The sequence below is a fragment of the Choloepus didactylus genome, chromosome 2 (genome assembly GCF_015220235.1).
Source record: "Choloepus didactylus isolate mChoDid1 chromosome 2, mChoDid1.pri, whole genome shotgun sequence".
Taxonomy (NCBI): Eukaryota; Metazoa; Chordata; class Mammalia; order Pilosa; family Megalonychidae; genus Choloepus; species Choloepus didactylus.
Window position 1 is genome coordinate 219,111,759 of NC_051308.1, and position 70,524 is coordinate 219,182,282.

At 50.9% G+C, this 70,524-nt stretch overlaps 1 protein-coding gene across 1 annotated transcript; it reads left to right on the forward strand.

The window, feature by feature from the left end:
- The first annotated feature begins 867 nt into the window (after nucleotides 1–867).
- On the forward strand, nucleotides 868–10,263 carry MATN1 (matrilin 1). The gene is made up of 8 exons (XM_037817900.1): nucleotides 868–961; nucleotides 2,676–3,022; nucleotides 5,918–6,140; nucleotides 7,174–7,299; nucleotides 7,733–8,149; nucleotides 8,749–8,901; nucleotides 9,510–9,590; nucleotides 10,214–10,263. The coding sequence occupies exons 1-8, from the start codon at nucleotides 868–870 to the stop codon at nucleotides 10,261–10,263; spliced, it is 1,491 nt and encodes a 496-aa protein (XP_037673828.1).
- Nucleotides 10,264–70,524: the final 60,261 nt, after the last annotated feature.

A 70,524-nucleotide genomic window follows, 5' to 3' on the forward strand; every position in this document is an offset into this window, starting at 1 on the left:
GACAGCTCATGTATTCATTGGCTCCTCACATCAACCCTATGAGGTTGGCACTGTTGTCATGCCAAATTTCCAGATGAGAAATCTGGGGCACAGAGAGGTGAAACAACTTGCCCACGGCCACCCAGCTAGTAATTAGCAGAGCCCAAGTCTGTGCTCATAACCACCTTCTCTTCTGCCTTGCACATACTAAGAGCTAATATTTGGGTTAGCTCCAATTACTATCTTGAAGCATTCTGCCAGGGAGGGAGTTAGCAGGAGAAAAGGGCATTCTGGGAAGATGGCCCTGCAAGTGCAAAGAGTCAGAGATCCCTTGAAGAGAACCACAAGAATCTGGGTGCAGCTGGAGAGCAGGGTGTATGTGGAGAGCAGGGTACACTGAGGCTGCAGAAGGGAAAGTGTGTTTAATGAGGAATTTGGGGTTGGAATTACAGGTGGGGGAAGGATTTTGGTGTGGAATGTGGGCAGTGCAGAGTTTGGCCTGAGCCCTTTGGACCTAGGTATCGCTGGGCTTGGGATGTCAGCTCTGGCCTGGCAATGGCTCCAGGCTCTGGAGGTGCCCCCACCCCTCACCAATATTTCCCGAATTCCAACTGCAGCTCGGATTGCTCCTGCAGGCAAAGGAGCCCTTGTGGTTGGAGGGGCCTCTTGAGCCCAGGCCAGGCGGCTCCCTCCGTCTCCTGGCACACACACCTTCATTCAGCGTGAGCTCCACCCCTTGGGGGGGCGGGGGCTGGGGGCCAGGGATGGGCTGCCCCCACATCAGTGGGGGGCCGCCTGGCCTGGAGGCTGGGCGGGCAGTGAAGTTGATAAGACCAGGACCCCACTGGCCCCCACCACTGTGTCTGCTGCTGCCCACGCTGCCAGACCATGAGGGTCCTCGCCAGTGCCGGCCTTGTGCTCTGCGGCCTGCTGCTGCTCCTCCAGGCCCCCGCCACCCTGGGCCTGGCCCCCCAGTCCAGAGGTGAGGGGGCCTGCATGAGATGGGGGACCCTGTGCGAGCGGTCCCCGATCCATAGCCTGGGAGACTGGGCACCCAGATGGCAGAGACTAAATGGGATCCAGGATGGGGAGAGGGGCAGGGAGGCAGGGCTGACCAGCAGACTGACATAGGGCAGACAGAGCTGGTGACATTGATAAGGGCCAGGGGACATGAGTGGGACTCTCTGGAGCCCCCAGAGCTCTCCCCGGGGCTTCTCAGCTCCCCAGGCTGCCCTCAGGGGCCATGCATGCTCCAGGGACCCTGTTCCCCTAGGGTCACCAGAGGTGGAAGCTACCCAGAGTGGGCTGGTGCCGGGAGCTGCACAGTAAGTCCAGATGTGGGGGCTGAGACCCAACCGCCCCCTCCTCCTTCACCAGCAAATCCTGGATTGGGCGCCTTAGCTCACCCCCAGAGTTTCAGCCTTGGGCACTGATTCTGAGAGTGCCTGATGCTGCCTGTACGGATGGGAAAACTGTGGCTGGAGAAGGAAGACCCTGTCTAAGATCATGGAGTGAGACAGCCCCAGAGCCTCTTGGCCAATCCCCTCCCCCTCTCTGGGCTCTAGTTTAGGCCTCATTTGTGGGCTCTGCGAGTGGGCACCAGGGAGCTGGCTGTGCGGTGATTTCTAAGCTTCCTCAAGAAACTCAGACGCCTGTGGTCCCATCCTAGGGCCCCCGTGGCTTGGGGGTTTGGGACAACCAAGTGCACCACCCCTTTCCTGATTCTCCCTGCACCCTCAGCTGGAAACAGCTCTCAGTGGCCTGTTTCAGACTCAGTGTGGGCCTGGAAGGGAAGGGCCTTTCTAGGAGCCCTGCCCGGTCTCAGGCCCAGCCAGGGTCAGCACCAGGCAGGAAGCATCACTCTTCTCACTGTGCAGATGAGAAACTGAGGCTGTCCAAGGCCACAGAGGGACTGAGGCCGGATTTGAACCCAGGCCCACCTTGCCCCAACTCTGTGCACTTCCCAGCATGGGTGCCACATCCAGGGATGTCAGGAGAGATACCGCCTCTCTGGGTAGGTCTGGGGGCTGCCGATGAGGCTGCCAAGGTGGCCGTCAGGAACGCCTGCTCCTTTCCCCTGCCCTCAGAAACCAGCCAGTGGGCTTGACTGGTCTGAGGAAAACTGGTTCCACACTGGGTAGCTTTGATGCTCAGATAGAGGCCATTTGGCGGGTGCTGCTCTGCCCCTGAGGCTGGGCCCACCCCTGGAAGGCCCACCCTCATGGCCGTCCTGCTCAGTTAGGAGAAATTAGGAAAGAGCTATCCATGGCAACAGCCAGCAAGCCTGGGCTGAAACCTGAAAAGGGTGCTTCCGAGACCTTCCTCTCCTTCCCTGCCCTCCTGCCACCCCCAGCGCACCAGGCCCCCTGCCGGCACTCCACGTGCATTTTTGTCTGTCACAGGGAACATGAAGGAAGAGGTTGTCCACCTCATTGTACAGGTGAGGAACCCAAGACAGCTCAAGAGACTTGCCCAAAGCCAGGGTTTGAGCCCCTGACTCTCCCACCAGGCTGAGCTGTGAGCCCTCAGAAAATTGCTTGCCTAAGTGTTCACAGCCGAGAAGGGGACCCTGTGGGCCTGCCTGAAGTCCGCGCTGCACTGCCTGAGGCCTGAGTCCAGCTCCCTCGCCTCCGAGTGTCTTCAGGCCCAGCCAAATGACCTTTGCTCTCTGCCTTCTCCCTCCCACCCCTGTCCAGGGACCCTCTGCCGGACGCGGCCCTCGGACGTGGTGTTTGTGGTGGACAGCTCGCGCAGCGTGCGGCCCGTGGAGTTTGAGAAGGTGAAGGTGTTCCTGTCCCAGGTCATCGAGTCGCTGGACGTAGGGCCCAATGCCACCCGGGTGGGCGTGGTCAACTACGCCAGCGCCGTGAAGCAGGAGTTTCCGCTGCGGGCCCACAGCTCCAAGGCTGCGCTGCTGCAGGCCGTGCGCCGCATCCAGCCCCTCGCCACGGGCACCATGACCGGCCTGGCCATCCAGTTTGCCATCACCAAGGCCTTCAGCGACGCCGAGGGTGGCCGTGCCAGGTCCCCCCACATCAGCAAGGTAGACACCCCATCCTGGGGGTTCCTGCTATTTGGGGGGGGTTCTGCTGGGTGCAGGCGCCCACTGTGTGCAAAGAGCTGTGCCTGAGGATGCTAATTTAATTCTCACGACACCTGCCTGAGGTGTCTGTTTCAGAGTCAGGGAAACTGAGGGTCAAAGAGGGGGAGGTCATTTGGCAGAGGGCACCAGCCATAAGTGGTAGAGCTGGGATTCAAACCCCTGTTTACCCGCCCTCCCCAGGCCCTGGAAGCTCACAGTCAGGCCGGAACTCGATTATTTCAGCTTAGTCAGCCTGGGCTTCCCAGCCAGTCTGAGCTCTTTGAAAGCAGAGCAAGATGGCCAAATCTTCAGGGGATGGTGAAGGGCATGGACACTGCACCAGACAGTCTGGGTTCAAACCCTCGCTCCTCCAGTACTAGCTGTGCCACCCCAGGAAGTTATTTCACCTCACCGTGCCTCAGTTTCCTCATCAGCAAAATGGGAGTAATAATAACACTTTCTCAAGGGGCTGTTATTAGCATGAAATGAGTTAATGCACACAGAGTGCTCAGAACAGTGCCTGGCACCTCATAAGCCTCATGCAAGCCTTGGCTAATCTTTTATTTAAAAATCTTACGAGAATAGGGGCTTGGAAAAGTGAAGCCATGTTCCCCAAGCTGCACAGAGCAAGTGCTCCAGGTCGCGTCCGAGCATTTTGCAGACCTTGTGCACACACTGCTCTTTTTCATGACTCAGCCCAGGACCTGCAAGGCCAGGCCAGATGCCCCCTTCCCTGGGGGGAGCCCCGTGGGCCCCTGTACTTTCCACCCCAGTTCCTGCTGGCTCTCGGAATTGCCATGTGCAGGCACAGGGTCCCAGACCAGGGGAGCTATTCTTTTTTACTCCCCTCTGAACCCCCACTGTCTAGCCCAGTACTTGGTGCATGTGAATGAATACAGTCCTGCTCGGAGATGGTGTTGCCATTTTACAGATGAGGAAACTGAGGCAGGGAGAGTTTAAGCAACTTGCCCATCTGATAACACACAGATATATAATCTCAGCTATGACCACCCCTCATAGAAATGACCTCTCAGGCAGCCTACTGGTGTTATTTTAATAGATGAGGATGATGGTCCAGGTGGCTGGCAGCATGTGGTGGCCCCAGGGCGATCCTAATGGAGAGACACTTGTAGCTGTCACATCTCCAGTGTTAGGTGGGTCACCCCAGATCAGACCACTGCCCTGGGGTGGGCACATGGGGAGAGAGGGCTCTTCCGGCAGGGTCTGGGGGCACCTGGCATCAGCCATCATGGGTTCAGCCTGGAATTCACCTATGGGAGGATTGAGCAAGACGGACTGAAAGTCTCAAAGCCAGGTAGGAGGAGGAGGGGGACACAGCTTCAGGGGAACACAGCAGCATGTGGCAGAGGAGAGTCACAGCTAGGTTTCCAGTCAGGAGCCCAGGCCTCTGGAGGGGAGGAGGTTTTGCAGGATCCTCTCCCGGGTCCAGAGTTTGGGGACTAATGGTAGTGGCTGCCCCGTCCTGGCCCCTTGCTGTGAATCCTCCCACTCGGCCCTTACCGCCACCCCTTTGACAGATGAGGAAACTGAGGCTCAGGAAGGTGGTGGGGAGCTCATGGGGCTGTGCTGCTAATCCCAGTCTGTCCTACCACTGTACCCCAAGATGAGGGTCAGGCACCTGGGCCAGGGTGGGGACCCAGGAGTCAGAAGCAGATCCAGGTCAGAATAAAGACGTGCGAGAGTGGGCTCAAAGCCGAGTCCCAGAAAGGGTGAGAGCTGTGAGGGCGCCAGCTTCAGAGCCGGCCCAGGCAGGGGCTGGTGAGGGCGAGGCTTGGGGCCCAGGGCCCAGGGTCCCTTCTCTCTCCCTCTCCCTGGAGAAAGGAGTAGAGGAGACTGGTGGGATGGGGGCAGACAGACTCTTTTCCTTTATGGAAGGAGCATGTATTGCCATGGGGAGTGGAGCGAGAAGAGGGCAATGGCTTCCTTCCACTCTTTGAGCATCTGTGTGGGGGCGATGCTGTGCCACACACTCTACACCCGGACTGAGTCTTACCAGGGCACGGAGACAGTGGGATGGCCTGACTGGAGGCTGCAGCCAACATTCGTTAGCCTCGGCTGCCCTCCTGTGGCCAAAAGTCAGAACTGCATGGTGCTGGGCACCTATGTTTAGCCCAAATAGGGAGCAAACCAGCCTTGAAGCCAGAGAAATTCTCTACCCACCAGGGAGCCACCTTGCTGCACCGCAGCAGGGAGTGAACTGCCCCGCTCAGGGCTGGGAGCCACGAGCTGCTGGAGGCAGCACGTCTGGGCTGCTTTCACCTGGACACATGGCCCAGCAGCCCTGGATCCTCAGCAGCCCGGGGTCCTCAGCAATCACCGGTTTGATGGTGGAGACACTCCTGCCTTCAGGAGACCCCAGTCTGAGGGAGACATGGTCCTGCCCTCAGGGGCCACTCCAGTGTGAGAGTGGAAACACAGATCTGCCCTCAGAGGACCCCATTCTGTGTGGCTGACATGTCCCTCCCCTTAGGCTATCACAGCTCTGCTCCAGGCAGCTGCCTGCCTGAGGGAGGAGACATTCCTATTCCCAGAGGCCCCAGTCAGATGGAGGAACACCTCAGACTTGTCTCCTTTAGTGAGTGGAAAGGTAACTCTCCTCTTTGGCTAGCCAGGTTCTCTTCCCTGGAGCAAAATCCTGGTGAGGAAATCAGATCCTCTTGCAACCAACTAGCTGTGTGACCCTGGGCAAGTCACTCTGCCTCTCTGGGCCTCGGTTTCCTCTTCTGCTAACAGTCCGGCAGGGCTTACTGGAGGGCCAAGGGGCCGGGCCAAGGGGCCTGGCCCAGGGCGGGGAGGGAGGGCCTGGTCCTCACACGCGTCCACCCCGGGCCGCAGGTGGCCATCGTGGTGACGGACGGGAGGCCGCAGGACAGCGTGCGGGACGTGTCTGCGCGGGCCCGGGCCAGCGGCGTCGAGCTGTTTGCCATCGGCGTGGGCCGCGTGGACAAAGCCACGCTGAGGCAGATCGCCAGCGAGCCGCAAGAGGAGCACGTCGACTACGTGGAGAGCTACAGCGTCATCCAGAAGCTGTCCAAGAAGTTCCAGGAGGCCTTCTGCGGTGCGCGGGGAAGCGGGCGCGGCGGGTCCGGGACAGGGCCGGGGCCCAGATAGTCAGCGTCGGGGGCGGAGCCAGGACGGGGCGGGGGGAGTGGGCGGGGCCAAGGCTGGGCGGGGGGAGTGGGCGGGGCCGGGACCAAGTTGTGGCCTGTACTGGGCGGGGACTGAAATAGAGCCAGCATCAGGGGCGGGGCCAAGGCCCGAGAGGGTTGGGGGCAAGGCTGGGGGTGGAGCCTGGCTCAGACTGCGGTGGAGCCCGCGCTAGAGCTGGTCCTGAGACACGGGTTATGGGAGCTGGGAAGAGGCGCTGCCAGGAGGTCTTTCACGTGGCAGGGATCACGGAGGGGCGGGAACTCAGCAACGGGAGCGCCTGGAAAACCTGTATGTGTTTATATGGGGGGTGTGGGGGGTGTGGGATTTTGGGTGCCAAAGTCTTCTGTGGTGCAGGAGGGTCTGGCCGGCCTGGGCAATGGGCTGGGGAAGGGTCAGCGTCCTTCACAGGTGGGAGGTGGGCCTGGAGGCAGTCTTTAGGATGTGACTAGTCAGTAGGGGCCGGACCAGGGCAAGGACTTTCCCCCATATGTGTAACGGTGTAAGAAGGGTGTGCACCTTATTGTGAGACTGCAGTGAGACAATGCATGGTGTAACACTGGATCCATAGTATTTCGCAAATATTTATTGAGCATCTGCTAGGTGCTGGGTTCGTGGCTGCATGCACACTGTTCTAGACACTTGGGATTCAAGAGTGAACAAAAACTGATAGAAAGTGCTGTCCTTGTGGCCTTTATCTTTTGAGAGGGAAGTTTTATTTTTATCTTCAGCGTTATCATTCTCTGTTCTTAGTGTGTTCGGACCCTGGGGCAGTGATTCTGGCCCTGAGCTGGGAGACTGGGGCCTGGGCCCCACCCAGTTGAGAGCCTCAGTTTCCCTGAATGTGCAGGGGGGCCTGGTCTCCATGGTCAGTGAGGGGTGTACTGGCTGGGACGTCCAATGTCCTGTGACTCTGAGATTCTGAGTCTCCCTGTCCTCCACAGTGGTATCAGATCTGTGTGCCACAGGGGACCATGACTGTGAGCAGGTGTGCATCAGCTCCCCCGGCTCCTACACCTGTGCCTGCCGCGAGGGCTTTACCCTGAACAGTGATGGCAAGACCTGCAATGGTCAGTGGGCTGGATACAGGCAAGCCCCGGGGAGGGGGGCTTGGGGTTGGGGCCCACCTTAGCCTCCCTGCCCTTTGCCTCTGGATCAATCTTCAAGGTGATAGGTGCCTTCTGGAGTTGGGTGTCTGTAGAAAGTTTTTCTCTCCTGACTTCTATCTTTTTGTCACAGTGGGTGGTGGGTGGAGGATGGTGGAAGGAGTCACATAGTCTTGAATTCAAATCTTGACTCCACCAATTCTGAGCTGTGGAAGAAAAAGCTTTTGGAGCTTCAGTTTCCCACATTGTAAAATGGGGCCAATAACCTTGGCTTTGCAGAGGGAGTTTTGAGGACAAAATGGGGCGATCCCTGTAAATTGCCCAGCCAAGGGCCTGCTGGGGGGTGGGTGCCCAGTGAGTGGTCAGCGTCATCCCCCCGCCTTCCTGCTCTCCCCAGTCTGCAGCAGTGGTGGTGGCAGCTTGGCCACTGACCTTGTCTTCCTCATCGATGGGTCCAAGAGCGTGCGGCCGGAGAACTTTGAGCTGGTAAAGAAGTTCATCAACCAGATCGTGGACACACTGGACGTGTCGGACAAGCTGGCCCAGGTGGGGCTGGTGCAGTACTCGAGCTCTGTGCGCCAGGAGTTCCCTCTGGGCCGCTTCCACACCAAGAAGGACATCAAAGCGGCGGTGCAGGACATGTCCTACATGGAGAAGGGCACCATGACCGGGGCTGCCCTCAAGTACCTCATCGACAACTCCTTCACCGTATCCAGCGGGGCCAGGCCTGGCGCCCAGAAGGTGGGCATTGTCTTCACGGATGGCCGGAGCCAGGACTACATTAATGACGCGGCCAAGAAGGCCAAGGACCTGGGTAGGTGCTGCCAGCTGGCCCCACGCACCTCTGATGGCCAGTGGTGTACACTGTGCAGCCATACCTGCGTCCATCTTGGTGTCTGTTTTGATTCATGCCCTAAACCCAGGTGAATTTGAACAGGGAGGTGTTGGCTAGTCCAACTCTCTTCTCTATGGATGGCAAAAGTGAGGACCCCCCAGAAGTAAGAGATTTGATTAGATGATCCTTTTGTGGGTGAGGCTTGGAACTATTCAGGTTGAAGGTTTATTCCCAAGTACACACAGACCACTGGAAGGCAATCCTGCTTTGAGACAAGTCTGAGCCTCAGTTTTATCCCCTAATAAATAAGGATAGTAATAACCACCAGATGGATGGTTGCGAGGGTTAGAGGACATTGCACAGCTTCCAGGACAGTGTCTGACATGTGGTAGAACCTCCATAAACCTTGATTTACTTGGTGTCCGTGTCCCAGGCATGGTGCTTGCAATTCCAGCATCTGCCACGAGGAGGTGTGTGTGGCGTTGGCTGCCTGGGCAGACAGGAGGTAGTCCCCAGGGGCTGTCCCCCAGGCTGCCTGCGCCCATGGCCAGCCTGGCTCGTCTTGTCCCTCCTGGCAGGCTTTAAGATGTTTGCCGTGGGTGTGGGCAACGCTGTGGAGGACGAGCTGAGGGAAATTGCCTCGGAGCCTGTGGCAGAGCACTACTTCTACTCGGCCGACTTCAAGACCATCAATCAGATCGGCAAGATATTGCAGAAGAAGATCTGCGTGGGTGAGTGTGGCCAGGTCCGGCTTGGAGGGAGGGGTGGGGGCATCCTGGGACTGGGTACGGGCTGGAAAGCGCAGGGGTAGGATGGCGCCGAGGGTTGGCGGGACCAGGAGGGGGCCTGACCAGTACGGCTGATACTCCCGGCAAACTTATATTGAGTCCTTGCTTGGTGGTTGGCACTGGTCCCAGTACTCTCCAAATAGGAAATTGTTCAATCCTATTCGGTAGGGCCATTATTAGCCCCTTTTGACAAACTGGAAAGCCAAGGCCAGAGGGGTGGGGCACTGGTTAATAACTAAGGGAGCCGGGATTCGAATCCTGCTGGAACCCCAGCTCTTTCCTGGTGACCTGCTAGCTGGTTCCCAGTGGTAAAGAGCAAGGACTCCAGAGCTAGGCATGCTGGGCTTTGCATCTTTGCTCTGACACTATTTCACTAATTGGTTTCTGCATCTGTAAAAGGGCTCTGTCTCAAGAATGCTCTATGGCTCTCTGCTTCCTCAGCTCTCCCAGTGTCTGCCCCAGGGCTCTGGGCATTCCCTGTCGTTCCCTCCGCCTCCCAGGTAAATACTCACCATCTCCTTTCTCTTTCCTCCCTTCTCATCCTGCCCTAGAGGAAGACCCGTGTGCCTGCGAGTCCATTGTGAAATTCCAGACGGAAGTGGAGGGGCTGCTGCAGGCTCTGACCAGGAAGCATATCCTTGCCCAGAGCTGCTGGGGGGGAGGGGGCTGGGTAGGAGGGCAGGGCACTGCGGGACCCTCTCGCATGCTGGGGTGGGCTGGGCTCCTCCTGGCCTGCCTGCCGCTGAAGAAGGGCTGGGGTCTGGCTGGGCAGGCTGATATGAGCTTTGGTACTGACCCTGTCAAAAGCAGAGGCTCCTGCAGGGTTAAAAAAAAGAAACAGAGGCAGAAGCCAGGATCTAGGGACTGGACACTCACAGAGAGTCCTGGGCACGATCAGGAAAACACGGTGTCCTGTGGACTCTGCATTTCTCAGGCTCACGGTGACATGACTAGCACCAGCCCCCACTCCAAGGTCGGGCTGTAGAACAGCTCCCCCGGCTCTGAAAGACTAGGTGGGCGCCCAGCAGGGCTAAACCTGCAACCAAGCACGGCTGGGCACTCAGGGCTCACGGGGACTGGCTGTTCCTTTGGAAAGCACCATTCTGTGGACAGCGGATGGGTGGGTGGGGTGAGAGAAAGCTCTAGAAAAGGGGCAGCATGGAAGATCCGGGAAGTGGGGCTCCTGGGTGCAGGTACCGCCTCCATCCTTGCCCTGCTCTGGCTGATCCACACCTCTTCTTAACTCCGAGTCCACTGGAAGCTGTGAGCAAGCGGCTGGCGGTGCTGGAGAACAGAATCGTCTAAAGCCGCCTGCCAGCTGCGTCGGCCTCTCCACCCTCTGGCCCTGGTGTGGCTTAGAGAGTCCTGCAGTGTCCCCACAGCCCCGAGTGTAGCCTAGCTTTGCTGTTTTAGTGAGGGGTGTAGGGAGGGGCAGGGTCCTCCGCCATCCGGGGAGGGGAAGGGGTGAGTGAGCGTGTGTGTTGGGAATGTGTGATGGCCTTTGGGAGCACATGAGTGTGTGCCCGAGGGCAGGTGTGTGTCTGGGAGTGGAACACGTGTGTGCCATTGAGAATGCGGGGGTGAGTGTGAGAGGGACTGTGTTTGCATTTTTTTTTAATCAGAAGCTTAATATATTCCTATTTTTTTTTTAGTTAATCCTTTCTTGACTCAGTGCTGTGAGTCTCTTTTCTGATTTCTCTATTTCATTTTGAAAAACCATTAAATGTAACTTAACTTAGGCACTGAATGAGGTAGAGGCAGCGTGGTTATTTGGGGGATCGGGAAAGATGGCTGAGGATGGTGGTGGGTGATGGGATGTTGGTGAAAGAGGTGGTAACGTGGTGACAGCAGCTGTACCCAAAACTGAACTGCTTGTTCAGTTACGGATTCATTTACGTGATCTCATTTCAACCCCCCAGTAACCCTTTGCAGAACCCCCATTTCACAGAGAGGAAAGCTGAACACCTGACACTTGTGGGTCAGTTGAAGGCACAGGACTTGAACCCAGCGCTGCAGGACCTTAAAGCTAAAAAGGCTTCTGAGAAGGAGGGAAATGGCACCAGATAGGACCTTAATATTCCCTTCCAGGCAGTGGGGAGACAGTGGCATATGAGACAAATGATCCCAGTGCCTGGTCACCCTCACCCCAACTGGAGAAGAAAGAGCTGGCTCAGATTGTACCTGGGGTTTGCGCCTCCTCTTGGCAATAGGGGGACTGTGGGGTGGGGGAGTGTGGCTGAGTGTGCATGAGAGAATGACGGGGAGAGTCCCAGCCGTGGACTGCTGCCCCAGGCGCCCCTCCCCACGCCCCTGATCCCTTATGCATCAGCAGTTTCGCCCTCTCCTGATACACAGCTACAGCCCCCACATCACAGGCTGCACCGGGGACCTCAGCCCATGCTCCCCTCCCCCTGCCTGCCTCTCCCAGCTGCCCCCGGGAGGTGGGCCCCTCTGGAAACTCCATCCTTCACCTCTCAGATTGGGCGCTTTGGTGATTTTTTTAACCCATTCTTGTTTAATGGAGCTTTTTTAGTGTTACTACTAGATTTATACTTGAGAGCACGTAAATGATTTTTTTTTTTTACAAGAAGCTCACATCATTCTGAAAAATCTTCCTTAGAAGTGGTTTAAGGAGGCAGACTAGCATCACCAACAATAACCCAAGAGCCACAATAATACAACAGCACAACTACACATGAGCAGCGTAACAACTACACAACTCTCTGACCCCATGACCCAATCACCATCCTGTACACCTTTCGCTGGGCCCTTTCCCTATGCCAGGCCTGGGGGAGGGGCGGCTCCTGTCCTGGGGGCTCCTTGCCACAGCCGCCTTGTGGTTGACTGCTCAGCCAAGCTGCCCTCTGCTATTGTCCTCACTCCCCTCCTAGGAAAGGCGGATCTAAGCAAGGATCTGAAGGCCGCTCAGGGGCCAGGGGAAGAGCATGCCTGGGAGGGGAACAGCATGTGCGAGGGCTTGTGGGCCTGGCCCTGGCCCCAGGTGGCTGGAGAGCAGTGAGGGAGCAGGGAGGAGGCCTGTCTGACTTTCTGGGGACTGTCATAACAAAGTCCCACAAACTGGAGGGCTCAAAACAATACAAATTTACTGTCTCACAGTTTTGGAGGCTAGACGTCCAAAATCAAGGTGTCCACAGGGCCGTGCTCCTTCTCAAGCCTGTGGTGTTCAGCAGGGGCTGGCTGGCAACCGTGGCATAACCTGGTCTCTGCCCCATCCAGGGCTGTCTTCTCTCTGTCTCCCACTGACTGTGTCCAAATTTCTTCCCTTAGAGGGACACCATTTATATTGGCTTAGTCTCGCCCTAATCCAATTTGATTTCGCCTTACTAATAACATCTTCAAAGATCTGTTTCCAAATAGGACCTCATTCACAGGCCCAGGGGTTAGGATTTGAATGTGACTCCTTGGAGGACACAATTAGATCCATGAACAGTTCCAAATTGGGCAGGGATGCCCTGTTGGTCATTGAAGGAGTTGGGTTTGCCCCAGAAGATGGCGTGAAGCCACTTGGAGGGTTTTGAGCAAGCAGGTGCATGACCAGATTCTCCTCTTACCAAGAGGACACACTGCTGTTCCCTCAGGCACTCCGGGGGGTGAGGCTGGCTGGGGGAGGCTGTGGCTGGGATGGACAGGTACCAAGCGTCCAGCTTACACATGCAGGGAGGTGCGTGTCCCTGAGGCTGGCCCAGCTGGTCACATGTGGCGTAGGCCTGAGATCCTCCTGGCTGGTTTTAATCCTTGCTTGCAAGGATAGTTGAAGAACTGCTCCCAGTGGTGGCCCTGAGAGCCCCGATTGACCCTTCCGGTGACCCTAAGAGGGAGCGTACACACTACCCATGTTACAGGCGAGTTTGCCAAACGTCCCGGCCTGTTATCAACAGTAACAAGCACTTGGCTTTGCTGCCTGTGATAAGGAAGGTCAAGCCCTGCACACACAGTAGGTGCTCAGCACATCCCGGGGTCTCTTGCAGGTAGTCTGGATGTTCAGAGATCAGCTGAGGGGCCCAGGCCAGCACCTGTGGGCAGAGGGGGCAGAGTTGGAGCCTCAGGAAAGGAGCTTGTGGGGTCCAGGGAGGGACTGAGGGCCCCCAAAGCAATCTGGGGGTTGGAGAAGGTGCCAGGCAGGGGAAATGATCAGAGCCCAGTGCCAGGGTGGGACCCACGGAGAGAAGGGTGGGGGAGGCCGCAGCTCAGAGGCTGAGAGCTGGTGGGCCCGGGGCTGCGGTCGTGTCCCCTGCTGGGTCTGGCCTGGCTGAGGCCCCAGTCTGGGTTGGCTGGGGGGCTGGGGATCTGGGGCCTCTGGGACTGAGCCTCAGGATTTTCCACTAAAGTAACAAATGGAGGGAGGGCTTCCTGTTTCCAGGCTCTTGGCTGCAAGTGGCAGGCACTCTGCACCCACCAGCCTAAGCACAGGATGGGAGTTGACAGTGTCACGTGATGGAAAGTCCTGGGCTTGGTGACATCATCAGGTCTCGGTCTCTTTTGTTCTTGACTTCGTTCTTGGCTGCAACGGCCTCCTGTCCGGCAGGCCCTCCTCATGGGATGGCCCCACAGCTGCACACCCACATCCTTCCAGCTCCAAGTCCCCAGACTTCAGCCTCGTTGGCTCTGACTGGTTCTTGCATCGCTGAACCAACCACAGTGGCCCGGGGGATGCCAGGCTCTGACTTGCCAGGCCGGGGGCTCTGCCTGTCACCGGGGCCAGGGATGGAATCCGCTCCACAAGACGGCCCAGGACTGAGAGGGCTGGTGACCCCTCGAGGAGAAGGAGGGGCTCTGACCAGGTGCCCAGGGCCGGGACGCTGGATGGGCAGAAGCCACAGAGGCCCCGGAGGGCGGGGTCAGAGATGGGGGTGGAAGCCCTTTCCGGGAATATTCCCTGCCTCGGGAGACATCCTGTGGATCGCATTCATCCTTGCATGGAGGAAAGGGACTAGTTCTTCAAGGACCTTGTCACCAGGATCTGAGGAAAGCCCGAGCTGGCATTGGCATCTTGGGGTCTTTCAAACCCAAACCCCTGTTGTTAACACATCCCTATTCTTCCCACGTCTGCTCCAGGGCCTCACGAAATCCATCCTCTCCGAGTAATTTCCACGTCTCTCTCTGCTCGAGGTTTGATTAACAGAAGGTTATAAACAAGTCCCAGAAAGAAGGAAAAGCAGCGTCTCCCCAGGGCAACCACAGTGTATTGGCAGACGGCAAGTTACTTTGTAATGGATATTTTTGTTTTTTGGGTTTTTGCATAGATAAACAAGACTAAACTAATTAGGATTTTTTTTTTCCTTTTCTTCCTCGGGTCTTGGACTACAATGGGAGCCTCTTGGCTCCACCGTGAATTGGTTACCAGGTTTCAATGAGGGGTTTGGGATTTACAGGGGAGGGATATTGGTGCAGTCTGCTAAGGGGGGATTGTTTTACAATTTTCCTCTTTTAATTACATGGTGTTTTCCTGGATCAGTGCTCTGTGAAAAATGAGGAGGGGTGAGTCCCAACACCCCATCTGTTCCAGAAGCGAATGCAATTGATATGGGAGAACACAAGAGCTGCTTGGAGACCTCCATGCCCAGGGAGGTAGCAGTGAGTTTTGGGGAGAGTTGGTGTGGGAGGAGCCTACTCTGCTTATGGGGGAATGGGGACAAGGCAGCCTTTGGGGATTTGGAGTCAGAATCGCATTTAGGTCACCTGTTGAGTTACTGTTGTTTTTTTTTTTTTTAGTCACCCATTATCTTCCAGGTGATGTACACACATTTCCCAATTTAAACTTCACATTGATCCTTTCAATGGACTTGTTTCATAGACAGGGAAACCAAGGTTACCAGATGTGAAGAATCACACAGTTAGTGACAGGGAATCTCTGGCTCCAAAGTCAGGGCTCTTCCAAGAACACTGCTTCCCTGAGGCTCAGACTCACTATGGTGAAAGGGGGTTCTATTCCTTTCTGCACTATTGCGACCATAGTGGTCCTCTGTTAAGTGGCCCCCCTCTCGTCAAGCTCTGTTCTTTAGTTGAAAGTGATTGTCCTACAGTGCACATCTGATTGGGTCATGCTCCTGCTCAAGAACCTCCTCTGGCTCCCTATTGTCTCCTGGATAAAATTCAAACTTAGTCTGACACCCTAGGGGCTGCATCCTCTTGCTCTTGCCCAGCTGTCTGCCTTATTCACATCACTCCTCAGTCTTGCAGAGACTGGTTCTGATGCAGAGCTTTATGAGGAGGGCCCCCATTGTAGGGATGGGGAGACTGAGGCACAGATTGCTGCAGTCACGTGTGCAAGCTCGCACTTGCAGGGAGAGGGGAGGTCCTGAAAGGCTGATTCTTACCAGGCTGAGACAGGTTAAGGACCTCTTTGCTTGGGTCTTGCTCATTCCACGGAGCTCCAAGAGTCCTAGACATTATTATGGGCCTCAGGTTGTTCATTCACTCTCCAAGCACCTCCTGAGAACCTACTGTGTGCAGGTCATGAACCAGGTGCTGAGGAGGATAAAGGGATGAGCTAGACACTGCCCCTGGTCTCAAGAAGCTTCTAATCTACATAATATGACAGATGGAACAGAAACACACAGAGCAATTATAGTAATAAAAACAACAGCCACCATTTACTGGTGGCCTGCAATGTGCTGGGGGCCTTACGTGCATTGGCTCATTCAGACCTTTCAAAGGGGCTTTGCTGTTTTTGTTCTCTGAGGGGAACTGAGACCCAGAGAGGTTGGGTACAGGTAACCTGCCTAAAGCTGCAAAGCAAGGAGCTGCTCAAATAGGATTTGCACCAAGGTCTGCTGGGCTTTAGAGCCTGAGCTCTGTTCTCTCCAGCAGGCTCCTCCTGTCCTATGATTATAGCAGAGGATGGGCTGCAGGGCAGGGACACAAGTGGCGGAAAATGCTAGAAAGAGATGGCAAATGTTGATGCCAAATGCAGCCACAACGGCCAGCACTTATTGGACGTGCCAGGCACTGTTCTGGGCTCCTTCCACGGAAGAGGCCATTTGATTTACTTCTTGCAACCATTCTACGAGGCGCTTAACTCTTTATCATTCCATTTTACAGATAAGCAAACCGAGGCACATAGAGTTGCAGTTACATGTGGAGTGTTCCACAGCCAGTGGGCAAAGTTACCTTCTGGCCTCCTGAATCAGTGCTCTCGCCGAGGGCTAATTGAACAGACATAATGCAGCCGTGTGGTGATGCAGTGCAGCGGGGAGAGATGCAAGGTTAAAAAGGATGATGTGATGATGACAGTGCCCTGATCTGTTGTGGGACTTTGAATAGGTGCTTGTGTTCATTCATTCGTTCATTCATTCATCCAATAGCAATTTTTCGAGCACCCGGGGACACGGTGATAAGGAAGCTGTCGGGGTCCCTGCCCTCACAGCCTCACCTCATCAGGAGCCCAGCAAAGGAGGGATCAAATGAAGCAGGGGGCTGTTCTGAGTAGAGAAGTGTTCTGCAGCACTGGCTTTGCCTGCAGAGAGCCCCACGTGAACGTGGACCTCTGCCATCTCAGACTGGGTTCTCAGCTTATGTGCCATGGGGTTGGGGCTGGAGTCAGGACTTTCCAACATAATAACCATCACTAAAGTGTGCATGTTACTTAAGTTTACCAGTATCCGAGGAGGCCGGCACAGTTGTCATCCCCGTTTTATAGGCACATGGAGGGACTCACCTGAGTTATGCACAGTGGAGCTGGGATTTGATGCCAGGCCTGTTGGACTCCAAGGTTCCTGCTATCCCCACTCTCACTTTACCTGAGAGGGCTTTCCTGTGCCTCGGTTTCCCCACCTGTGAAATGGACCCTTGACACTGAACAAAATGATCTTGAGGGCTGCCTTGAACCTTGGGATTGGGTGGTCTTGGGGAAGGGGGAAGACTGCAGAATTGCAGGCCTGGGGCTGCTATGGAGGAGTCTGGCCACACGATGGCGCCATCGGCCTAGGAATGGGGTGGCTGGGCCCATCTGGCGGGTGGGGCTCAGTGGTGGTCACTGTGAGCTGGGTTAGTTCCTGTTACTTGGGGTGCCTCCATAGCTATAATCCCTTTAAACCCTCCCCCTCTACACACAAAAGTCCTGAGGGGGAGCAGCGACCCAGCTCATGGGGGCAGACCAGGACCTGTGGGCTTCTCAGAGAAGACTGTACCTCCACTGCACCTGGGCCCCTCTGTCCTATCCATGCTCTAAGATGCCCCTGTTGGGGGCCTGGGGTGGACGCATCTCTGGTCTCCCGGGGCCCATCCAGAGGCTTTGCTGGACCAGGTGGTGGCAGCTCGGACATTACTGTGGAGGGCGGAGTGGTAGGAGAAAGCTCACTGTCCCCTGTCATCTCTTGTTCCTGTGGTCAAGTGGCAGAGAACAGCATCCCCAAATCAGGACTTAAGTGTCTCCAAGCCCAAAATAGCTGCAGCCTGGTGGGGAGAAGGAGATATTAGAAACATGAGTAGAGGTGCCCAGGGGACTCCAATAGGCACCATGGAAAGAACATAGGCTCTGAGGGATGGACACTTGTGTTTGTGTCCTGCTGGGTGACCTCAAGCACATGCCTACACCTCCCGGGTCTCAGTTTGCTCCCCTGGGAAATGGGAGAATAATTCCTTCTTCAGTGGAGGTTGAGACTCTGAAATGAGATCCCCATTTTAAAGGTGAGGGAAAGCAAGTCTTGGAGGGCAGAAGGGACTTGCAGTGGCAAGTGGAGGAGCTAGGACTCGAACCCAGGCCTGTCTGTCCCATGTGGCCCCTAGGTCTTCCTTCCTCCAGGGGAAACCCCTTTGTTGCCGGATGCTCTCTGGGGTCCACAGGTTGGGGTCTGCCCATGCTGGCCCCACCTCTGGACCTCTCCAGCTTGATCTTACCCCCTCTGCAGTGTGGGCTGCAACAGACCCCTGCAGCCTCCACTCCTGCCTGGAGGCTTCTCTGCCTGCTGCCTCCCTCCCCCGTGGTTAAGGGGGGCTGCTTGGCCATGTGGCCCCAATTTGAGAAGGATTTTTCCCTCTTCTTGGTATCAGATTTTCCCCTGCTGTTTTCTGCCTTCATTCCTGGCAGAAGTCCTTGGCCTGTGGACAGAGCCGGGGAATTCTGCCCGCCCCCCCCCCACCCCCACCTTGGGCCTCCTCCAGGAGCCAAGACTGTTGGGGCGTGCACGAGCTGTGCACCCCAGTGTGCGCCCTGTGGGCTGGGGCCAGTGGGGCCACGAGGGTCTTTTGAGCCCATCCCCATGGGCCTCCCTCAGGGCCTGTGGCCATCTGGGCTCCTCCAGCTGCCATGGCGTTTCCTACGCCAGGCCCCCTGGGGGCTGCAAGTGGGGCGGGGCCTCCCCAGGCCACACCCACCCACCCAGCTGCCTCCCCCTGCCACCTCCTCTGGGCCTCTCAGACTGCAGGCCCTGAGCTTCTCGGGAGGGGGCCGTGCTCACTGAGGGGTACAGGTGGTGCACGGACAAACGCTTTATATTTTATCAGTTGTGTGTTTATTTTAATAGGTGCCAGAAAAAAAAACTCACAAGCAATTAGCACAATGAACCCTTGATTTCATGGATGTTATTGCTTAGAGTGAAGTGTATTGAAAAAAAGGGAGCCCATTTCAAGTTAATTTAAAGAGAGCGGTTGAGTCAATATTGGGAGGTGGAGGGTGGAGGTGGCAGGAAGCGTGAGAGGGCCAGAGAGCTGGGCAGAGCGGGGGAGGCCCTGAAGGGGCCAGGTGCCCCCGCGTCCAGCCGGCTCTGCCTGAGGCTGAGGGACCCTGGGCTGTTCCTTTCATGTCCGGGAGCTTCAGTTTCTTCCTCTGGGGTGGTGGGGGGTGAGTAGTAGCAGCTCACAGGGTTGTGGTGGGGGTGAAAGGAGATGAAGAGCATGAGGAGCATGGAGGGCTGGCAGGAGCTTGGGGCAGGGCCCGGCCCACGGAGGCGGAGGGGCTTGGCGAGGTCATCGGCGTCCGGGAACCTCCTTCTGCATGAGGTGACTGAGGGTTTCCGCAGGAGGGAGGTCCTGGGCCACAGGTGGAGGTGTGGGGTCATCAGCAAATATGCAGGTGATGAAGCCCCAGAGGGTGACGGGTCCTCAGGGGGAAGAGCAGGGAGGGGGGGCCAGGACAGAGCCCCAGGACCCCCATACTTCACCAGGAAGGGAGGCCAGAGAGTGGCTGGAGGTCAGAGGAGAGAGTGGGTTGAGAAGGAGGGAGGGGCCAGGCTAGGAATTGCGATGGGCAGGGGAGTGGGGAGGGGTCAGGCCTGGCCCTGTCCCCTTCAGGGCGTGTCCTCTCCCTGTCCCCCTCTCCCCCTCCCAGCCACACCTGCCGCGTGCTGCACCTGGGCTCCGGACTTGAGGGACCACCTGTGTTCCTCAGATAAGCCAGGCTCCTCTGTGCCTCCTTCTGTTGCAGGTACTGAGACTCCTGCTGGGAGGTCCACCCCTCTGCTGAGGCTGGTGGTCAACTTAGCCACTTCCTCCCGGGAGGTCTCCCAGAGTCCCCAGGGAGAATTGGCTCCCTCCCAGCACTCCTACAGGACGGTCCCCCAGATGTCTGTCCTGTCCCTGGCCACCTGAGGCTGCTCCCACTGTCTGGAAGAGATTTAGACAGCAGGGACAGGGTCTGGTTCCTCATGGAGTCCCGTCCAGCGCCTGGCACAGACCAGCTCTAGGTTCATGCTGAATAAGTCAGCAAGTAATGACTGAATGAATGGATGGATGGGTGGCTGACTGCACAAAGTGGCTGGGGGTCAGGGATCATGGGTTCCCCAGGAAAGGAAGGAGCTGAAACTGAGTGCTTGCTCTTCCGCACAGTCTCAGAGCCTGCCTCAGCTCACACCTGCGGACAGCCTGCTGCGGGCCAGCACACAGGGCTCATTCTAACTGTCCTGCCATCCCCACAAGGTGGGGTTGTCACCCCCATTGTATAGATGAGGAAACAAAGGCTCGAAGAGATGAGGCAAGGCCCTGGGCCAAGCATCTGTGAAGTGATGGTGCCTGGGTTTGGGCCTCAGTCTCCCCACTCTCAGTCCAAGGCCCTTTCCTGACCTTCACCCTCCAGCCCTGAACCTCATGCTCTGTGCCTAATGCAATCCTTGTAACTATCAGTGGTTTCTTGCTTGTGTTGATTTAGGCATGAGAAAAATTGTGTGCTTTGGAGCTGGAGAGGCCTGGGCAGGGATCCTGGTTCTGCCCTTGATCAGCTGGTGGCTTGGGCACTCACTCTTGGACCCTCAGTTTTCTCATCTGAAAAATGGGACATTAGCAGAGCTTCCCGGGGCTGCTATGAGGATTACATAAAACAGAGGTGTGAAGGGCCTGGCACAGAGCCTCGCCCAGCAGGGGCCCACACTCTCCCCCTTGCTTTCTCCCTCCTTCCGTCCCTTCCCTCCCAGGCTCTGTGGCCCGAGTTCCCCCTGCCAGCCCTTTCCTGGGAGCTGCTTCTGTAACCTGTGGCTGGCCAGATCCGAAGGAGGCTGCAGTTTTCGCCTGTCCCCTGATGGCTCAGGCTTCAAAAGGCGTCTCCCCACATTGGAGGCTGCCAGCTGCTGTCTAGACCCTTGAGTCAAAGACCTGCCCCAACCTTGCCTGCGGTGGGCGAGGGACGCGCATCTGTCCAAGGCCGGCCAGAGGAGGCCCCGGGCAGCAGCTGCTAGGGCCACGGGGAGCAGACTGGTGGGGCCCTCGGCCGGGCTGTCCCTGCACCTTGCGCCTCTCACCACACGTCCAGGCCTCTGCTCCACCAGCCGTGGAGGACAGAAGCTGCCAGTCACCCCCCGTCTCCCTCCTTCACACTGGAGGTCCCAGTCCCGGACTTGTGTGTGGCTGGGTGTGTGAGCGGATGGGGGGTGCACCGATGGGGCTGCTAGGATGGTGGATGAGGGTGTGTCTGTACCTGGGCTGGGGGTGGGGGGCATCCAGACCCCCTGGCTGCTTCTCCCCTGCCTGGCCCGGTGGGCCCCTAGGGGCCATGAACCGGACAGATCAGAATGTCCGTCTCAGGCCTCAGAAGGTCCCTCCCTTTATCCTCCCGCAGTGAGTCATGCTGTCATCAGCACTGGCTCCTGCCTGGTTCCCTGAGTGTGTCACTGGATGCTCGTATCCAGCAGTGAGCAGAGGAGCTGAGAAGGACCCTGCCCCAAACATCTCCCATCAGGATGCCTGAGACCTTACTTAGCACTGGGGCCAATTGTGGCTTCCTTTTAGGAGCACCATGTTGGAGGGCAGAGGCCCTGGGCTAGCCCCTGGTGATTCAGTCTCGAGCACAGCAGGAGGTCCCTGTCCTGAAAGAGCTCCGACCCGGCCGATGAGACGGACATTAAAGAGGTGGGTCCAGGAGTCCAGGAGGTCGAGCCAGGGCACAGGGCCCTCAGGACTCTGAGCCGCAGACTGGACAAGGCTGGAAACACCAGAGCAAAGAGCCTGGGTCCCACAGAGAGCCTGTGAAACCTCTGCAAAGCCCACCTTAACCCCCACCCCACCCCTGCCCCTGCCCTGGGAGCCCCCCTGCCAGCTCACTGGCTCTGGCCAACGGGGGCGGGGGGGGAGATACATCAGAGGAGGCTCCTGGGGCAGAGAGGGGACTGGCTCATCCCAGCCCCGACGGCCGAGCCTGCTGCCTCTGGGTTACCTGCTCCCCTCACTGAGGCCGCTCCTGGTCCCCAACCTTCCTGCTGCGGAGCCGCTGAGGCTGGTGGGTGGAGGGGGCCGCACTGTGCATATCCTGGGCACTGACTGTGCGTCCAGCCTCCCCCCGAATTCCAGCCCCTCCCGGCCTCTTCTCACATTTCTCGCCTGCTCAGGAATCAAATTCCTCACAGAGAAACCAGAACGGAGCCATCAGGAGAGCCACTCCCAGAGCCCACGGCGAGTGCAACAGATTAAACAATGAAATATAGCAAAAGGCCTCCACGGCAGAACAGGTCAAGTGAAATGTGAAAAATAAATAGAACTGAAGTGAAAGTGGGGCGCCTGTCTTCCTGCTCCCTCAGCTGTTTATTCGGAGCGTGACAAACCAGAAAAATTCCTCTTGGCCTCCTAAGGCTGTGTCCCCACCATCCTCATAATCAGTACTACAGGAAAAATCCCTGGAGTGTTTGGCTGGGGCCACATCTGCCCAGAGTTTTTCTAGTAAGTTTTGTCACTGGGGGCGTCAAGGACCATTTAACCCGTTCAGCATTAGGTGTGGGGCCAGCGTTCCCCAAGATGCCTTTACTTTGGTTCCAACAACAGACAACTCAGGGGAGCCCCCAACAGCCACAGGATGGGGCCCTCACTTGCTGCCCTGGGTCTGGGGGTGGAGAGGTGTCAGGAGGAGAGGAGCGGGAGGTGTCCCAGCCCTGTTTCTCCAGGCTGGGGTGGGGAGTCCCCAGGGTGTGTGTGTGTGTGTATCCAAGAGACAGTTTGTAAATTGGCATCAAGAACCAAGGCCTTTGTCTCTGCTCAAGAGCCAGCCTTTGGGGGCAGTAGTGGGAGTGGGGTGTGGGTGGGGGCTTCTGGAATGTTTTGTTCAATTCCGAGGGCCCCGGGTGCTTGGAGGGAGAGGCCGGGGTGAGCCCGGTGAGGATGGGGAGAGGGGGAAAATAGGATTGGGAACTTAAAGGGATTCCACTTGTTAATGCTAAGAGGTCCCTGGAGAGCAACAGCTGACTAATCTCTTTCTAAAGATACTGAAATGCAAGACCTCCAGCGTCTTCGAACCTTCCCTTCCCTCATATAGGAGGAGCAGTTTCAAGTCTTTCATTCCCATTCACAGCATCTGAGGGGTGCAGAAGCCTGGAATTAGAGTGCCTTTCAGAGACTCAAAGGCACCTTCACAGAATCTTTGATTCACAGGATCTGAGCATCTTGTATTTTCACAGAATCCTGGAATTACAGGATCACAGATGCATTCATGGACTCATAGGTGTAAAGAATCTCAATATTCAGGAATTTCTACAAGACTTGGAACAATATAGAATCATTCAGAGAAAAATAGAGGGGAAATGGAAATCTCAGAACCAGGAAATTAGCATAGGAAATGACCTTAGTCCTGCTGTCTCCTGTAAGGCACGAAATCCTCCCTTCACTGTCCTGTAAAAACTTGAAGTCTTCTAGGGATGGGGAGGTCACTACCTGACAGGGCAACTCATCCCATGGCAGGGCAGATTTGGCTGCTGATGCCGAGCCCAATCTGTCCTCAATCACTCATCCACTCCTCTCCTCTCTCTGTAGCCCCGCTCCCTGCCTTCCTCCCACCATCTTGAACAGCTGAATGTGTAAAACAAGTGAAACTGACACCAAGAGAGAGACTTTTGAGGGGCACGGGGGCGATGGAAAATGTAGGCGATGATACCCCCCTGGCAACGACACCCCTTCCCCTTCTTTGCTGCCCTGCCTCCATCTGCAGCCTGCCCAGCTTCCCTGCCACCCTCGCAGGCCTGCAGAGGCAGAACGTTGGGTAAGCTAAAACTGCTGGAAACACTGGAAAAGGAGAGATCTGCTCCCAGTCAAATTCCAGCCAACAACAAGATGCTGTGATCTGATGGTGAAACCTAGCAGCATTCTGACTGGAGGAGCTGGATTTTATTAGGTTTGTTTTGAGTGCTCACTGGGGCTGGGGTGGGAGCCCCGAGGGAAGGCCAGGTCTTCTGATGAGCCTCAGCCATGGCCCCAGTCCAAGGCAGAGGTGGACGTGGAGGGGTGTGGGGCCAGTGAGGGTGGGGCCTGAGGTCAGCGCCTAGCTGCAGTCCCAGGTCTGCCTCACGCCAGCTGTGAGACCTTGGGGAAGTTCCTAACCTCTCTGTGCCTCTGCTTCCTCTCCTAAGAGGTAAGGATAATGGTGATACATCAGGTGTGCTCTCTAGCTTCGTTCACCCAGGCACCCTGCTGCCTTCCACCTAATAATTCACACTGTCACTTGTTCAGTGCATTCATTCACTCTTGCTCTCCCTCTTTCTCTCCATTCAGTCACTCGGGCATCAGTTCACTTGTTCGTCCAATTTATTCGTGCATTCAGCTACTCTCTGGCTTTTGAGCTGACAGTCCTGGACCCAAGTGTGACTCTGGCCTTGGCTTTGAAAGCACATCACTCCCATGTCACTTAAAGATGCTGAGAATTATAAGGATCTACGGTGTGATTTCATTCGGGTCTCTAATGACCCCAGGAGCTCCAGATACACACCTCTTCTGCCCCGTTGCTCAGGGCCCATTGATGGGTATGGGTGGACCCCGGGGGTGGCTTGGAGCAGCCCATCTGGAGGGGAGCCCGTGGTCTCCCGGTGGCATCTCTGTGTGCTGGGCCAGACCACCTGTCCTCACTTGGTTGGGGCAGCCCTTTTACCTCTGGGGAGGGTTGTCCGGGCATCTCTGAGCCCCAGACTGAGAGAAGGTTCTGTCTCTGATGCATTTGCAGAGAATACCCTGGTTTTATTGAGATGTACTACGTGTAAGAACACATAATAGCTAAGACTCTTCATTCCGGAAAATTAAGGAGTCCTTTTTCCTTGAGCATCTAACTTCTGACCAGGAGGAGCTAGTAGTGGGGCTGTCCCTCCCCTCTGCAGGGTTGGCTCTGCTGATTGGAGAGGAGCTGAGTTAGGTGATGTCCAAAATCCACCCTGTGTGGTGCAGTGGTCCAAGGTCCCACGGGGTGGGGTGCACTAATTAATGATTTTATTGCTTATGCTTGAGGCCTCTGAGTCATGGCATGCAAATGTATGCAAATGACAGCCCCAGAAGCGTGGGTTAAGCCTAAAGCCTTGCTCCTGTCAACCTGGGTTAGGCTGATTTCTCTACTCTTCTTTCCATTTGTCACCTCCCACCATCCCAGGGAGCAGGAATGGGAGGAAATGAGCACGGGCCTCAGAGCCAGCCAGACCTGGGTTCAAATTATGGCCCCCAGCTCTTACCAGTTCCTTCATTTTGCAGTACCTGCATGTCCCCACCTGTGCAGCAGGGATGATAACACTCTCCACTGCTCAGGGCTTGGATGGGCCCAAGAAAGCAGATGCTTGATAAACATAACTCATGTTATTCTGCTGTAAGAAGTGGGTCCCATTCGGAGCTCCTGAATTACCCACTCTGAGGCAGTGGGGAGAAAAGTGCTGTTACTCCAGGCTTTGCAGCCCTGGAGGAGCATGCACTTGTTCATAAAACTATAATTCCACTAAATTAATGGTTACTGATTATTAGCTAAGCTCTCTCCTTTTCTGGTCTTATGTGGGGTGCTTTTTGGGCAAACTTTGCTGAAATGCAATCATTTATCTTTAGGTGGGGAAGGAAGATTAAAAATAAGGTTGGAATTTAAAAATCCTGAAAGATTTATTCCATGTAATGGATGCAAAGATCCACCAAAAATCTGTCAAATTATATTAGGGGAAGTAGGACTGAGGTGGACCCCAGCTGGGCTGGGCCATGGTGGGAAGGGTGGAGTAGGAGGGAAGATGGGCAGGGGGGAGTCGGTGGCTGCTGAGATAAATGGCTTTTTCCCAAGCTTCTTAAAACCCTTAGATCTGGACTGGATGCACTTCACAGAGTCTGTCCACCCTTTGGGGTGGAGTGGGTGTGGATGCTTATTGAGCACTTACTGTATGCACTTCACCTCATCAATCTTCACACCACCGCTCAGGTGGGTGCTGCTGCTTCCACTTTTCTGGGGGGAGTCTGAGCCTCTGAGAGATGAACTGGCTTGTCCCAGGTCATTCAACTTAAGTGGCAGGAAGGGGATTTGAACCCAGGTCTGGCTGACCCAGAGTCTCTGCACTTTCCCTGGTCTGTGGAGGAGGAACATGGGATTTTATATGATTGGGGCGGCTGGGATTACAGACATCAGTGGCAGGATTTGTCACTGACCTAAACTGGGGCCAAGTCCACATTCAACTTGGCTGAGCATTGAGCATCTTCTTGTGAAGCACAGGGCCAGGCTCTTTGGGGACAAGCAGAGTCAGGCAGCTCCTGGTTCCTTGAGAATGTGCATCTCATTGGGGGCCAAATCCAAACAGGCAGGTGGGCATAGAGGCTCAGAGCTTGTGCTTGGAAAGCCCAAGACTTCCTTGAAGAGTCTGGCTGTGGAGGAGACAAGGGTTTGGACTCAGCAGAAAGGACTGGGAAGGGCAGGGGTACCGGTAGGAGGAAAGGCAAGTTGGGGGGACTTGGTTGACAGAGGCGGGGATTTGGCAAACCTTCATTGTCACTGCCAGACACTCTTAGGTACTGGGGAGGCAGAGAGGACTCAGGAGTGATTCCTGCTCGAATTGCTCACAATATAGGTGGGAGAACAACCTAGGAAATGGATGATCATAAGAAGTGGAAAGGTCGGTGCCCCACTACTTCTTGACTCTGTGGCCTCAGTTTCCCCATCTGTACAATAGACAAGTTAATGATTTCTATCTCACCAGGTGGTTGTGAGGATCAGGTGAGAGAACGGGCTGAGGACAGAGCGTGGCTCATGCTACCTGCTCCGGATTGTTCTCTACCAGCCACTCTGGAAGCAGTGTTGAGGGAGAGATTAGTTCTGCCTGGGAAAAGCTTTAGCAAAAAGATGAAATATGGGCTTTGAAGGATGCATAGGAGTTTGTCAGAAGGAGGTGAAAGAGAGAAGGTGGAGGTATGGAAGGAGCAAAGCCCTGGCAAGATAAGGGTTAGGGTGTTGGGAGCATGTCTTTGTGTGGAGTCTCCCACATGGGAGGGAAGAAGTGGCAGATGGGAAAGCTTGTGTGCATGGAGGCGTGAGGTTTTGAGGCAGCAGGTCCTTGAGTGGTGAGGCATGTGGTGGAAGTTTGGCTGTTCTGCCTGGCGACTGCTGACATCACACAAGGGGAGGAGCAGGAGGAGGAGTCTGTGGTGATGCATGAAAGAGCACCCGCAATCCCATCCCACAGGGCTCTGGGAAGGTTTGGCATGTGAGTACCCAGCGCACAGTAGGGCTCATGGAATATAGGTGAGCTCTCTTCCCTTGTCCAAGACCCTCATTTCCCAGATGGGGAAACCAAGTCTCAGAGAGGGCAAGTGACTTCCTCAGGGACACGCAGCAGGCCTTGCTCTGGGACCTCTGCCTTGAGGAGGGGGCAGGGTGGGAGCAGGGAGAAAGCATTTGGGAGCGAGGGGTGGTGGATGGATCTGGGGCCTTTGGGCACCTGTGCCAAGGTGATACATGAGTTTGAGGAGCTTCCTTTCCATGGAGGAAGATGAAAGCAGTTGAGTGGGGAAGCTCAAGGAGAGGGCGAGAAGAGGGTGGGGAGGAAGCCAAATCTTCTTCTGCAAGGCCAGGCCAATGTCTCCAGAAGAGATGGTGGGGAAGATGTTGGGACCTGCTAGGTGAGTCCAGCACTGGCCAGTGCCCCCAGAGTGAGGGACCAGGCGGGTGACAAAGGCTCCCCTTCATCCTGTGCTCCTGGCACTGTCCTCCGACCTACAGATATTCACTCCTTTAATCCTCAAAACCGCCCTAGGAGGGAGGTGTATTATTATCAACATTCCCATTTAATGATGGGGAAACTGAGTCCAGAGAGGATCAGGGACTTGCCCAGCGTCTCCCAGTGGGTGAGCGCCGGAGCTGGGGTTTGACTCCACATTCCCTGCTCTTAACCTCTAGCTCTGCTCTGCTCCCTGAGGGGCCACAGCCTCCTTGCCAGTCCTCCAGATGGAGCGACCCGGGCTGCAGTTTCCTGAACAAGCCCTACTTCTCTTGTCCCCGGGCCCTTGAATGGACTGTTCCCTTCACTGCATACTGTTCCTCTTCCTCTGGGCAGGATTGACCCCTGCTCACCCTAGGGCCCAGTGCAGTCTCCTCAGGGAGCTCCCCGATACCCCAGGCTGGGTAAGGGCCCCCCTTTGGCTCCTCCAGCCACCTGTGCTCCCCCCACCAGATCTCAGGGTAATGCCATTGCCTGCCCCCCACCCCGGCCTGGGTCCCTGGAGGGCCCTGACCCCCTGGTTGGCACTGGGTCTGGCACAGGGCGAGCTTGCATCAGGGCTCATGCAGGGACTGGCTCAGTGGCCAGCTCAGCCCCCTCACTAGCTGTGGGATGTTGGACAAGTCTCCTCCCTGTTCTGAGCCTCAGTTTCCACACCTGCAGAGGGGAGTGAAAATCCACATCTCCCAGGATTACTGTGGGTGGGGAATAAAGGGTGTGTGGAAAACTCTGGGCACAGCGAGGGCCCAGAAAAGTGTGTGCTCCTTGGACCCCAGCCCTGCCCTCCTTCCCCACTTCACTTCTCTCCCATCTCACCTCCACCTCCGAAGGGGCCAGGGCCTCCTGGGTGGGCTGCCCACCCACTCTCCTGCAGGGCTCCCCTCCTTTCTCCTCCTCTTGATGAAGGTTAATTAAAAACTTCCCCCAGGACGTGCAGTTCCTGAAGTTCCCTGCTTAATTAGTGGGTCTGTAACGTGAACACAGCCTCCCCGGCCCTGGCAAAGTGTGAGGCTCCTGACAACCTGGTTTCTCCCTGACAATGTTTCTTTCTATTCCTGCCGTTCAGGCTTTTTATCTCCCTGAATTGGAATCTGTTTTACTGCCTTTTATGTCTGGAACCAGGGGGCAAATGACTCCATGCTCCGTAGAGATTCCCAGTGGAGGGAACCTGGGCTCGGAAAGGGCAGGCCCCCAGCTAAAAGTTGCACAGCTAATGAATGTCAGAGCCAGAATCCAAACCCATTAATTAACTAATTAATTCATGTAACCAACATTTATCAAAGTCCAATGGTGTGCCACAGTTTGGAACTTTGAATTTAGTAAAATCCCACAATATCTAAGGATATTGAATGAACTGACCTACCAGCCTGGGGAGCCGTGCCTCAGGGTTGGGCTCTCCCTGTTTCTTTGCACAAGTTTTACTTTCATTCTCAATGTGGGGAGGCAGATACAGTCATCTGCATTTTGCTGAGGAGGATGTGGTAGCTTTGAGAAGTGAAGTGACTTGAAGACAACCAGGTAGGGAGGGGCTGAGGAAGGCCTGGGCTTGGGTTACTGGACTCCAAGTGCAGTGCTCTTTCCAAGAAGTCAGAGCTGGGGTCAGTTGTCAGCAATGGGACAAATCATGCAGGGTGTGTGGGGATGTCATTTTCAGCTAAGAAGGTCCCAATGCTGGGATTTACAGGAGACAGGTAGGGACATTTCTCCTCCTCTTGCTCTCACCCCACTCCAAGTCTAAACAGTCACCAAAGCCTGTTGGTTCTGCCTCAGAAACATCCCTTGAACCATTCTGGGTTTGGACATGGGTCCAAACTTGGGACACATTTATTGGCCTCCGTATGCTCCTCACTGGAAATGCCCTTTGGGGGCTGGGAATTTTGGAGAAGGTGTGGGTCTGAAATGCCCAGCGCACAGTGGGTGCTCAGCGATTGCTAATTCAAGTCAGTTCCCTCCTTCCCCTCTTTATGCCGCTGTCCCCAAGTCCCATCCAAGTTGCCGTCTCCTACCTTGTGATAGGCTCTGCCTCCTTCTCTGCAGCCCCGCATGAGGGCTGGGTCCAGGTCACCATCATCCCCACTGGTGACTGTGACGGCTTCTCACCTGGTCCCCTGCCCCGGTCGCTCCCACCAATCCATCCCCACTGGGGGCTCGCACTAAATGCAGATCCAATCACGGCCTCTGCTGCCAGGAAAAAACCATATCAGAAGACAACACAGCAAACACAGACAAACAAAAAGCTGTTAAACCCTCCATGGCTCCCAACTGCCTTCAGATTAGTGCCCAGCTCTTAGGCATGGCCTTTGATGCCTTCCTGAGTTAACCTCAACTACTCCTCCAGCCTCATTTTCCTGCTGCTTCTGCATGGTTTCCTCCACTCTGGCCACATAGAAGTCCTTCCTCCTCACCACCAGGGTGGGACAGGACCAGCTCAACTGAGGCAGTGACGGGGGTGGTGATCAGGGTCAGAAGGGCAAGCGAAGTGGGAAAAATCGAGGAAAGGCCTCCCCTCCCTCTGAGTCCCAGAGCACCCTGTCATCTTGGTAGCGGGGGTGCAGGCTGGCTGCAGCCCCTGTCGTGGGGTCTCCCAATCCTGTCTCAAGGACTGCTCTTTTGTGTCTGAGCTTGGCAACCCTCCTTTCCTCAGGGTTCTTGCTTTGCCTGTGGGGGATCTGCTAATCCATGGGCTGGTCTCCTGGCACCTCCCAGGCTAAAGCTCCTTAAAAAGAAATCCACACCCTGGAGTAATTCTTTTTTGTCCTGAAAGCAGGGAGATGTTAATTACCATCAGTGCCTTCCTTGCCATCTCCATCTCTGAGCTCTGGGATAAAGGAATCAGGTCCTGATTCAAAGAAGCCAACACCATTCTGAGATCGCATTTCCCTATTCTCAGAGATGACAAGTTGCAAGGGAGGAAAAAGGAAAGAAAGAGAGAAACAGGTAAAAAGTAGAAGAAAAGAGAAAAGAAAAAACACGTGTTCACAGTTCGTAATGGAGAGGGAAGCACGGGGCTTTGAGGACACACAGTCAGCCACTGCGTGACCAAGAAAATGTGCAGAGTTGTAGGTTAATTTTTGATCCCTCTGATGCCTGGACACATTGTACTTTCCACACTGCTTGGTTGTGGCACAAATGTACTAATTTTTTAGAAGAGAAAGATCAAATGTGCCGGCGAGCTCTGGGTACAAATCTTGATGGGTCAGGCGTGGCGGTGTTTCTGTGCAAACAGCCCTGGACCCAGCTGCTCTCCAGCCAGTTGCAGGCTCTGATGGCTCCAGGGCTATAGACGTGACTGTGGCCACTGGGACCAGTTTTTCTTCCTTGCCGTAGATCTTGAGTCAAGGCTGCAGTGACTGGCATAAGGGGCATTTAGGGAAATGGAGTCCCCTGGCTGGGCACCTGCTGCAGCTGAAGGGTCTGTACATCTCACTGACTGGTGGGCAGACATAGGGGTAGGTAGCAGGGAAAGCTGGATCTCGCCAGCTCTAAGGCCCTCCTGCACTGGAGGGAACTACATGCCGTCCCTTGCAAAGCCCCTGGCTGTGTGTCCCTCGGGTGTCTCACATGGGCTTAAAAAACCAACCCATCAGCTACTGTCTCTGGGTGGCCGAGGCCCTGTTTACCCTCCTTGGGTCACTGGTCTCAACTCAGGAAGCCTGTACTGGTACCTTGAGTTGCCCCTGTTGCTCACGTCTCCCATGGGGTTGCCAGAGCCTGTGCCCAGGGTGCTGGGACTCATGCTCCCTGAATAGCCTGTCCTCTGACAGTGCTGTTTGGAGATAAATAAGACCTGGTTTTGGTCCCTGCCTCTCATGGAAGCCTCAAGCCAGGGGCCAGTGAGGGCCTGTGCTTGTCTACTTCCCAGCCCTTCTACTCCTGAGGGACAAAAGTCACTGTGTCCCAGTACGTGCTGATGGTTGAAGCCCTGGAGGGTAGGTGCCTGCTTCCCACCAGCATTTAAATCCTGCTGTCCTGTCAGGTGGGGGAGACACACAAATACATAAATCACAGTGTAGTTGAAAAGGACCTGTGTGGAGGAAGGTACATGTTTCAGAAGCAGAGGAGAGGAGAAAGTTTACTCTACAGGGATTGGGAATAGGCAGGGAGGCTTTATAGGGGAGGCGACCTCTAATTGAGTTTTGCTGGATCAATAGGAGTTTTCCAAGTGGACCACGTAGACAAAGGCTTCTTGAGAAGGACAGAATTCACAGTGAAGGAAGGAAACAGGAACTGTGTGTGTTTCAAGGTAGTGAGCCAACCTGTTGCTTGGACCTCTTTCTGCCAGGGATGGGCTGTCTGCCTTCTGGATCCAGCTCCATTGCCTGGGACACTTTTCCAAATCTCCCATCTACTGGCTTGGAAGCCTACAGGTCAGTCCTACCCTGCCCTCACCATCCCTTGGCCCTGGCAGTCTAAAGTGGAGCAGAGAATGTCAAGAACTGTGGCTTTGGAATCATACAGCCCTGGGTTTGAGTCCCAGTTCTACCCCTCACTTATTTTTCTGAACCTGCCGTGTGTCTTGGGAATGATAACACTGGCCCCAAGAGGTTGTCAAGAGGAATGAGAAGATAATAAGATAAAAACAACAGCTACCTTTTACTAAGCACTTATTATGCCCCGACAGCCCTCTATGCACTCGACGCAATTACCTCCTGTAATCCTCATTGCACCCCATGGAGCTATGGGTAGCACTTAACAAAATGCCTGGTGCTAAATATGCAGCGTTCCCTCTTCCCCTGTGTCCCCCAGAGCACCAGAGAAGGTTTTCTGCAGCTGTGATTTACTGACCACCTCTTCCCCGCAGAGTCCCTGCCTCCTCCGGGGTATTTATCTTCGGCCACTCCTCACTTGGATGACTGGAGATGTCTGTTCACTTTGAATTTGCAAAGGGCACCATCCTCAGGAAACTGAGGTGCTTATGGATGCCAAGGCCCCTGGGACCAGGCTCAGACCAGGGAGCCGTCACAAGGGCTGGGTGGCTGGCTGAGAGTGAGTCCCCCACGTGTGACAAAGGCACACAGACTTGCATGCCCACGTGCACACGCCCTCATCAGAGCCAGCAGGTCAAGAAGACCTGAGTTCCAAGTGGTATTAGCTGGACCTCTAGAGGAGCTGGAGACTGAGGTTAGCCATGCGGGTGGTCAGCCACACTTACGGGACAGAGCCGCAATACAAGCCCTGGGTACCACAGCTGGGGGAGCTTCCCTGGCTGGCAGTACTCTGTGTTGCCACACATTGTTACTGGTAGAAGTGAGCACTGTCCACATGATTTTATGGGGAAAGGACAACTGGAAGCTCGTGCCTGGAACGCCCCTGGACCCTGCCCTATGGACCTTTTCCCATTGTTGCTTTTAATCTGTACTATCCTTTCACTGTTAGGAACCATAACCATGAGTATCACAGTTTGCTGAGTTCTGTGAGTCCTTCTAGTGAATCACTGAACCCGAGGGTGGTCCTGGGGACCTCTTGAACTGCAGAAACCCTGGCGGCTTCTGAGCAGAGGTGTGCCATGCTTTGCCTGATGTTTCCATGTGATTGGCTGCTGGGTTAGGGTCGAGCAGTATCTGCAGGGTCGGGGGGAATCAGGGAGACCCTGTGGCGGCTGCTGCCCTTGTCCAGGAAAGAGCTGCGGGTGGCTGGCCCGGGGGTTGCGGTGGTAGTGGTGAGACGTTTCTGCATACGTTTGGAAGGAAAAGCCATCAGTACCTGCTAGTGGACTGGATGTGGGCCGTGAGGGAAAGTGGGGGTTCTGCGTCGAGCAACAGGAAGGATAGATTTTTCATTTGCAGAGATGTGGACAGCTTCAGGAGGAGCAGGTGTGGGGGCTGCTGGGGCAGAGGGTAGTCAGGAGTTCAGGTTTGGATGTTAAGTTTGAGATGCCCATTAGACTGCTGCGAGGAGGTGTGAGAAGGTGGTCGGATAGAAGGATCTGGGGCTGTCAGTGACGAGACCGTATGTCAGCTTTGACCGTATGTGAGCCTTGAAACTGGGAGGAGCCATCGGGGGACAAGAGTAGGTGGGAAGGGAAGGGGTCTGAGGACCGAGTCCTGGGGTGGTTCCCCATTTAGAGGACACAGGATGAGGGGAGCATGCCAAGGAGTCTGAGGAGCCCCAGTGCAGATGAGGAAACCCAAGAGAGAAGGGAGTCAAGAGCACCAAGAGAAGGAATTATTCCAAGGAGGAAGAGGGAGCCATCAGTTGTGTCAAATGCTGCTGGTGGGTCAGGCAAGATGAGGCCTGAGATGAGCCACTGGTGACCTTGGTAGGAGCTGCACAAGTGGGGGTGGGTGGGAAGGGTAGGTCTGGTTGGGAGGGGGCTCAGGAGGGAACGATCCAGAATAAACAACTCTCCAGGGAGTTTTGCTTTAAAGAGATGCAGAGAAATGGGACAATAGCTGGAAGTATGTGGGGGCCAGAAAGGGCCTTTCCAGTTTGTAAAGTTGGGACAAGTTATAGCACATGATTGGCATGAATGATCCAGCAGAGAGGGACAGGGGAATGTCTGGGGAGAGATGTGGTGATTTCCAGCCTGATTTCCTTGTGCAGGCAGGAAAGGGACCCTGTTACAGGCCATTTGGGTTGGGGGAAAGCAGAGGAGGGGGCATGGAGGCAGGGGGGTGGGGAGGTGCCCTGGCGGGAGCTGCTGAGGTGCCCCCAGGAGGTCATGGAAGTTGTCATCAGAGTGAAAAGGGGTGAGAAGGTGCTGGAGAGGAGAAAGTGTGAACTGGTGATTTTACAAAGTAGGAGAGTGACGGGTGCAGGAGGTTGAGGGGGCTCCGGGCAGCAGCCGACCAGTGAGGTGGGTGGTCCGGGCGTGCACTGGTGTTTTCCTCAGGTGTGTTCAGCTGCCCCAGGTGCAGGCAGGAGGGGCAGAGTCAGATTTAACCAGGGTTGGGGTTTTGTCAGGCAATAATGACGAGGAGAGAGAGAAGGGGACGAGGCTGGGGTGTCTGAGGAAGTGGTTGCAGTGATGGCTCCTGGGTCTTGGCTGCGGGGGGAGGGACGTGGGGGCAGGAAGGGGGAGACAGGAGAGTCCTTGGCTTGAGGTCCTGGTGGGAGGGAAGGATGGGTGGAGTCAGGGTCTTAGGAGGTGGGGGCTGGAGTGTGTGTGTGGGGGAGTGTGGACCAGGGGAGAGGGCAGCTGAGGTGGGGAGGGGACCAGGTACCTGGGGGAGAGGAGGTCCCGGGCAGGGGACAGGTCATCTCTGGGGAGCCTGGAATCTCCAAGAATCAGAACAGAGGCACATCGGAGAGAGGGACAGCGAGGTGGGAGCTAAACTCCACGAGGAAGAAGCAGGGGTGGCCTGGGGTCTGTGATGGCGGCACCAAGGGGCAGGGTGGGGAGGGGTGTTATCACCTGTCGGCTGCAGATGACTATTTGATCTTCACATAGGAACGCCCCGTGCCCTCGGAGGGCCGAGTGGAGAGGCAGACGGTGCCTGGACTTCAGGGCTGGACAGACCTGGGTTCAGCTCCCGACTCTACCGATTGCCCCCTGTGGGACCCGAGACTGTACCTGTAAAATGGGGTGACAGTACCACCTACCTCACTGTACTGTGAGAATGAGAGGAGTTGAATTTGTAAGACAATTAAAACAGTGCCTGCTGCACACTCAATCAAATTTTAACAATCACTTATAGACAATGCCTGGGGGGCCCTGGCATGTAGTGGGCTCTCAATAAATGTGGATTCCATCCTGACACCTGTCTGGGTTCTATTCTAAGTGGCTCAGACAGAGTAATTTGTTTCTTCCTAACAACCCTTGGAGGACATGTGTGATTGATTCTATTTGGCCGATGGGGAAAGGGGAGCATGGAGACACTAAGTGACCCACCCAAGGCCACAGAAGGCTTAAGTGCCAGAGTCAGAGCAGCCGTGAGGCCTGCTCACTGTCTGGCCGTGCACGCGGTTTCTTCTCTGAGACTAGTTCTCGGAAGGGCAGTGTTAACTGTTGCCTGGCCGCCCTCACAGGTTCTCCCACTGCTGTTGCTTTAAATGCACTTTAGCACGCACCCAGCATCTGCGCTGGGCATTGTACACACGTGCTCTCCTTTCAGCCCGAGAGGTGGGTATTTTGAGCCCACCTGGCAGGTAGGCGAGAACCAGGTCAGAGAGGCTCAGTGACTTGCCAGAAGTCACACAGCAGAGGTGGCTGCCCCCTGAGCTTCGTCCAGAAGGGATGAGAGTTTTCTAAGTTGTGGAGTGTTGACTGAAGTGGAGCTCTGTGCAGATGGGGAGTGGTAAGCGGATGGGGGGTGGTGAGGAGGACCCCGGTCCCCACCCCCCTGCCCAGGTAGAGCGCAGGCTGGGTCCAGCTAGTGGTGCTCAGTGCTCGGCAATTGTCTGAGGGATCAAACCTTGGCTCAGCAGGGCTCTGTGAAATCAGCTTCTCTTGGTTATAAAATCCTTGGGCTGAATTGCATGATGTACTGTGCACTTTAAACCTTGGGCTTTGAGCAGGAAGAGGATTCTATGTGTATGTCTACTTGCTGGGGCGTTGCGAGGAAAATGTGTTTCTCCTTTTCCTTTTCTCCTGCACTCCCTGGACCTGTATAAATCCCGAAGATGAGAAAGCTGAATAAATTCTGAGGAGAAACGAGGGGCAATAGTCTTCTTTGTGGTCACTGCCTGGGAGAAAGAGGTCTGTCACTTAGAACAAGGGCGAAATTAGTGCTTCTTAAATCCCACAGCACCCCCCTGCCCCACCCCAAATATTCAGCAACCCCCAGTCAGTTAACACGGTGGGGGTGGGAGGCCGTCTCTGAAGGGGTCAATTGTCAGAAGCACCTGCAGCCCGATTTAGATCCGCTTCATCAGAAACTTGGGCATGGGTTGGGGAATCTGTATTTTAAAAAGCGTTGGGAGCCTCTGCATCTAGCAGCGGTTCCTAACCTTTTTCGTGCCTCAGAATTCCCTGGAGGGCTTGTTAAAAAGCAGACTGCTGGGTCCCACCCCCAGAAGAAATTCTGATTCAGTGACTTTGGGATCTGGTGGAAAACAGGGGCTGTACCCTGAGAACTTCAGGTCTGCAGGGTAAAGATGGTGCCAGGGAGAGGCATGCTATTGAATGAGCTCTCCATGTGACCAGCCGGGCCAGCTGCTTCCCACGTCTATCTCATTCAGTTCTTACAACAGCCCTCAATTTGAATTTCTGTAAAATGGGTTTGTTTGTGAGGGTTCAAAGGTTAATAATATAACATGTGAAGGGCTTAGCACAGAACCCGGCATGCAGTAAGCACCCACTGGAGCTTCCTTAGCTGTTGGTGTCACCATGTGTCCAGGGCTCTGCAAGAGGGTTTTGAATATGGTGGTTGCAAACATGAAGCAGTTTTATTTTTCTCCCGTCATTGCCGTAGTCTGCTCTCGGCCGACTCTCTTGCTGACTCTCAACCACATCCTGGGCAGGCCTTGCAGCTTCCCCAACACTTTTAAAAACAAAAAGTTTCAGTTTCAGCTTTTCATTTGTGTGGCTCATTGCCTGTCCTCACCCCAAGGAGAGGCATGGGAATTGGGGTGGGGAGAGGGTGTGGTCTGCTCCAGTCACCCCCCTCTCTCCTCCTTAGGTGTGGTGGGGTCAGCAGGTGGTTAAGGGATCTGGGAAGGGACAGGTGTCCCCTGTCTGTCTAGGGCTGCTGTGGACCCCCCTGGGCTCACACCAGCTGGCAGTCGATGTCCTCTGCAAGCAGGTATCCAAGGGTGGCTCTCTCGTGGGGTGCCTGAGCAAACTCCTTGGGGTGCCCTGCAGGGGACTTTCTACTAAATTTTAACAATTAAACTTTTTATTTTGTGTCGGAAATAAAGCGGTACCTGTAAGGGAATAAACGCTCTCTCGGTTCTGGAGGAGAAAAGAATTTATTTACGATCTTGCAAGATGGGGCGTCCAGCCAAACACGCGGAAGGCTGGCGCCCCAGAGGAAGAGAATGGCGATCTTTAAATCTCCTACTCCTAATTCGCAAGTCCCTCCCCTGTTTCCCCATTGACTGGGTACTACAGAGGTTACAGCCTATCCGAGAACACTAACTAATTCATCTTTTGAGATTTTAATTTGTACAGCCAATCCCAGAGAGCCAACTAGCTCATTATTGAGATTTTGAACTGATTAGCCAATCCCCCCCCCAAATTTTTATTTTATTTTATTTTATTTTTTGCTGTGAGTTCCCACCTCTGATACTACCTCATGTCTCTTTACATCAGGCAGATTCTCTCTTCTCTTTGTCTGGGGCTTGTTTAAACTGGTTTTGCCTCCATTTCCCTTATTCCATGCTGTCTCTATGTGAAAACGAAACTTATTCCTTTCTTACAGATTCCCTCCTCTTTTTTTTTTTAAACACTTTTAGTTTTCACATTTTAGATTCTCAAATTTGCTAAGGGCTTTTTCACATTCCTCATCATACGGATCTTTCTTATTTTTGATTCTAGTGGTTTTGATGGGTTTTTGAACTAGCCTTTGAGCACACGGGATTATGTAGCACCCAGCTGTTATAAACATTTTGGCTGGAATGATAAGGAAAATTAAAATAGATGTTGCAATTCCTTTCCATTTCTCGAACCAATTTTCCAACCATTCTATGAGTGGGTTGTTAATGCTAGAATTCTTTTCTAGTTTCTGAAATAAGGCTGTTAAGCCTTGTAGGGCTTTGGTGATAGTTCCATTAGGCGCAGTATTATAGGGGATGAATGTGCGACGATTTCCCCCAACTATAGCACAGACGCCTCCTTTTTCAGCTAGCATCATGTCTAGGGCCATTCTGTTTTCCCATGCCATTCGGCTAGTGGCATCTAACTGTTCTGCTATTTCTTTAATGACATCCCTGGTATAGTTGATAAATTTTAGCTGATGATTGACATTTTTATTGATGGTGACCCACCAGAATAAGGATGATTTAAATTCTGCAGCTACTTGATTTTTAGCTTTAAACTCATTAGGAACTTTCTGGGGAGCCCCTATACTATCTACAAACATTTTTTTATTGAAGGAACTAGGTACACTTTGTACATTTTTCTTTTCTCCTTTGCCTTGGGTTGGTACTTTTTTATTACTTTCAAATGCCAGGGTAAATGAGATAGCCAATTGAACCAGAGCACAGGTTCCTCCCCACCTTTCAGGTAGTGTTGGCCAGAAGATGCCCTTCCCACAGTACCACCAGAGGTCTGCTCGGGGTATAGTTAGGCTGGAGAAGTTGCCAGTACTATCCTTGCTCACATTCCACACCTGTGTACACAGAGCCATGGTACCAAGATCCTGGAGCCCTTCTTCCCATCTGGAGAGACAGGCAGAGTGGTTTCCGGGACCAAGGTGAGACGCTGGTATGGCTTTGACACTTCCCTTCTGGACTGGAAGGAAAAGGGAGGACAACGTACTACAACTTTCACCAGGAGTAGCATTTTGAAAGAGGAGTGTTATACATTTAAACTCCCTTTCATGCTTTTTCATCCCCAAAGGGAAGGGCATAATCTGAACAGTGGGTTGTTTGGTTGTACAAGCATAACAGTCACTTCTGTTTAGACTCTGGATGGTATGTTTGCCCCATTCTACCCAGGCATTTGTATTTCCATAACCTGTCTCTATTTCTGTGGTTTGCTTTAAGTCTTTGGCCTTAAGTGTTCTAATGACCTTGGGGTCAATTTGAACTGGAGAGTTAAATTCCAGCCAAGTTTCCCTTAATGGTTTTTCCTCCAACCTGGGTAAGACCCATCCCTCATACTGTGTGGTCCACCAAGCAGTGTTCCAAGAATAACAGGGGTTAGGTGTCTCATAAGTTATACTCTCAAATGTTCGCCCCCCAACAATCTTGCTTTCTATTTGAACAGTCTGCTTACATAAATGCTTATATTCCTCACTCAGTTGTTGCTGACGTTTTAGATTTTTACAGCTCATTACTTGACAAACATCAAATTGTACAGTTTGAGACTTTAAGCCTTTGACTACACTTATAACCAGCTTAGCAGAACCTGTTACTCCTTGAATATAGAACATTATGATCAGTATAAGCAATTTCATCATTAAGCTATACACAGAGCACAATGCAAACATAGGGTTTAATCCAGCCCTTCCTCCCTCCTAGTATGTTCTTTCAACTGTTGCCTATTTAAAGTGATCCTTAGGGGATCTGAGGTAGGAGTCACTTTCCAGGATTCAGGTTGAGTTGCTGGATACTTATCGTCTGGTTCAGGCACCGGTCCCTTCACTCGTGTGTAATGAGTCCAGCCTCTTTCTGCCGTTCGGACTGCCGTCTCAGTTGTCAGCAAGACCTGATAGGGTCCTTCCCAGATCGGTTGAAGTTTGGATTCTTTCCACGACTGGATCAGAACCCAGCTGCCAGGCTGATGTCGATGGGCAGCAAATTCAAGAGGCGGGGTCTGAGCCAGCAGTCCACGGTGCCTGAGAGATGATAAAGTAGAAGACAAGGCCAGTATATAATTCTTAAGAAAAAGATCTTTTGTGTCTAGGGAGGGGAGCTCTCCAGTCCACCTGGGGAAAGGCAAACCAAAAAGCATTTCATAAGGGGAAATTCCCAGTTCTTTTCTAGGGGCAGTCCTGATTCTTAGTAGAGCTATAGGTAAGCACTTGATCCAAGGTAACTTTGTTTCCAAAACTAATTTAGAAAGATGTTTCTTTATGGTTTGATTCATTCTTTCCACTCTCCCAGAGGATGGTGGATGCCAGGGAGTGTGGAAGTCCCAAGTGACACCCAGGCTTCTCATGACATTTTGCAACACACGGGAGGTAAAGTGACTGCCGTTATCAGAGTCTATATTTTCCACTAACCCATAACGGGGAATGATTTGTTCAAGGATAACTTTAGAAGTTCCCAATGCTGTAGCTGAGGATAGAGGGTAGGCTTCCACCCATCCAGTGAGGTGGTCGACAATTACCAAAATATATTTTAAACGACCGATTGGTGGCATTTCAGTATAATCAACTTGAATGCTCTGGAATGGTCTCAGGCCCGGCTCTCTTCCCCCTTGTACCTGTTTTCTTAAAACCTTTTTATTAATTTTTTGACAAATTATGCACCGCTCACAGATTTGTTTAGCCACTGTATAAAGGCCTACACATCCAAATTGTCTAAGTACTACATCACACATGGCTTGTACCCCCCAATGACTCCCCTGGTGTAGGACTGCTAATCTCTCCCTCATTATTTGTTTATTTAACATTTGTCTGCCATCTGGGAGAAACCATTTCCCCTGATCATTTAAGGTTGCTCCTAACTGTTTCAACTCTTTTACTTCTTTGGCAGAGAATGTAGGGACCCCAAATTCCTTAGGGATAGAGGGTATTAGGATCATTATTTTTAAAGGGGGGTGGAGAGAGGCCTCCTTAGCCTTTTCATTAGCCAACCTATTGCCTTTTGCCTCAAAAGTAGGTCCCTTCTGGTGTCCATTTATATGCACCACTGATATTTCTCTAGGTAAGAGTAGATTGGTTAATACTTGTTTCACCAATTCCCCATGAACCAGTTCTTTTCCTTTGCTATTGATTAATCCCCTTTCTTCCCAGATCTTTCCAAAGGTGTGGACTACCCCAAAGGCATACTTAGAGTCAGTGTATATTGTACCATCCTTTCCTTCTAATAATTTGAGGGCTTGATTTAGTGCATACAATTCACAAGTTTGAGCTGACCACTTTTGGGCAATCGGCTAGCTTCTTTTACTTCACAAGTTATCCCATCCACAACTGCATAGCCATTGTGCCTTTCTCCTTCTAGGACTTTGGAGGATCCATCTATGAACAGTCTTTCCCCCGAGTGCAGGGGAAGATCCCTTAGGTCAGGTCGGACTCGAGTTTGGTATTCAATTAGGTCTAAACAGTCATGCTCAGGGGTCTCTACTTGCTCAGGCCCCTTCCAGAGGAAGGAGGCCAGGTTTAGGCTATGATCTGTTGTTAAGACCAAATCATCTTTTTCCATTAGGATTGCTTCATATTTTAAGATTCGAGAATCAGTTAACCATTTCCCTGCCCTTTGAGACAGAATAGTTCTCACTTGATGAGGAGTACTAACTACTAATGCCCCTCCAAAGGTTAATTTCCTGCTTTCTTCTACTAAAAGGGCAGTTGCTGCAATGGCTTGAACACACCCAGGCCACCCCCTAGAGACTGGATCTAAAACCTTCGAAAGGAAAGCCACCGGCCTTTTTTGGCCTCCCCAGATTTGGGTTAGGACCCCCAAAGCTGTTCCCTTATCTACTGTAACAAACAGGTAAAAGGGTTTTTCGAGGGAAGGAAGTGCTAGAACAGGAGCTTGCACCAGTGCCTGCTTGAGTTCATTTAATGCCTTTATTTCCACTTCCTCCCATTCTATCTTGTCAGGCTCTTCCTCTAGTAATTTTTGGTATAGCTCTTTAGTTCGAGATGCAAAAGAATCTATCCACAATCTACAGTACCCTACCAATCCCAGGAATTTTCTTAGCTCTCTTTTTGTTTGAGGAAGAGGCAACTCTACTATGGCCTGGATTCTTTCTGGATGGATTTTTCTTTTTCCTTCACTTATGAGGTGGCCTAGGTACTTAACTTCCCTTGCTACAAATTGCAGTTTACTTTTAGATACCCTTAATCCTTGTTCCCCTAAAAAGCTCAGTAGATTTTTCGTAGCTTGAGCCACCACTTGCCTTTCTTTACCTGATATTAATAGATCATCTACATATTGCAGAAGGGTGATTTCAGGTGGGACTGGAAATTTTTCCAGTACCCTCTCTAACTCTTGCCCAAAGAGATTGGGGGACTCCGTGAAACCCTGAGGTAAGACCGTCCATCTGTATTGCTGCTTTCGCCCATTGAAGGGATTTTCCCACTCAAAGGCAAACAGGTCTCTACTTTCTGGATCAAGGGGACAGGCCCAGAAGGCATCCTTTAAATCTACTACACTAAACCACTTATGATGGAAGGGAATTTTACTCAGGAGAGTGTAAGGATTAGGAACTACAGGGTGTTGAACCTGGACAATTTTATTAATGGCCCTTAGATCCTGCACCATTCTCCAGCTACCATCTGGTTTCTGAATGGGGAGAATGGGAGTATTAAAAGAGGACATACAGGTTTCCAAGAGTCCATCCCGAAGGAGACCCTCAATGATGGGTTGGAGTCCCTGTCTTCCTTTAAGAGGAATAGGATATTGTTTCTGGCACACGACCTCCCCTTCCTTTTTTAACTTGATTTTAATTGGGGGAATTTGCAACCCTCCCCTGTTTCCTTCTTTTACCCATACCTCCTCCTTAATGTCTCTTTCATCTTCTTCAGTGAGCAGGGCCAAAACCTCAATCCGTCCATTCCTTACCTCTAAATCCAGTCCCATAGGTATTATTAGGTCTCTTCCTAATAAATTACTCCCAGCTTCTGGGATGTGCAACAAGGGAGCTATGATTTGATTATTTTCCCAACAAATGTTAGTAGGTTCAAGAATGGGAACTTTAAATCCCTCCCCTTTTACCCCTGTGACGGTGAGGGAACTGCCAGAGAGCCTGGCCCCCTTTGGAAGATGATTTACAGAGGAGCAAGCTGCTCCAGTGTCTACCAAGAATGTAATTTCCTCTTGATATGGGCCCACCTTTAAATTTACTAAAGGCTCCCGGTGGGCTTCTGAGATGAGGAGCCTCTGACTCTCCTAGTCTTCAAAATTCATTAGCGGTATAACTCGACCCTCCTTCTGTAAGTCTGGGCACTCCCTTTTGAAATGGCCAGGCTTTTCACAATGATAACACCCTGCAGAGTTCTGCATTTTCCTTGCTCCTTTTTTTAAATCAGCCCAGCCCCCTCCCCTATCTCGCCTCTGTCTGGATCCCCCATTTCCTATTTCTAATCTTTTCTTGACCAAGTGGTCAACAGTGGCTATCATGACTTTAGCCTGCTGCTTTTGTTTTTCGTCCTCCCTTCTTACAAATACTTTCTGTGCTTCCCTTAATAACTCCTCCAATGGCTTATTCATCCATCCATCTATTTTCTGAATCTTTTTCTGAATATCAGGCCAAGATCCCTTCACATAGCTGACCTTTAACATTCCCTGGGCTACAGGGTCTTCAGGATCCATACCTGAATATTTCCTTACTTGTTCTCTCAATCTTTGTAGATAAGCAGAGGGAGACTCATCTTTCTCTTGATTTACCTCAAAGGCCTTATCCAAAATTTGAGATTTGGGTACCGCCAATTTTATTCCCTCTACAATGAGGTCTCTGAGATCCTTCATTTGTGCCCTATCCTCTTTATCATTATTATCCCAATCAGGGTCAGTATTTGGAAATTTTTGCTCTGCTGCCATCACCCCTTGCCCTGGCGGGTGTTGCCTTTCCCATTCTTTCATAGCAGCCCCTCTTATCATTCCTCTCTCCTCTTTTGTAAAGAGGATGTTTAATATGGACATAAGTTCAGACCACGTGTATAGGCTAGAGCCTAGGAACTGATCTATTTGCTCAGCCAGCCCCATTGGGTCCTCTATTAGTGATTTCATCTCCTTCTTAAAATTTCTTACTTCTGCACTCGTTAATGGGTCATTTACATACCCGACTTCCTTTGGCCCCATAGGCACCTCCCTCAAGGGGTAAAGGGATTTAACGGGGTGATGTTCCCTTACTCTCTTTCCTTCAAGAGTTTTTGGAAATGGAAAATTCTGTACATCCTTTTTGCACTGTGTTAATTCTTTCCTCAACCATTGATGGGTCATATCTGGTGGGGCAGTTGGCGCCGATGGGCCTCCTGATTCCCCTGGAACCTGTGCGGACCTTATTAGGTCCTCAGACTCTAACAATCTCTGCCCTGGGGGAGGAGGGGAATAGTAGGAAGGAGGAAGGCTTAATAAGGGGTCCCAGGGTTTAGATTCTACCAACTCATCTTCCAAGTTTGGGTTTTTATCTTTCACAGGGTAAAGGGGGGTTTTTTTGTTCTTTAGCCAGCATGTGGCATAATCAGACTCCTCCTTAGAAAAGGGTTTCTTCTCATTAACATAAATTACAAGGTTGGCACAGAGCCAGTCCTCCTCTGACCCATACTTTGGCCAGAATACGTCTGGCGGTGAAATGCTTTCTTCAGTCCAAATGTAACAACAGTATTTAATCATTTTCTTTTTGTCCTTTCCCTTGGTCCGATCGCTATCGGTCCAATATTTTAACATCCTACCTAGTGGGCTATCTGGAGGGATGTCCCCGAGGGACTCTATAGGTGCCCCCTTTTCTTCTTCCCCGGCCGGCCAACTGCCTCTATTTCCCATCCTGAGTCTTGTCTGGGCTTCTTTCTCTCAGTTCCTTTCGCTTCGTCTGTCTCTGGCCCTTTCCCTCGCGGGAGAAGGGAACCGCAGATTGAGACTCCTCACTCGCTTCGTGCAGTATGTCGCACGTCTCAGTCACACACAAGCAGCTCCAGACTCATCAGGAATTCCCGACCACCAAGGCAATATATTACTTTCCTTACCTTGGTCCGTGCACGGAGTTGCCTGGTCAAACAGAGGCAAGCCCTTTCCCCCTTTTCTCATCCACAACCGGCAGATCCAAGCATCTGGTCTCGGGCCCTTTAGCTGCCGGAGATGGGCCCCCAATGGCGGAGTCCGAGACCGCTAAATCAGCGGGGCGTGCCTTCCCTTTGTCCACCTCGGGGGTCCCCCTCCGAAGCTTTGGATCCCGGACGAGCCCCCAAGTTGTCGGAAATAAAGCGGTACCTGTAAGGGAATAAACGCTCTCTCGGTTCTGGAGGAGAAAAGAATTTATTTACGATCTTGCAAGATGGGGCGTCCAGCCAAACACGCGGAAGGCTGGCGCCCCAGAGGAAGAGAATGGCGATCTTTAAATCTCCTACTCCTAATTTGCAAGTCCCTCCCCTGTTTCCCCATTGACTGGGTACTACAGAGGTTACAGCCTATCCGAGAACACTAACTAATTCATCTTTTGAGATTTTAATTTGTACAGCCAATCCCAGAGAGCCAACTAGCTCATTATTGAGATTTTGAACTGATTAGCCAATCCCCCCCCAAATTTTTATTTTATTTTATTTTATTTTTTGCTGTGAGTTCCCACCTCTGATACTACCTCATGTCTCTTTACATCAGGCAGATTCTCTCTTCTCTTTGTCTGGGGCTTGTTTAAACTGGTTTTGCCTCCATTTCCCTTATTCCATGCTGTCTCTATGTGAAAACGAAACTTATTCCTTTCTTACATTTTGGAATCATTTTTAAATTACAGAAAAGTTGCAAAGATAGTACTGAGTTGCTGTATATGCCTCACCCAGGTCCCCTAAGTTGAATATCTTACGTAACTATAGTACAGTTGTCAAAACCAATGGTACATTAGCTAAACTCCAGACTTCGTTCAGATTCCACTAGTTCTCCACTAACATTCTTTTCCTTTTCTGGGATCCAGTCCAGGAAACACATCGCACTCGGTTTCCACTGCATTTGCCCACATGTAGGAGCTATTTGTCGTCCTTTTGGCCTCCTGGCTCCCAATCTCTGCCCTGCCATATGTCAGTTCTGGAGAGCTGGATGGGCTCCTCTTCTGGGCTGGAGGTGAATCATGTGACCTGGCTTAATCCAATCAGCTCATCCCCTTTACAGTCATTGGTTGGGGGGGGCGGTGACCCAGCTTGTTTCTAGTTGGTCACTGCCTGGACCGACTTGAGCTGACCGGGGAAAGCCTCTGATCTGGGAGCAGGGCGCAGCTGCTGCAGCCATACTGTCTCCATCATCCGAGGGCCTGCCTGAGGATGCAGCCTGGAGAAGTGAGAGGGGAGCGAGACCTGGTTCTGGGGGTATCATGCGGACCCTCTGGATGAAGTCAAGTCCAAAGTAGGAACTCCCCATAGACTTTTCAGTTATTGCAGCCAATAAATTCCCTTTTCCTTTAAGTCAGTTCAGGTTGTGCTTTTTTTGTCACTTGCAACTAAAGTATCCCAAATGATTTCCACCTCACTCTGTCTTTGCCAGGAAGAGCTGTAGGCACAGGGGCTGAGGCTCTGCTCTGTGCTGCTTCCTCCCACATGATCACCCTCCAAACTCATGGAGGTTATCACCCCCATTTTACAGATGAGGACACTGAGGCTGATTCCAGACTGGGAACTGGTCAAGCTACCCTCCTGTGCCCAGTTCTCCTCCCTCCCAGCTCAGTGCTCAGCTCCCTGGGTGTCAGAGGACAAAGCCCAGAAGGCACCCTCTAGCCATCTCTGCCTGCTCCACCCCTCTGCAGCCCCCAGAGCCAGCCTACAGAGCTGCCCAGGAGAGTCAGGGCCTCTAAGCCTGCCTGGTAAGATCGGCAGTCAGGGAAGGCACATGATGTGGGGGTGAATTCCCACTATTGGAAAAGGCCAGATTTAGACACACAGGGTTTTAAAAAACAATGGCTAAACCTCCTCTCAAGTTGATGAGCTGCTAGAGATCTTAAAAAAACAAAAAAATTAAAGGATTGTGCTCTCTCTGTCTGCATCAAGAAGACCATTATCATTTCTCTTCTCTCTACTCCTGGGGGGTCCCACCTCCTCCTCTCTCTCCTTCCTTTCTTTTCTCCCCTCCTTCTCCAGCAGCTGTAACCACCGAGGTCCCGGTGCAGGTGGAAAGCTCCAGCGCAGCCCCTGCTCAGCCTGAAGGGCCTGGGCTGAGCCCCTCCTCCCTGGCCCTCACCTGCCCACCTGCCCAAGGAGCCCCTGGATAAACAGACTGCTCAGGGCTCCTCCTGGGGGCAGATGCTGACAGAGCTCCCCTCCTGCCTCATCTCTTCACTCCTGATGCTGGGGGAACCCAGAGCCCCGGAGGGTCGAGGGGGCTAGAGGGGAGGGCTGTTTAGGAGGTGGAGCTTCCCTGCAATTCTTGACTGACCTTTAATTACTCCAGGGGTGGTGGCCCCCCACCTGGAGCTCAGGCAGCAAGGGGAGGGACCAGGGAGGACTCAGGCATTAAGGCATTTTCTAGCTGTAAATTCAGGATTGTCAGGAGGGGTGGCCAGAATCCCTGCCCCACTCCCACCACCTAGCATGTTTAAGTGAACAACTAGGGGCCCCCTACATAGACACCCCGAGGGAGGGAAACCGTCTGGCCCCCCTCTCCTCTCACATCTCAGCCCCATCCCCCTCTCCCTCTGCAGTCCAGCCTGGCAGGTGGGCTGGGGCGATTTCCTGGAGAAGGGCGTTGTGAGCTGGGTGGGCACTTGGGCAGGGTCAGCCCCAGGAGGCACCTCTGGGGGTTGGTGCCATTGAGCTGAGTACAAGAAAACAATCCAGGGAAGCGGGAGGCCGTGGCCCGTGGAAGGCACAGCCTGTGCGCTGTGGAGGTGGGAAAAGGAAGCGTGTCATCAGGAAGCTCAGGGCCCTGCCCGCAGGTGAGGTGGTGTTACACCTGGCTTCCATGCTTAGACAAAAGCGGCCGTTTACAAGCCACAGTCATTGAGTTTATTTGTTTTTCATCTTCCCCGCTGGAGTATCGGCCCCACAAGGGCAGGCAATTCGCCTGTCTTATTCCCTGTCCGAGTCCTGGTCCCAGAACACTGCCTGGTCCACAGAAGGTGCTCAATTCATGCGTGGGGAATGAAGGAATGAATGAGTGAATGAATGAATGCTAACACAAGACAGAAGTCTCAAAACAGAAGGAAGTCACAACCCCTGCTGTAATAGTCTATCCAAGTGGTTGTTATAAATATAACCATCATTAACAATACAAGGACACACCTGCACACTCAGTCTGCTCCTGGTCCTGTGCAGAGAGCTGTGCGCACATAGTCTTCTGTGACCCTCACAACGACCCTCTGAGGAGGTGATGGTGTCATCACCATTTTACAGATGGGGGGACCGAGACCCACAGAGACAAAATGACCTGTGTGGGGCCACGAAGCTGGTTAAGAGCGAAGCCGGGGCTTGAGTCCCAGCCCAACAGACTCCAGGTTCCTGCTCAGAGCCACACCCCCTGTTGCCCTACTGTGTGCCGGACCGTGTGCTGGGGACGGGTGATGAGGATGACCGTCCTGCCCTGAGGCACCCACGGCGAGTCAGGGAGACACAAACAGCGAGTGATGAAAGGTGTTTTATCTGGGTGGTCCTCCGCCTGGACCTCACCTACAGATGAGGAAACTGAGGCCCAAATGGGGGGCTGGGTCCTCTTGGGAGGAGAGAGGGAGGTGAATGGGGGCAGGTCAGAGATTCTTGGATGGGCTTGATGATGCTTGTGCACCGAGGATGCTGGGGCGAGGGGCTGGGACCCCAGGCTGCTGTCTGGACCCACGGCAGGCTTAGACAGAGCGCGACGTCACCTGCATGGGCTCCAGCGATGGGGATGAGCAGAGAAGAGAGAGGGAGAAGAAAGGAGCTACTCCCTTGAATTCAGGTTGAAAAGAAAAATTCAAAAAGCTGCAGCAACCCTACCCTGGCAGAGGATCTATCCAGGTGGAGTTTGATCTGTCCTGGAGACCATGAGCTTTTAAAAATTGAAATGCTACAGAGTCTCCATTTTGCAGGACGACAGTGCTGGGCATGAAAGTTACAGGTAGGGGTGCAGGGAGCTTTTGTTTTTCATCTACTCCCAGGGCTACAAAGGTCTCTGAGACCCACCGGCTCACGGAGCTGATTGGTCTTGGCTGGCTGGGGTAGTGGCCCGATTTCCCCTAAGTCCCTGCATCCTCCAGAAGGGAACCCCTGAGAGCAGTGACCTCACCTCCTGTCCCCTGCTCACCCCAAGTTCAGCACAGTGACAAGCAAGTAGTAGGTAAACGAATAAATGTAAAATCCTTTACTTTTCCCCCAACTCATCCAAGTATATACCCAAGGAAGTGTTTATTTATCCAATTCACAGCATTTAACGACTCACCCAGCATCCTACAGGGCTCAACTGGGCCTGGCACTCAGATCCTTGGACCCTCCAGAGCCGTTCTAGAGAATGAGAGAGATGCCACATCTAGCAGAGGGTCAGGGGTGGGCTCCGGATGCGGAGAAGTTCTGGGTTCAAACTCTAACACCGCCTTTTACACAGTATTTCATGGTGGGCAAGAAGCTTAACTTCTCTGGGCCTCAGTTTCCTTTTCTGTAAATCCTATTCCAGAGGAAGTTTGTGAAGATTAAGTGAGAAAGTGCATGTGAAGCACGGCATTGAGCTGGGCCGGGGTAGGCAACCAAGAAATGATGATGTTACTATTATTATTGTACCTGCTTATCATTGTGATTGTCCATGGCCGGGGGGCTCACCTGTCTCGTTGGCTGCTGTGTCCCTGGGCCTTCACAGGCCTGGCACATAGTAGGTGCTCAATGCACAGGACTGCAGTACCACAGACTCCACTGCCAGGGACTGGGGTCTCCTCTCCAGGGCTGGACAGAGCCCCCCAGCCCTTGCCTGATGCCCTTCCTATCAGATGGGACAGCCACAGAACCACGTGCCTCACAAGGAAGGACCAATTTCAGGGGATTCTCAATCACTCTCTTTTCCCTTCAGCCCCGATCCATTTTGTTATTGACTTCAGCAACTTAATGTGCCAGCTTGTCTCTGGCAGAGTTGGCGGCAAAGTGACAGGGAGCCAAGGTCTCAGTGCCCTTTGCTCCGGCTTTTATCTGCCCAATTTCATGCGGCTGGAGCCCTGGCTGCCGTTCAGCTGGAAAAATGTCAAAACTATATTAAATTGCAGGATGCGGCAGGTGACAAGAGAATACTTGTCACCTGCCTCCTGCCTGTCGTCATGGCTCCCAAGGCCCTGGCAGGGCGGGATCATCTTGCTCCAAGGGCCTGGCTCATTTTCCCTGCACTTTCCACCATCACAGTCTTGGTGCTGGAAGCAATTTTCTTGAGGTGGGGGCTGGAAGTGGCTGGGTGCATGCACCCACAAACCGGAGCCAGCGATGGGTGGTATGCCCGGCCAAGGAACAGCACCAGGGCGGAGAGACCATCAGATCAGGTGCCTTGCAGGCTGCTGTCACGCTGGGTTATTTGTTTCCTCCTTTTAATTCTTATTAGTTGTTTTAAATTATGAAAGTGATGCAAGCTCGCTATTAAAATTCAAGCAATGCTGAAGCGGGTAAAGCTTTTAAGTCTCCTGTTCCCTCGGCCCCAAACCCACTTGCCAGATGAAACACTGCAGCTATTAATTATGATAAGTTGCTGGATTGCACCCACTGGGACAAGGCCTTTGGATTTACTAGCTCAATCAAGCCTCACATCAATCCTAAGAGGTAGATTCTGCTGCTATCCTTTTTGTATGGATAGGTAAAGTGGGGGTACCACAGGAATCATAGGATGAATGTGTCCCCCAACAAGACATGTTCCAGTCCTAACCCCAAGTCCCAGGAATGTGAGTTTATGTGGAAATAGGGTCTTTGAAGGTGTGACTAGTTAAGATGAGATCGGACTTGTCTAGGGTTGGCCCTAATCCAATAGGGCTGGTATCTTTATAATAAGGGGAAATCTGGACACACGGACAGACACAGGGGAGCAGGACATGGGAAGACAGAGGCAGATGCAACTACAAGAAATATCAAGGATTGCGGCAAACACCAGGAGCTGCAAGGGGCAGGGAGGGGTTCTCCCCTAAATGTTTCAGAGGGAGCACGGCCCTCCAGACCCCTTGATTTTGGTCCTCTGTTCCCTAGAACTTGAGACAATCAAACTGTGTTGCTTTAAGCCATCCCATTTGTGGTACTTCGTTATGGCAGCCCCAGCAAATGAAAACACCAAGTTGGTATGACTCTGAAGGCACAGCCTTTCCCCGCTAGGCCCATACACACTGAGTATTTAGCATATATTTTTCCTAAGTGGCTAATAGCTTGTCATTCTTTTGCAAAAACAGGATCTTTCTCTATGTGTCATCTCCAGCTAGCTTTTTGTTTTTGTTTTCATAATCCTTTTATTTTGAAGCACGTTCACACTTACAGGACAGTTACAAAAATAATACAAACCCCTTGCAGAGAAGTCGAACATTCCCCTCCCTGCCAACACCCAGCTCTATCAATTTTAACATTTTGCCACATTTGCTGTATCATTCTATCCATTCATCTATCAATCCATTTTCTGAACACTTGAGTGTAGTTTGTATACATTGTGTTCCTAGAACACTTATTACTGCCAAATATATTTCCCAAGACCAAGGATATTCACTTAAGTAACCACCTTAAGTGCAGTTATCCAGTTCAAGAAATTTAATATTGATATAAAGCTTTCGTTCTATATTTCAATTTTTCATAAATCCCAATAATATCTGTTTTTGAGCCTTTCTCCTTTGTTAGATCCTATCCAGCATCATATATTGCATTTAGTTGTCATTGTCTCTTTAGCTGCTCTTTCTTTCTTTCTTTTTTTATTGTGGGAACATATATACAACATAAACTTTCCCATCTCAACCCCTCCCAAGCATACCATTCAATGGGATTAATCACATTCACAATGTTGTAATACCCTTGCTACTTTCCATTACTAAAACTTTCCCATCTCCTCAAACAAAAAAACCTAGGCCCATTATGCATTAATTCCCCATTCCTCCTGCCCTCCCCACCACTGGCAAATTGTCCTCTAATTTCTGTCTCTATGAGCTTCCATCTTCTCCGATATTTCTTTGTAGTTACCATGGGCTTAAATTTAATATCCTAAATTTATAACAATCTCATTTGCTTTGAGAACAAAGTAACCTCAATAGTATATACAAACTCTGTTCCTATACTTCTGTGTCCCCCCACTTTTACGTAGTTCTTGCACAAATTACATGCTTATAAATGATGAGTTTTGAACCACTGATTCATCATTACATTTTATGTATTTGCCTTTTAGATCCTTCAGGAAGTAAAAAGTGGAGTTACAAACCAAAAATACAATAGTACTGGCATTTATATTTACCCATTTTGTTACCCTCACTGGAGATCTTTATTTCTTCATGCAGCTTGGATCTATTGTCTATTTTCCTTTCCTTTCAACCTGCAGAAATCTCTTTAGCATCTCTTGTAGGGCTGGTCTAGTGGTGATGAACTCTCTCAACTTTTGTTTATCTGGGAATGTCTTCTTCCTTTTTGAAAGGTGTTTTTGTCAGATACAGAATTCTTGGCTGGCAAGTTTTTGCTTCAGCACTTTAAACATGTCAGCCCACTACCTTCTTGCCTCCATGGTTTCTGATGAGAAATCAGCATTCTATCTTTATGAGGTTCTCTTGTACATGACATGTTGCTTCTCTCTTGCAGCTCTCAGAGTTCTCTTTTCATCTTTGGCATTTGACAGTTTGATGAAAATATGTCACAAGTGTGGGTCTATTTGGGTTTATCCTGTTTGGAGTTCATTAGGCATCTTGGATGTGTATATTAATGTCTTTCATTAAATTTGGGAATTTTCAGCCATTATTTCTTTGATTATTCTTTCTTCTCCACTGGGACTCCTATACTGTGTATATTGGTACTCTTGATGGTGACCCACAGGTTCTTCAGGCTCTGTTCACCTTTCTTCATTCTTTCTTCTTTCTGCTCTTTAGACTAGATGATTTCAATTGTCTGACATTCCAGTTCATTGATTCTCTCTTTTCCCAGTTCCAATCTGCTGTTGAATCGCTCTAGGGAATTTTTAATTTCTGTAACTGTGATATTCAACTCTGTTTGGTTCCTTTTTATAATTTCTGTCTCTCTATTGATATTCTTTGTTCACCTATTGTTTTCCTTATTTCCTTTAAATTTTTGTCCACATTTTCCTTTAGCTCTTTGAGCATATTTAGGATCATTTTCAAAAAGCCTTTGGTATATTCCAGGTCTGGTCCTCCTTGTTGATACTTTCCAATGCTTTAAACTTCTCCTTTGCCTGGGCCATTGCTTCTTGTTTCTTTGTATGTTTGGTAATATTTTGTTGAAATTTGGACATTTTGATACTTTAAAGTATTATCACTGGAATTTGGACTCTGAGGCATCTATCTATTCCTTAAGCTTGTATGCAGCTAGTGTTATGATAGAGATTTCCCTGAAAGTCAGGAGAGGAGAAGAAGAAGAAGGAGAAGGAGAAGGAGAAGGAGGAGAAGAAGAAGAAGAAGAAGAAGGAGAAGAAGAAGAAGAAGAAGAAGGAGAAGAAGAAGAAAGGAAACCTTTCCCAGACTTTGCAGATTGACCTGTGTGAGTTCGCTCCTTTGGGGTTTACCCATACAATGAGTTTAGAGAACAGCTCCAGGCCGATGCATAAGGACCTCCCTGATCCTTTCTGAGCACATGTCTTGTCCTGCCTGGGCATGTGTGTGTGGCCCTAGGAATTCCTCTGTTTACACAGATTCAAATGTCCCCTCTTCCCTAGGAAACAGTATCCTCACAGTCCTGGGCACTGCTCTGTATGTCCTACAACCAACAATCCCTTGCCCCAGGCAGCCGCTGTGCTCCCACAGGAGAGCTCTGTGAACTGCCCTCTATGTGCAGGGCAAGTTCTGGGATGGCAAGCCTGTGACCAGTATCCTGGCTCAGTCCCTCAGAATAACTACAGGCAGATTGGGCCAGACATACCTGCTCCCAGAATGTGCATGAGGGTTACTGTGTTCTCTCTGGAACCTGGAGCACAGATCCCCACTGGAATCTGGCCGGCTCTGCACTGAGCAGGTGAGAGGATCGGGGAGGGGCCAGCCAGGGCACCTGCCATGGGATCCTACTGCTTTTAAGTAGCCCTTTACTTGATTTGGTGCTCACTCTGTAGCTGCAGTCCTTTAGCTGTTTTCTGGAGCTTTGAGAAAGGAGTTTCTGCCAGTTCTTGCTGATTGTTCAAAGCTTCTCTGGGGGGATGAGCCCTTAAGTGTCTTACTCTGCCATCTTGATCAGGGTGGCTGAAGCTTGCTTTTTCATTTGAGAATATTTTCCCTTGTGGCCCTGTCCCTTTTTTTAGTGGCTTCCAAGTGTCCTTTAGGCAGAAGCACCAGCATTGGTGTGGCAGCCCAGGGCCTGGGCCCTTTCCTAAATGGCATGTAGCAAGCCTGTTTTAGTCTAAGACAAAAGTCAAGAAAGAAAACAATCTTCCCAAAGGGAAAAGAATGTAACCACAGGTATAAAATGGCCCTGACTGTATCTTAGTCTTAAACATTAATCTTAATAAAACATCAGGTCTTAGGCCCTTTAATGATCATACTAGAGGCCTGATGTCCTCATACTATAAGGAATGTCTTTGTTCTAAAATCATACATTGCTCCTTGCACCCCCTGTCCCTTCATGGAGAGCTATCCCTCTGGGCTGGCTGTCACTGGAGAATCTCTTCTGTTTGTAAGTCCCAATAAATTTATGTCTACTTTATGCCTGGCATGTTTTTTGGTCTTGCAGCAGCACCTGCCTGTGTTCTACATGAGCTCCGTCTGGGCTGAACAATTGCTTTAGCTGGTTTCTTTTAGGCAGATGTTTGGGTTGCTTTTGGGCTTTCTGCTACTAAAGGCAGTGTTGCAATGCACATACCGCCCTGAACTTTTTTCAGAAACTAATTTTGGTATACAAATGCTGTATGCTTATATCCTCTTTGTCATATAGTTGGTCAATGCAGTAAAGGAAAAGTTCCTTGGGACCACTCTCTTCTACAACTTGCCTCCCCATTTCATAGCACGTTTGCTATTCATGTTATGAAATCATGAAAGGTAGCATGCAGTATGCATTTCTATTTTCCCTATGATGTTTTCACTATGACATCATGGGCATATTCCTGTGGCAGTACACACAGAACCCCTCATTTCTTCATGTTCCATGGCATGGATGTGTCATCTTTTCTTAAACCATTTCCCTGTGGTATTTAGTTTCTTTCCACTTTTTCCTCTCTATAAAAATTACTGGAATAAACATCCCTGTGCATGTCTCATTGTGCGCCTGTGGGAACATTTCTCTAGTATTGATATCTATTAGTGGAGTTGCTGGGTTGAAGGTTTGCCAGGCCAATTATTGTCTAAGGCTGTAGGAGGCTAGGGAAGATGTGGGCTGCAGGTACCAGGTGGTTGTTTGCTGCTGGCAGCAAGAGACAAGACTGGAGGGGATGTGGCCTTTGCCTCATAGTCTACTCTGTGGTCACATTCTTGGACAGCTCCTGGAGACACTGCCAACTCCAGGTAAGGTCTCCTGGCTGTGCGGCCATTTGGACGCGGTTGTCAGAATGGCCCTGTGGGCTGCCTGATGGGGCAGCCCCACAAACCGCTTGACTCCCTCCCACTTCCCCCCTTGTACCACTACCTACCTGGTGGCTGGACCGACCCTCCAGACCATGAGTGAGCCCTAGGAAAGGTCAGGGATGATGTGCAGCAGATGGTTCCACTACCCACCATGACCAACATTTCCTCCAGGCTGGGCTGGGTGTGGTCAGATCCCCCGGCCCCCAGGAGTCACAGTCTAGTTGGGGGCGGGGGGACACATTTGTACCAGCTGGCCTTGGGGTCACTTAAGAGAGGCTTCTGACAGCATCTGGAGGAGTGGTCAGAGAAGGTTCCTCTTAGAAATGATGAACAGAGTCCTGAAGAATGACTGCATGTATATTTAGAACATCTGTTTGTATGTGTATTTGCTTGTTGATTACTTGTTTGTTTTTAACCAGCCAATCAGGCCTCTCCTTCATTTGGTAATGGTGCAAAATTTCCATTTTTGTTCCCCTGTCAGTTACAGTTCTTCAGCCCCCCTCCATCTTCAGATCACAAGGATGGACATGTGACCCATCACAGCCAATCAGAGTACTGCACCCCCAAGCCACAGTGACTGGTGCAGAGATGGGCCAATCAGAGCCTTCCCTGGGATTTTCTGTTGGAGCTCATGGGAGAATTTCACCCTTGCTTTTGGAGTCATGAAGCTTAAGGAAGGTGCTTGATGCTCCCTTCCCTGCCCTATGGACACTTTGCAGAAAGAAGCAGAGATAAACAGAGATGAAAGATAGCTAGGGAGAGAGTCTTAGGGGCACCGAGACTCTGATTCTGGCAGTTCTCTCTTCTGTTCTGAAACCTCTCTAGCCTCATCCCCAATCCTGGGGGCCAACTGTCCCCCTTCTAAAGGCCTCAGCTATTTGACTGGGTTTTGTTGCTGCAGCCTCGAGTCCTGGTCAATACTGAGAGTGGGTTCATGATGTGAGAGCTCCAGACGGGCAGAAAGAGGGTTGTCCAGGTCTCCTCTGACTTGGCTTCTGGACTTCAGCATCTCCTGAATCCACCTACTCTGTCTTCTAAACCCAATTGAAGATGACACACTCTTTCTTAAAACTCTTCAATGGCTCTCCATTTTCCTTAGGATCAAACTTCATTGCCTGCTGTGCTAAGAGCTGCATGGACTAGCCCTCGCCTGTCACCCCTCCCTGCTTCATAGCCTGGGCTCCAACCTTGCCAGACTTCTCTTTGCTTCACGCACAGGCCAATCTCTCTCCTCTAAGCCTTTGCACATGCTGTTCCCTCAGCTTGGAATACCTTTCCTCCAATTTTCTACTCTACCGTCTCTCCCATTCTTTACCAAGATGACTCATGCTTCTCTTCTGGCTTGGAATTTAATACCCTTCAGGAAGCCATCTGCTCCCTGCTCAGAATCCCACAGCACAGCATCCTCTAGCTTCCTGGTAGTTCTTTAATGATCTGTCACCTTCAGTGGATTCTGGGCCCTGTGCAAGTATTTCCACCTTCTTCTTTGCTATATCCTATTCTGAGCATGGTGTTAATAATTATATGTGGAATTAATTAACAAATGAGCCCAGTCCAAGAGGCAGGTTGTGGTGGAAAGAGCTCAGATTTGAAACAAGACAGACCTGGGTTTAGAAAATACCTGCATTGTTTACTATCCCTTGGCAAGTATATCCTGTTTCTGAGCCTTGACTTCCTCAAATGAAAAAAGAAATATAGAAACATTGTTTCTCACCTCTCTGTTCTTGTGAGAAAGGCAGTGATGGTGATAGTGTTTGGAGAACCCAACAGCCTTATGCAAATATTAAGCTTTATTTTTAAAGTAACAGGTCAGTGAGAGTTAATATACAGAAAATTTTCTGACAAATTGATGGTTTTTTTTTTTTTTTCCAGGTTGAAAATAAAAATACCTAAGGTTCAGGGAAGGGAATAAAGAAGGGCACACATACTGAGGGCTGCAATCTGCCAAGGATAGTATTAAACAGGTTGAGTATTTTAATTTTAAAAGGCTTCTTCAACTTTCATTAGGATTTATTGCTAGGTATTTTATACCTTTATTTTTTCCTTTGTAAATAGGATCTTGTTTTCTTTTGCTGGTGCATTATATATTGATTTAGTAAGTAAACTGTTTACTAATTCTACTTATTCATTTGTAGATTACTTAGATTTTCTGCTTAGACAGTCACATCATCTGCAAATGACAATATTGTGTCTTCCTTTCTAATCCTTATACTTTTCATTTCTTTTTCTTTCTAACCTTTCTGGAAGTGAAACTGGAAGGTACCCTTGCCTTGTTCCTGGACCTACAGGAAAAGCTTTAAACATTGTTCCATAAGTATGTTTGCTGTAGATTTTTTTGTAGATGCTCTTTGTCTTGCTAAGGCAGTCCTGTTTTATTCTTAGTTTGCTAAGAGTTCTATCAAGAAAGAATGTCACATTGTATTTGCATTCATATGGTTTTAATCTTTTAATCTCTTAATGTGATTTATTTACATTAATTAATTTTCTAATATTAAACTAACCTTGCATTTCTGGGACAACTCAAACTTAGTTTATTATTTATACATTGCTGGATTTTGTCTACTAATATTAAGTTTAATACTTTCACATTTACATTCTTGATTGAATTTGGTTTGTAATTTTCTATTTTCATGCTGTGCTTGTTTGGTTTTTGGTATCAGGGCTTTACTAGTTTCACAAACTGGAAGTGTTTTTGAAAGACTGGATTTATCTCTCTTTGGAGTGTTAGAGGAAGCATGTTGCAAAGCCTTCTGGGTCTAGTGTCTTTGTGGGAAGGTTTCTACTCCTGATTCCGCTTCTTTAATGGTTATACGATGACTGATTTTTTAAAATGTCTTTTGGAATCAGTTAGGGTAAAGAGTATTTTTATAGAAATGCATCCTTTTCATCTATGTTCAAATTTATTGTCATAAAGTTGTTTCTGGTATTCTCACATTTATTTATCTATTTATTCCCTGCAGCTTCTCTGATATGGCTTCTTTCCCATTGTTAATACTGTTTATTTGTGCCTTTTCAATCTGTTTACTGTTTTCTTTCCTTTCGATCATGTGAGCAGCTTCTCTTTTTCAGTCTTTTAAAAGAACCAACTTTTGGCATTGTTGACCTCTCCACTGTGTTTACCTTAAACTCTCTATGCCTCAGTTTCCCACTCTATAAATATATGGACAGAAACAGTGTGTACCCCATAGACTTGTTGTGATTGGTGCCTGGCACAGAGTGCTCTCAGTAAGTGTTTGCTCTCATTTCTGTTTTTATCAATAATTTCTGCTCTGTTTCCTCCCTTATGTTTGTTTAGGTTTATCTTCCTCTTCTTTTTCTAACTTCTTAATTTGTATAATCAACTCATTAATTTTGAGCCCTTTTCTTTTCTGATGTGAACATTTCAGGCTTTGCTCCTCTAAATACCACATTTATTGCACCTAATTAGTTGTAATATATTATAGTGCCATTATTATTTTTCTCTATATTTTTAAATTACTGTTATTATTTTTGTTTTTACCCTTGAATTGCCTGGCAATATATTTTTAATTTCCAAACTATGGGCATTTTTTCCCTTTGTCACTTTTGTTATTAATTTCTAACTTAATTGCTTTGTGATCTGAGACTGTGTACCAATTTTGACATTTGTGGAGCTTGTTTTATGTCCTGGCAGATGGATTAGACTTTGGTCTATTTATCTATTTACCTAGTGGTTACCCTAGCTGCTTTGTGATGCCTACTTTATTTAACAAAGTTTAAAGTTAATCAGTATCTTTACACTCTTCCCCAAAAATACAAGAGTCCTAGGATGCATTATCTCTGATAACCTTCTCTCAATTTGTATGGGGTTGTTGTCTGGTATTTTTGTCTTCTTTTGTTTATTTTTAGCCTTCTAAATTAGGCATTATTGTTATTGTTTAATATAGTTAATGTGAATTCAAGTTACCCTATGTGATTGTGAGCATACTTTCTCACCATTCCTTTTTGTCACTCAGACCTTATGTTGGGACTCATTTTTCTTTTACCCAAACCATATCTCTTAGAGTTACCCCTACCTTGAATAATTTTCACTTTCCCTGAAATATATTCTTTAGAATTTCTTTTGCTGGTGGTAGACTCTTCAGTTTTGTTTGTCTGAAAATGTCTTCAGTTTTCCCTCCTCAAATGATAGATTTCTGTTGTGAAGTATTTACCCTTGTCTCCAAAGAAGTCTGGCCTTGGCCCTTGACTTGGGAGGTAATTTTTTTGTTTGCCTGGAGACCTTTGACTAAGCAGATAGTCATGTAATTAAGGATGGGGGATGGCCATGCCAGAAAGATCACCAGTGTGATTTAAGGAGGCATTGGGTCAACAGTTTCAGTTGACTTGGATACTGAGATCGACCAAATTGATCAATCGATCATGCCTGTGTCGTGGAGAGCCACTAAAAGTTCTGTACACAGAAGCTTGGGTGAGCATCTCTGGTTGACAACATTCCCTACGTATTGTCACACATTTATGCCAGTAGAGGTACGCATCTGACCTTGAGAGGAGAAGGTCATGGGAAGAGGACAGTGGAAGTTCTGTGTTTGATGCTTCTTCTGGACTCTGCTTTATGTGCTTCTTCCCTTGGCTGATTTTAATCTGTAGCCTTTCCCTATAATAAACCATAACTCACGGTATAATAGCTTTTAGTGAGTTCTGGACATCATTCTGGCAAACTATTGAAACTGAAGATGGTTTGGGGAAATCCCTGAGCTTGCAGTTGGTGTCAGAAGTGAGGGCAGTTTGTGTAGACTGTGTCCTCTAACTTTTGCAGTTGACCCTGAACTCTTATGCCCAGCCTTCTAGATTGACAGTTAAGGGCTCTCAGGACCATGAAAATAGTGTTTCATTGTCTTCTTCTAGCTTCTATCATTGCTGTTGAGAAGTTGTAGACAATCTGTCTTTTTTCTCTGTTTTAAATATTCTCTTTCTCTTTTGGTATTTTGCAGTTTTACTGTAAGTATTTCAGTGTGGATATATTTTTATTTATTCTGCTTAATGATTTTGGGATGAAAATTGTCATCTTCCAATAATTCTGGATAATTTTGTTCCAATAGTTTTTCATTCCCATTGTCTTTTTTATCTCTTTTTGAACCCTGAATGGATTATATATTCATCTTCTCACTCAATTCCATGCTCTTAACCTCTCCTCCATATTTTTCATCCCTGTATCTTTCTGTACTGCATTCCTCATCATTACCTTTCAGTTCACTAATATCCTCTTTACCTGTTTCTTAATTGCTGTTTTCCTTAGTTCTTTCCAAAATCTGCTTAGTCACTTTTTTATAGTCTCATGTTCTTTGCTCATATTTTCAAGCATCTATTTAATTGCGTTACATGTATTAGACTTTACTCTTTTATAACTCATGCCTAATAATTCCAATATCTGGATATTTGTGGGTCTGATTCTGTTGTAGTTTCTATAGGCACTCACTCATGGTGCTTTGTTTTCTTGTGTGTTCTGACTGTGAACTTCCATTCCTTAAAAGCTGCATTTTTTCAGAGAGTATTGCATGTACCTGTGACCATTACCAGCCCAGAAGCACTTTTATTAAATGTTCTACTTGAAGTTGTTTGGACCACTGTGATGGTTAGGTTTATGTGTCAACTTGGTCAGGTGATGCTGTCCAGGTGTCTGGTCAAGCAAGCACTGTTCTAACCGTTACTGCAAGGACATTTGTGGCTGGTTAATAAACCAGAAGGCTGGTTTATGAAATCATCAGTCAATTGACTGCACATGTGACTGATTACATCAACGAAGGGTGTGTCTTCTGCAATGAGAGAATTCAGTCAGCTGAATTTAATCCGATCAGTTGAAGACTTTTAAGGAAGAGAGAGAAAGGACCTTCACTTCTTTTTCAGCTAGCCAGCGAAGCATTTCCTGAGGAGTTCATCGAACACCTTCTTGGCAGTTGCCAGTTCGCTGCCTGTTGTACAGAATTTGGACTTGTGCATCCCCACAGTTGCATGAGACACTTGTATAAAATCTTATATTTACAGATATCTTTTGATGATTCTGTTCCTTAGAGAACCCTAACTAATACAACCACATATATCATAAAATATGTCCCTGAATCCACATGAAAATTGACTTAGAGTTACAATTTTTACAGAGGACTTCTTCCCACCCCCCACCAATTTACCTAGGTTTGAGATAAAATGTTTCTTGCTGCTCCCTCTTGGCAGCATGTTTATTCATTATTCAGCCATTCATTGAGGATGTTGCTTTTTTGGGGTATGTCTCATCTTCATGCAGGGATTGCCTATTAGATCAGTCACCTTTGATGGGCTCTAGGCTGTATCTCCTATTAAAGCCTCCAGGGTTTTTGTAACACCTTTGGGTGAAAAGCTAGTTTGGGTGATTTTATCCCCTAGGAATCCAGCTCTCTCTTCATTTTGGCCTCTTTGGATTTAATAATGTTGTGCCGGTTTATTGAAGTCTTTAAAAAGATTAGGAACTTTATCCAGTACGTAGATTGTTTGCATAGGGAGAGTTCTTAATGGTATTTGATTCACCGAACAGCCAGGATCAGAAGTTCAGGTGGGACACTGAGCTGGGCTTTGAAGGATTAGTGGGAATTTGCCAAGTAAAGAGGGAGTTGGGAGAAAGTGGACCCTGGGACAGGGAATAGCAGGAGGAAGACAGTGTATGGGGGTGAGAGACTGCTTAATCTTTTCTAGGAAAGGCAAATAGGTCAAGTCCTAGCCTATAGTAGGTGCTCAGTAAGCATTTGCTGATTATCTGACTGAAGGGAGGAATGGATTTGGCTTAAGGGCAAGGGCTTAGGGGTGTGCTTAGAGCGGGGGCTGGAGAAGTATATCAGGACCAGGCAGGCATGAGCCTTGAATGCCTGGCTTTTGACTTAAAAATTGGAGAAATCCAACCCTTAAGGGATGGGCAGAAAAGGAAGTTCCTGTTGAGGAGACTGAGCCACAAGGTAGGAGGAGAATGTGGAGGAACTTGCTGGGGGCCAGGGGCTGAGGGGGACCGTGCAGGGTCATTGTACGGAATCAGGCTTTTACTTGGTTGGGGAAATTGGGTCGGGGAGGAGGTTAAGTAATTTAGTGGATAAGACATTGAATGTGTTTCTACATTAAAACACATATGAATGCCTTATGGTTTGGAGCAAAAATGTTTCATAGTGTTAGAGATGAAATAAGACTTGAGTGCATCAGTTTTGGATTACAATTCATGAGCCCCATGTAGGCCTCTCTCTTTCCTTCTTTTAAGCATCATTTGGAGAAAAAGTGTGAAAACATGGCTCAAGCTCCTGAGAAGGGACCTGAGACTTACCCCCTTGTACTGAGGTTGGGCGCTGGTAGCAGGTATGGATCATGGTTCATAAATTCAGAAGTACAAGAGAGGAGCTCATTTGCTTTTTCCCTAACACAGCCCAACATATCTGAAGTCCCGTTTCTATAGGGTGGTAGAAATATGATCTCAGCCAGTTCCAGTTTCTCCCTCACCTTTCCCCAGGGTTGTGTCTAATTCCCCAGAGTAACAGTCTCCACCTTGGTATCTATGGAAGCATCCCCTGCCTTTTCTTTGGCCAGGAAGCCAGCGGGAACTGGGCCTCATCTGTCCAGCACACATCCGCCTCTTCTCTCCCCCATGCTGGGATGCAGGGAATCCTGTGTGGGCCCCATTGGCCCTGACCCCCTGGACATGCATCCTTTTCTTCTCTGATGTCTTCATTCCCTTCCTGGGGCCCCACCAGGAAAAAATGCCCAGGACCCCTCTGCTCTCAGAGCCCTCTGCTCTCAGAGCCCGCCCACCTGTTTTGGGGAGGGAGGTGGTCTTTTTCTTCAGGGCCCAGCTCCAGAGGACAGGCAGGGAAGAGGCCTCCTGCTCAGGGATCCATTTTGCATCCAACAAGCATTTGTTGAGCACCTACCTTTTGGAGCATAAAACAAAACAAACAATCCCTGCCCTCACAAGTTTACAGTTTAGTTAGGGGAGATGAGCCACAAATATAATACAAAGTAAAAGTGCATAATATCTTGGAAGATATTAAGTGCAATGAAAACATCAGTGCAGGAAAAGGAGGGCTGGAATTGCTGGTTCAAGGGGAAAAGAAGTACAATTTTAAAGAGGATGGTCAGGGAGGGCATCATCGAGAAAGTGACATTTAAGCAAAGTGACATTTACCTAGACGTAGGTAGAGGAGTGAGCCATGCAGAAATCTAGGGAAAGAGTAGTCCAGGTAGAGGGTACAGCAGGTGCAAAGGGCCTGGGATGGAGCACACCTGGTGTTCAACACACGGGAGGGATGAGGGGTAGGAGAGTCTGTGCTGAGGGTCAAGTTGGCCCGAGTGCAGGGTCTCCTGGACCCTTGGGTGCACTTAGCTTTGACTCTGCATGAGGTAGAAGTCATTGGAGGGTTTGAGGAGGACTGACGTAATCTGAGTTAAGTTTTCAGGCTCACTCTGGCTGCTGTGTCAGAAGGAGATTGTAGGGGACAAGGGTGGAAGCAGGGAGACCAGGGAGGATGCCACGGCATCATCTAAGGACAGAGGATGGTGGTAGCATCTGGACGCTTGAGTCCCCTCCCATCTCCTCATTCCCCTGTCCAGGGCATTTTTCTCTTGCCCCCGTGGAAAGCTCTGCTCAGACATGTATCTTCCCACATCTGTGTTTTCAACACAAACCCTTCCTGTTCCACTCGGGGCCTGGGCTTTTGCTACTTGTGGTGAGCTGGATTCTGTCTCTCCAGAAGACATGTTTAAATCCTCACCCTCGGTACCTGTGCATGTGTCCTCATTTGGAAATCGGGTCTTTGCAGATACAATCAAGTTAAGATGAGGTCGTACTGGATGAGGGTGGGCTCTGAGTTCAATGACTGGAGTCTTTATAAGAGGAAGGAGAGGGAGATCTGGACACACAGAGACCTGAGGAGGTGCTCAGAGAAGAAGGCCACGCACGATGGAGGCAGAGATTGCGGTGCTGCAGCTCCAGCCAAAGAAGGCCAAGGATGCAGCTGTCACCAGACGTGGAGAAGAGGAAAGGCTAGATTCTTCCCTGCAGGTGTCAGGGGGAGTATGGCCCTGCTAATGTCTTGACTTTGGACATCCAGCCTCCAGACCTGTGAGAATAGCGTTTCTTTTAAGCCCTAGGAACTAAACCACTGCTTCAGAGTAAAACAAGAGCCTCGTTTTATACTCCGTTTTCTGCTAAAACTCCTTTCCCTGAGGCACGAGGCCAGAGTGACCTAACTGTGGCTTGAAAGAAGGTCAGAGTCAAGGGGTAACTGGAAATAACAGAAAAAACTGGTTCCTAATTCAAAGGTATTGTTGCTGCACAAATAAAAGGGTTAATGATAAAGACCTCAGTGGTCCGAGAAATAAGCATCTGAGCACAGATCCTTAGACTTCTCCAGGGATTTTTTTCTGAGCTCGAGTCTGTGGTCAAGCATGCAGGAGTGGGTGGAGCATACCCTGTACAGGCAGAACAGTGACAGTGTGCCCGAGGACGCACCAGTTCTCTCCAGCAGTGACGCGAGCTGAAGGGTCCCTTCCTCGTCCGCTCCTCCCTTCCCTTCTAGCCTTCCATGCAGTGAAGCGTGGCAGCCGGAAGCACAGACTCAGGGAATTTAGAGCCTGCATTCCCACCCTGCCCTGCAGGGTCCCGGAGGGGAAGAAGAGAGAGGGGCAGACCAGGCACCCCACCTTCCCCGACCCTCCCCGGCTGGGGTCCCTGAAGGTGGAGTGGGCCTGAGAAAGAGTGAGGGCAGACTTGTTGCTAGACTGGGGCTTTCAGTGTCAGCCAGGGGCAGGGTTAACTCTGCAGGGCATGGTTCTGGCTTTGAGGGGTGAGGTGGGCGTTAGGCAGAGCACATTCGAAGGCAGAGCTGGTGGGGAGAGGCTGTCATTTCTGTTTGTGCTTCCATCAAGCTCAGCCCATTCAATAAACTGGCTACAGATATACTTTATGGTTTTAATTTTTTTAGAAACAAGGCATTTTTGGGTGGTGGTTTACAGTTTCTCTCTGCTACAAATTCCTCTCCCCAAAAGCTTTGATACATTTGCCTCAGGGTTGCTTACGATAGTTAAAAAAAAAAGAGAGAGAGAGAGAGATTTGGTTAAATACACTGTGAGCCATCCACTCACTGGAATATTATGCAAGCAATAAAAACATTGTTATACTCATACTACATGGGAAATGCTTAATACTATAATGTAAGTTAAGAAAAAACCCTCTAGGGTACTAAATTATATATATAGATCAATAATCGTGCCTGAAAAACTGATTAAAAATACTGGAAGAAATGAAACTAAAGGTTAAAAATACACCTTTGGGTATTGAGAATGCATATTAAAAACACAACAGAAAAAAATGCTTTTTTTTGTGTGTGTACAAGCATGTGTTGACTTCATTTAAATTTTTAAATGAATACCATTATTGTTTTTCTGACTACAAAAGTTCATATACGCTTACTGCAAAAATGTCAAACATTTCATGCCCAGTGTAGAAAGTGAACATCCCCATCGTCTTGCTTACCTCCAGCCTGTTTGAGACTTTCACTGTTGGTTTGGTTTACAGACCTCTGTAGTCTTTTTTTTTTTATAGGAATGTGATCATATTTTGCATAGTGTTTCTCATCATTCTTTTCCCCCTATAATTTGTCTTGGAAATGTCTCTTGGACAGCATGTATAGATTTACCTCATTTTCCAAAAAACCCTCATTTCATTCCATTGTGTGGCTGATCTGTGATTTATTAACCAGTTCCCCATGGATGGATTTTTGGGTGGTAGTTTACAGTTCCTCCCTGTTACAAACTGTGCTGCTAGGAATATCCCTGTATATACATGTTTCTGGGCTTGCTGGGTTAAAGGAGCTAAACTTTTAAACTTTGACTGGTATTAGCAAAACAAATTGCCTTCTAGAATACTGTACCAAATTTCTATTCCCACCAGCAGTGTCCAAGAGTGCCTGGGCATTATTTTTGTAATGGAAATAAGAATAAGAAAATAAACGTGAGTCTGAGTTTAAAAATTTTTAAATGGTTGTCCCAAAGGCTTCCCACTCCCACACTCTTTGGCTCCCATTCCCCTCCCCTTCTCTGAGCTGGGGGCTGGCTGCTCACCCCATCCCCGGCCTGCCTCAGCCTCCCCGCCCCCAGGGCCTGCACCCCGGGTCTGAGGGTGTGAAGCATTCTGGAGGATCCCTTTCTCCTCACCATCCAGGGGGTTTATGGAAGCCGCTGGCCTTTGGGGTCCTGCCAGGGCTTTGCCTGCCGTTTCTGGACTCCTCAACTCCCTAGTCCAGTTGTGTCCTTGCCTCCAGGCTCGGGGAGGAAGATGAGTCTCTGTGTCACCGTGAGGGCTCCTGGGGCCCTGCAGTGGAGGCAGAGTTTCCTTCCAAGCTCATTCACTGTCGGTGAACAGATGAGGAAGGTCAGCCCATCCCAGAGACAGCAAGCGATCCCCCACCCAAGTCACACAGCAGCAGGCAGAGATTCAAGCCAACTTGATTTGCGTCTTTCAGAGGGCGCATGCTGGAAGGGTCCTTATGGATCTCCCAGGCGAGCACCTATTACACGGGTGGGGAGACTGAGGCAGGTGGCAGGGGCTGGACTAGAACCTGGGCCTCCTGACTCACGATCAATTAATTATTCTAAGAAATCAGCCTATTTATATGCAGTAACCATTCTTTTGAATGAAAGAACCTTGACTGTAGATAATTTACCTTTTGGCTCTAACCTGCAGTAAAATTCTGAGGGACGTTCCATGCGTGAATTACATATTAGGACTTACTGGGCACCAGGCACATTCCATCCTGGGTGCAGGCAAATGTGTGACAGAGGCCCCTGGAAAGGCATCGGGTGTGGGGGAGGACTGTCACCTGTGACCCCAGACTTGGGTTTGGATCCCTCGCATGATGGCTGTGGGGCATTGGGGAGCAACCCAAGCACCTGTCCCATGTACGGGGTCAGACACACATGAGGAGCATGTAAAGGCCAGCTCGGTCTCCTGCACTCCAACCTCGAGGCGTTCACGGCCCAGTGGGGTGACAGATATGCACAGTGATTCAGATGCACTGTGGTTAGTGAGGCAACGCAGGATGGTGTCATGAGTGTGTGTGCCAAGTCAGATTCATGCACGTGAGCTGTGTGACCCGAGCCTCATCCCCTATCCTCTCTCTGCCTTGGTTTCTTCTGAGGTTTTGCAGGGATGAAGGGGGTTAGTTCACATGAATGGCTTCCAGCAGGCTGGCACACAGCAGCCAAAACTGGCAGCTGCTGTGCTGTGACTGTCGGGCAGTGATGGAGGGTGTGCAAGGGCCAGAGGGTAGAGCACCGAGGGGAGAGGACTGGGTAGGTTGCAGGACATGACATGTGGCAGAGCCTTGAGGGAAGGGCGGGGGTTTGACTGGGGACAGAGGGTAAAGGAGTGCTGGCGGACCTGCCTCAGAGGGCAGTTTTGACTCTTGAGTGATGTGACACACAGGAAGTGCCCCTCAGGCTGCCTGGCGTGGTCGATGTTCAGTGTATGCTTCCTGCTGGGGCTCTCGGCTCTGACTCTCCTACTCACTGTTGGCTGCTCGTGGATCTTCAAGGGCAGACCTGAGAACATCAAGTCTAACCTCTCTTTGTACGCGTGGGAAACCCAAGGATCAGAGACATCAGTAATTTGCCTAGAGTTGCACAGCATGTGAGTGGCAGGATCATACTTTGAACTCAGGTCTGTGAGATAGCAAAGCCTGTTCTTGCACTGCTGCCTGTCTGCAGAGTCTCCTTGATTCCCCACTCGAGGCTCCGTCCCTGCCTCAGGCCCATCGTCAGCGATTCATTTTGCTCCATCTGTGGCAAAATGGCTCCCTGTGGCCCAGTCCTTGTGGCTGGGATTGTGGGTGTGGATGGCTGTTGGACCCGGCCTGGGGCTGCACTCCCCATAGCTGCTGTTTATCCCCCAGCACTGGGAAGCCCCGGGAGGCAGGTCTTGACCCAGCCGGGGCCAGACACCTCCCTTCTGAATTCAGATCCCTTTCCCAAGACATGAGGAAGCAGGAGAGGGCGGCGGTGCATTTCTCGCTGAACCCCTCCCTCTCTCTGCTGCCATGCCTCTTCCTGCCCTAGAACCCTGCCGGGACCCACCTGGACCTTTACAGCAGCCTCCTGCTTCCTGCCCCACCTGGTCTATCCATCCCTCCAGTATCCCCTGCTCGATGTTGGCTCTGATCCTGCACTGCTTCTGCTGTGAGACCTTCAATTGCCACCAGACAAAGGTCACACTCCCCTGTCCTTTCCTTGGTCACAATTCTTCAAGGCTTAGCTCAAATGTCCTCTCAATTCATTCTTTTGTTCATTCATTCATTCAAGAGCTATTACTGAGCACCTATTCTTCTAGGTGCTGGGACTATAGTGGTTAAATGGTTCCTGCCCTAAGGGAGAGACAGTCTAGTGGGGGAGACAACAGTAAACAAGGAAACAAATGGACATGACTTCCACAAATGAGAAGTGCCAGGAAGACAAGCAAAGCGGGGGGAGGGTATGGGGAGTGAAGGTGAGGGTGGGGTGGGAGGCTGAGCACCATTATGGGGTGTCAGGCATGCCCAGCTCCCTTCCTGTGAATCCCACTTAACTTGCTGTGAATCCTTGGGCAAGTTGCCAAACCTCTCTGAGCCTCAGTTTTCTCATCCATCACGTGAAGGTGCAAACAACACCCAATTCCTAGGGCAATTGTGAGGTTGAAATGAAATGAAGTGTGTAAAGTGCCTAGCACGCACGATTGATACATGGGTCCGAGTTAGCAGCCTGGAGGCTGGGCCCTGTTGGAAGTTCAAGCCTCTCCGGATCCCAGCATTCCTGGCTTGGTGCCCCGACCCTGTGCTCCCAGTCCCCCTAAGGCTTGCTTGCTGCTTTTTGGATAACCAGTGCAGTTTATGAACAGGAGCCAGGACTGGCATTTGCCTTGGATTCTGTGTCACTGGAGTGTCAGCTCCAGGAGGGCAGGGACTTTTGCTTGTCTGGCTGTATCCTGAGAGCCTGGAGTGTGGCAGGCACTCAAGAGATGGTCCTTGAATGAATGAATGAACAGATAAATGGCTGCCAGGAGTTTTACCCATTGTTGTCTGTGCCCTCATTGCCTGCCAGAGCAGGGACCCTTCCCCGCAAGATGACCTTGCCCTGCTCTAAACCAGGTGTGCTGGAAACCTACCTGACCTGCCTCCCAGGAGACCTGGGCTCCAGCTTCACCCCTGCCTGGGGCCTGCTGTATGTTTCTGGGCAGGTTTCTCTCCCTTCCTGGGCCCTGGCTTCCTCATCTGTGCACTGAGGGGATTATACACAGTGGTCTCTAGGGTACCTGTCCGGCGCCGCCCCGCTCGACCCCTGTTCCCCGGCCGGCGAGGGGAGAAACAAGGGATGAGAGAGAGAGAGAGATGCAGACCACGCAAACTGACCTGGCTGGAAGTCACGACTCGAGCCACACGGCGGTTGCGAGAGCAAGTCTTTTACTGAAGCTAGATAAGCATTCTCTGTTACAGGTTTCCACGCGGGGCAGAGTGCCTCGCGGGAGAGCAGCCTCGATGTGGCCGTCAGGTACGGCTCCTAGTGGGCTGTCTCCCCGAGGTTCGCTTGGGCAAACTCTTAAGTACTCTACTCATAACCAATGATCTAGCGCCGCGCATATGCACTCAATTGGCAGATAGGAATAGTGAGTGTGCACGTCATAAGCGGAAGCAGGATATGGGCGCCATCTTGGCTCATTCGATGGGCGGGGGGACTTTGGAGCAGGTTTACAGCGCATGCGCTATGCCCGTCCCGGGAGACGGCTCTCCACATCTCCCCCTTTATTATTTATATCGACCCAGTGTCCCCAGTGATGAGTGTGCTCCCGTGAACCCAGATGGCTCACAATTTGTTCCGGTGCTTTGGGGAGTCTGGACTAGGTCTCAGCCATTTAGCGGCGGAGCCTCTAGCACCGACCAGAATGCTCACCTCATATGGAGACAGGAGAGTCCGTGAGCTGGAAACAACATGACTCTCCCTGCAGTGCTTTGCCTTGCAACTGGGGGACAAAGGCGGGGGCAGGGATAGCATTAACCAGAGTCGGAGGCGTCACTAGGCGTCCCTATGCATTGGCTAGAGTCAAGTCTGGCCACAACTATGACTCTGCCTTAGGGACCTACCTGAGACAAAAATTATGACTGCTGGCGTCGCCCGTTATACCCGGGA

What these genes read in the sequence shown, in the direction of transcription:
- MATN1 (XM_037817900.1), top strand. Translation starts at nt 868, where the DNA reads ATGAGGGTCCTCGCCAGTGCCGGCCTTGTGCTCTGCGGCCTGCTGCTG. An exon ending in TGATGGCAAGACCTGCAATG is followed by an intron (nt 7,300 to 7,732) that starts GTCAGTGGGCTG and finishes TGCTCTCCCCAG; the next exon opens with TCTGCAGCAGTGGTGGTGGC. An exon ending in GCAGGCTCTGACCAGGAAGC is followed by an intron (nt 9,591 to 10,213) that starts ATATCCTTGCCC and finishes CTCCGAGTCCAC; the next exon opens with TGGAAGCTGTGAGCAAGCGG.